We start from the raw sequence: 72,089 nt of genomic DNA, 5'->3' as shown, positions 1-72,089 counted from the left end.
CCTTCGTTCACACTGGTGGGAATGTAAATTGATACAGCCACTGTGGAAAACAGTGTGGAGGTTTCCCCCCAAATTAAAAGTAGACCTACCATATGATCCAGCAATTCCATTCCTGGGTATATATCCAGAGGAAATAAATCACAATCTTGAGGAGCTACCTGCATCCTCATGTTTATTGTAACATTATTTACAATGCCTGAGACATGGAAACAACCTAAAGTGTTCATTGACAGATGAATGGATAAAGAAAATGTGTGTGTGTGTTGTGTGTGTGTGTGTGTGTGTGTGTGTATACACACACATATATATACACAATAGAATATTATTTTGTTATAAAAAAAGAAGGAAATCGTGCCATTTGTGACAACAGGGATGAATCTTAAGGGCATTATGCTAAGTGAAATAAGTTACAGAGAAAGGCAAATAATGTATCATCTCTGGAATCTAAAAAAAAAACAAAAACAGAGCGTATTGGTGGTTGCCAGGCCCCGGGGTAGGTGGCATGTGGGGGAAATGGTGGTCAAAGGATACAAACTTTCATTTATAAAATGAATGAGTTCTGAGGATGTAATATATAGCATGGTGACTCCAGTTAAACAATACTGTATTGTATATTTGAAAGTTGCTGAGAATGCAGATCTTAAAAGTTCTCACCATAAAAAAATGTAAGTATGTGAAGTGTTAATGTGTTAACTAACCTTATTGTGGTAATCATTTCACCATATATAGATATGTCAAATGATTGCCTTGTAAACCTTAAACTTACACAATGTTATATGTCAATTATATCTCAGTAAACCTGGAAAAATGGAAAAATCAACATCACTAAGTTCTCACTGAAGCAGTTACTTTTATGGGAAAGAAAAAGAAAAAGGTTGCTTGATGGCAGGGCCTAGAGCAGTACTAGAGCATGCTGCATGGTGGAGCTGCACTTGGCAAGTGAAGAAACTGAGACTCAGAGGAAAAGACATTTTTTCGGCCATACAGGAGAAGGTGCCACTTAGGAAAAGAAGGTAACTTGGACAACATACAGAATTTCATTCAGGTGTTTGGTAATTATTTGTGAATATATACAGTGGAACTTTTAAAGTGTGGTCCCTGAGTCATGAGCCTGAGAATCACCCTTAGGGATTAGTGAGTATTCCTGGGCCCTGCCCCCAGAGATTCAAATTCAGTTAGGTCAAGGGATGTTCTTATGTCATAGTCTTGAAAAGTGAGGATGTATATATGACTGCTTCTCTCTTTTTATGGTGTGTGACTTAGTGTCTTACTTCCAACATCTGTCTTCTGGGTATCTTTCATGTATGATCTTTGTTTCCTGGATGTGGGTAAATATTGATGTCTTGAGAGGAGTGATGTCTTGAAGGAGCAATAGTCTGTAGGACTTTTACTTGAAATCACTTGTTCTCCAAGTGTAGTATCTGAATCAGCAGCATCAGCTTCACCAAGAAACTCAGAAATACAAATTCCAGGCCCCATCTTAGACCTACTAAATTAGAACCTGGGGAGTGGCCTCGTACTCTGTTTTAACATGCTTCCCAGATGATTCTGATGCATAACAAATTTAAGAATCACTGCTTTAAAAAAATGGTTCACCACAGAAAATGCTTTTGAAACTGGGCTATACAGATGCTTGGGAAATGATAAAGCATTTCTTCAATTCAGCTAGCATTTGTCAAGAGCCTGTTAAGTCTAAGGATCTGCATAGGGAATATGGGAGACAAGGAAGAGAGAATTCTGTCCTCCAGGGACTTACAGGTTCATAGAAGGAATAAGGTAAGAATGCAAATGAGTGACTTTGTGAATAAAAGTGTGTAAAGATCTTAAGAAAAGAGTTAAAAAGAGGGAGAGCCACAAATTGGGGGTGTGTATTCAGCCTTTGCAGGTCCTTGTGCTATAACATTCTCCTGCTTCTTCAAGGTGTACTGACCTCGAATGATCCATGGACAGAGTACCATTGTTGGAGATGGGAAATAAAGTTAAAAATAATAAACTCTGTTTAGTGAGTCATAGAAGGTAAGATGTATATTGCACGTGCTTGAACCATCACAGGTATCTATAGAGTAGGTTTTGAGTTCAGATGTATTTTCACAAAGGCTGGACCTGAATTGTAAGAGGACAAGCAATTGGTAAACAGAAATAGTGGAGGCAGGGATAGATGTGGGAGAGACTAGAAAGGAGCTGCATTTTATTATTATTATTATTATTATTATTAATTACCACATGAACAAAAAGTATGAACATTTCTTCCTTTCACCTCTTGCTTTCAGGGGGTTGGGGGTTGATATAGTTCTGTCTTCTGAATCAAAAGCTGAGCTTTTCCACCTGCTTCAGAGCCCCATGTTTCCCAATCTAAAGTAGGTTTTCTTAGAAGGGAAAAGCCCATGGATGTAAATGCTTTTTCTTGACTCTTGGCTGCTCCAGTGACCTGAACTTAATCCACTCTAATTCGGTAGTCATCTTGTTGCACACATGACTGTTTTAGTTTTCTCTGATCCTAGAGACAACATTGGAGCAACAATTGGAACCCAGAGTCTCTTTCTCTCAGCCTCAGTTCAGACTGTATCTATGCATAGTACATTTGACAGATTGCAGCTCAGCTCCTCTACTTCTGTAGTTAATCAATAACTACTTCCATGGGATAAATGGTTGTCTTCTCATCCACATCCTTTGCAAAGGTAGCTGAATTACTTGGACAGTGGTTTTACACGTTTATCCCATTAGTGTACACAGAGAGACGTGGCCTTAGCTGCCAAGAATATAAAAGGGCAAAATGTCTTAAAGAAATAATACAAGCTGGAAGTTAATCAAGAGAGAAAAGTCAGTCGAACAATTTCATTCCTGCTCCACCTTTGCAAAAGATCAAAAATCTCAATTAGTGTCATGACTTAAAATCCTTATGAAGTGGCACAGGTACATGAGTTTTATAAATATCCTAAAATTTAATGAATGCACATTCATACCTAACAAGAATATCTTGCCTCTGGACTCTTTTTTTAAAAATTCAATTAGCCAAAATATAGTACATCAGTAGTTTCAGATGTGGTGTTCAATACCTCATCAGTTGAGAATAACACCCAGTGCTCATCACATCACCCAATTACTGCATCTCCCCCACCTCCCCTCCAGCAACCCTCAGTTAGTTTCCTATAGTTGAGTCTTTCATGGTTTTTCTCCCTCTCTGATGACTTCCCATTTAATTTTCCCTTCCTTCCCCTATGATCCTCTGTGCTGTTTCTTATATTCCACATATGAGTGAAAGCATATGATAATTGTCTTTTTCTGATTGACTTATTTCACTCAGCATAATACCCTCCAGATCCATCCACATCAATATAAATGGTAAGTATTCATCCTTTCTGATGGCTCAGTAATATTCCATTGTGTATGTACATTTTATATACATATATATATATATATACCACATCTTCTTTATCTATTCATCAGTTCATGGACACTGGGATGCTTCCATATCTGAGCTATTGTAAATAATGTGGGTATAAACATAGGGGTGGATGTATCCCTTTGAATTAGTGGTCTTGTATTCTTTGGGTAAATACATCTTAGAGCAATTGCTGGATCACAGGGTAGTTCTATTTTTAAATTTTTGAGGAACCTCCATACTGTTGTACATAGTGGTTGCACCAGTTTGCATTCCCACCAACACTGCAAGAGGGTTTATTTTTCTCCACATCCTTGCCAACACCTGTTTTTTTCTTGTGTTGTTGATTTTAGCCATTCTGAAAGCTGTAAGGTGATATTTATTGTAGTTTTGATTTGTATTTCCCTGATGATGAGTGATGTTGAGCATCTTTCCATGTCTCAGGTGGCCATCTGGATATCTTCTTTGAAGAAATATCTGTTCATGTCTTCTGCCAATTTTTTAATTGGATTATTTGTTTTTTGAGTGTTGAGTTGGATGAGTTCTTTATATATTTTGGATACTAACTCTTTGTCAGATGTGTCATTTGCAAATATCTTCTCCCAATCCATAGGTTGCCTTTTAGTTTTGTTTATTGCTTCCTTTGCTGTACGGAAGCTTTATTTTGATGAAGTCACAATAGTTTATTTTTGCTTTTGTTTCCCTTGCCTCAAGAGACCTATGTAGAAAAAAAGTCATTACAGCTGATGTCAGAGAAGTTATTACCTGTGTTCTAGAATTTTGATGGTTCCTGTCTCCCATTTAGGTCTTTCATTCATTTTGAATTTATTTTTGTGTTTGATGTAAGAAAGTGGTCCAGTTTCATTCTTCTGCATGTATCTGTCCAGTTTTCCCAACACCATTTCTTGAAGATAACTGTCTTTTTTCCATTGGATATTCTTTCCTGCTTTGTCGAAGATTATTTGACCATAGAGTTGAGAGTCCATTTCTGGGTTCTCTATTTGATTCCATTGATCTACGTGTCTGTTTTTGTGCAAGTACCATACTGTCTTAATGATTATGGCTTTGTAAAACAGCTTGAAGTCTGGGATTGTGATGCCTCCCATTTTGCTTTTCTTTTTCAATATTACTTGGGCTATTCAGGGATTTTTCTGGTTCCATAAACATTTTAGGATTGTTTGTTCTAGCTCTGTGAAAAATGCTGGTGTTAATTTTGATCAGGATTGCACTGAATGTGTAGATTGCTTTGGGTAGTGTAGACATTTTAACAATGTTTGATCTTCCAATCCATAAGCATGGAATGTTTTTCCATTTCTTTGTGTCTTCTTCAGTTTCTTTCATAAGTGTTCTATAGTTTTCAGCATAAAGATCTTTTACCTCTTTTGTTAGGTTTATTCCTAGTATCTTATGGTTTTTGGTGCAATTGTAAATGGGATCAATTCCTTGATTTCTCTTTGTGCTGCTTCATTATTGGTGTATAGAAATGCAACTGACTTCTGTACATTGATTTTTTATCCTGCCACTTTGCTGAATTTATGAATCAGTTCTAGAAATTTTTTGGTGGAGTCTTTTGAGTTTTCTACATAGAGTATCATGTCATCTGTGAAGAGCGAAAGTTTGACTTCTTCCTTCCTGATGTTGATACATTTTATCTCTTTTGTTGTCTGATTGCTGAGGCTAGGACTTCCAGTACTATGTCTAACAACAGGGGTGAGAGTGGAAATCTCTGTCATATTCCTGACCTTAGGGGAAAAGCTCTTAGTTTTTACCCATTGAGGATGATATTAGCTGTGGGTCTTTCATGTATGGCCTTCATGATGCTGAGGTATGTTCCTTCTATCCCTACTTTCTTGAGGGTTTTTGTCAAGAAAGAATTCTGTATTTTGTCAAATGCTTTTTCTGCATCAATTGAGAGGATCATATGGTTCTTGTCCTTTCTTTTATTAATGTGATATATCACATCGATTGTTTTGCAGATTTTGAACCACTTCTGCAGCCCAGGAATGAATCCCAATTGATCATGGTGAATAATCCTTTTAATGTATTGTTGGATTATATTAGGTAGAATCTTGTTGTGAATTTTTGCATCGATGTTCATTAGGGATTGGTCTGTAATTCTTTTTAATAGGGTCTTCTTCTGGTTTGGGAATCAATGTAATGCTGGCCTCATAGAATGAGTTTGGAAATTTTCCTTTCATTTCTATTTTTTGAAACAGCTTCAGAAGAATAGGTATTAGCTCTTTAAATGTTTAGTAGAATTCCCCTGGGAAGCCATCTGGCCCTGGACTCTTTGTTGTGAGATTTTTTGATTACTGATTCAATTTCTTTGCTGGTTCTAGGTCTGTTCAAATTTTCTATTTCTTCCTGTTTCAGTTTTGGCGGTTTATATGTTTCTAGGAATTTATCCACTTCTCCCAAATTGCCCAATTTGTTGGCATATAATAGCACATAACATTCTTTTATAATTGTATTTCTGCAGTGTTGGTTGTGATCTCTCCTCTCTCATTTGTGATTTTATTTATTTGGGTTCTTTCTCTTTTCTTTTTGATAAGCCTATCTAGACATTTATAGATCTTATTAATTCTTTCAAATAGCCAACTCCTAGTTTCATTGACCTGTTCTACTGCTTTTTTTAATTTCTGTATCAGTTATTTCTTTTTTTATATCTTCTAAACACATTTATTAAGGTAAAATTGATATACAGTATACTACACATATTTAAATTATATAACTTGATAATTTTTTTAACTTTAATTTAATTTTATTGTGTTATGTGAGTCACCATACACTACATCATTAGTTTTTGATGTAGTGATCCATGATTCGTTGTTTGCATATAACACCCAGTGCTCCTTGCAGTACGTGCCCTCCTTAATACCCATCACTGGGCTAACTGATCCCCCACCCCTTCCCCTCTAAAACCCTCAGTTTGTTTCTCAGAGTCCATAATCTCTCATGGTTCGACTCCCCCTCTGATTTCCCCACTTTATTTCTCCCTTCATTCTCCTAATGTCCTCCATGCTATTCCTTATATTCCACAAATAAGTGAAACTATATGATAATTGATTTTCTCTGCTTGACTTATTTCACTTAGCATAATCTCCTCCAGTCCCATCTATGTTGATGTAAAAGTTGGGTATTCATCCTTTCTGATGGCTTAGTAATATTCCATTGTATATATGGACCACATCTTCTTTATCCATTCATCTGTTGAAGGGCATCTTGGCTCTTTCCACAGTTTGGCTATTGTGGACATTGCTGCTATGAACATTGGGGTGCATATGGCCCTTCTTTTCACTACATCTGTGTCTTTGGGGTAAATAGCCAGTAGTGCAATTGCCAGGTCATAGTGTAGCTCTATTTTTAATTTTTTGAGGCACCTCCACAATGTTTTCCAAAGTGGCTGTACCAACTTGCATTCCCTCCAACAGTGTAAGAGGGTTCCCCTTTCTCCACAACCTCCCCAACATTTGTTGTTTCTTGCCTTGTCAATTTTTGCCAGTCTAACTGGTGTAGGGTGGTATCTCAATGTGGTTTTGATTTTAATTTCCCTGATGGCTAATGATGATGAACATTTTTTCATGTGTCTGTTAGCCATTTGTATGTCTTCTTCAGAGAAGTGTTCATACCTGTCTTCTGCCCATTTTTTGACTTGATTCTTTGTTTTTTTTTTGGTGTTCAGTTCGAGAAGTTCTTTATAGATCTTGGAAATCAGTGCTTTGTCTATAGTATCATTTGCAAATATCTTCTCCCATTCCGTGGGTTGCCTCTTTGTTTTGTTGACTGTTTCCTTTGCTGTGCAGAAGATTTTTAGCTTGATGAAGTCCCAAAAGTTCATTTTTGCTTTTGTTTCACTAGCCTTTGGAGATGTATCTTGAAAGATGTTGCTGTGGCCGATGTCAAAGAGGTTACTGCCTATGTTCTCCTCTAGGATTTTGATGGATTCCTGTCTCACATTAAGGTCGTTCACCCATTTTCAGTTTATCTTTGTGTATGGTGTTAGAGAATGGTCCAGTTTCATTCTTTTGTATGTAGCTATCCAATTTTCCCAGCACCATTTATTGAAGAGGCTGACTTTTTTCCATTGCATATTTTTTCCTGCTTTGTCGAAGATTATTTGACCATAGAGTTGAGGGTCCATATCTGGGCTCTCTATTCTGTTCCTTTGGTCTATAGGTCTGTTTTTGTGCCAGTACCATGCTGTCTTGGTGATCACTGCTTTGTAATATAGCTTGAAATCACATAACGTGATGCCCCCAGCTTTGTTTTTCTTTTTCAACATTTCCTTGGCAATTCGGGGTCTTTTCTGATTCCATACAAATTTTAGGGTTGTTTGTTCCAGCACTTTGAAAAATGTCATTGGAATTTTGATTGGGATGGCGTTGAAGGTATAGATTGCTCTGGGTAGCATAGACATTTTAACAATGTTTATTCTATCAATCCATGAGCATGGAATGTTTTTTCAACTTTTTGTGTCTTCTTCAATTTCTTTCATGAATGTTCTGTTGTTCCTACAGTACATCCTTTACCTCTTTGGTTAGGTTTATTCCGAGGTATCTTATGGATTTTTGGTGCTATTGTAAATGGAATCGTTTCTCTAATTTCTCTTTCTACAGTTGCATTGTTAGTGTATAAGAAAGCAACTGATTTCTGTGCATTGATTTTGTATTCTGCCACATTACTGAAATGCTGTATGAGTTCTAGTAATTTGGGGGTGGAGTCTTTTGGGTTTTCCACATAAACTATCATATCATCTGCAAAGAGTGAGAGTTTGACTTCTTCTTCGCCAGTTTGAATACCTTTTATTTCTTTTTGTTGTCTGATTGCTGAGGCTGGGACTTCTAGTACTATGTTGAACAATAGTGGCGAGAGTGGGCATCCTTGTTGTGTTCCTGATCTTAAGGGAAAGGCTCTCAGCTTTTCCCCATTGAGGATCATATTTGCTGTGGGTTTTTCATAGATGCATTTTATCAACTTGAGGAATGTTCCCTCTATCCCTATACTCTGAAGAGTTTTAATCAGGAAAGGATGCTGTATTTTGTCAAATGCTTTTTCTGCATCAATTGAGAGAACCATATGGTTCATCTCTCTCCTCTTATTAATGTGTTCTATCAAATTGATTGATTTGTGAATGTTGAACCACCCTGTATCCCTGGGATAAATCCCACTTGGTAGTGGTGGATGATCCTTTTAATATCTTGTTGGATCCTATTAGCTAGGATTTTGTTGAAGATTTTGGAATCCATATTCATCAAGGATATTGGTCTGAAATTCTCCTTTTTGATGGGATCTTTGCCTGGTTTGGGGATTAAGGTAACTCTGGCCTCATAGAATGAGTCTGGAAGTTTTCCTTCTGTTTCTATTTTTTGAAACAGCTTCAGGAGAATAGGTATAATTTTGTCTTTGAATGTTTGGGAGAATTCCCCAGGGAATCCGTCAGGCCCTGGACTCTTGTTTTTTTTGGGAGGTTTTTGATCACTGCTTCAATCTCGTTACTGGTTATTGGCCTATTCAAGTTGTCAATTTCTTCCTGTTGCAGTCTTATAGGTTTCCAGGAAGGCATCCATTTCTTCCAGGTTTATTGGCATATAGTTGTTGATAATAATTTCTAATAATTGTTTCTATTTCCTTGGTGTTAGTCGTCATCTCTCCCCTTTCATTCATAATTTTATTAATTTGGGTCCTTTCTCTTTTCTTTTGGATAAGTCTGGCCAGTGGTTTATCTATCTTATTAATTGTTCAAAGAACCAGCTTCTAGTTTCGTTGATCTGATCTACTGTGTTTCGTTTCTAATTCATTGATCTCTGCTCTAATCTTAATTATTTCTCTTCTAATGCATGCCTTAGGCATCGTTTGTTGCTTTTTCTCTAGTTCTTTAAGGTGTAGAGTTAGTTGGTGAATTCTAGATTTTTCTATTCTTTTGAGTGAGGCTTGGATGGGTATGTATTTTCCCCTTAGGACCACTTTTGCAGTGTCCCATATGTTTTGGACCATTGTGCTTTCATTCTCATTGATTTCCATGAATCATTTAAGTTCTTCTTTGATTTCCTGGTTGACCCCAACATTCTTGAGCAGAGCGGTCTTTAGCTTCCCAGTGTTTGAATTTCTGCCAAATTTTTTCTTGTGATTGAGTTCCAGTTTTAAAGCATTATGGTCTGAGAATATGCAGGGAATAATCTCAATCTTTGAGTATCGGTTGAGACCTGATTTGTGATCCAGTATGTGGTCTATTCTGGAGAAAGTTCCCTGTGCGCTCGAGAAGAATGAGTATTCTGTTGTTTTAGGGTGGAATGTTCTGTATGTATCTATGAGGTCCATCTGGTCCAGTGTGTCCTTCAAAGCTCTTGTTTCTTTGTTGATTTTCTGCTTAGATGATCTGTCTGTTGTTGAGAGTGGAGTATGGAGATCTCCTACAATTAATGTATTGTTATCAATATGATTATTTTGCTTAACAGTTGGCTTATGTAGAAGGCTGCTCCCATGTTGGGGGTGTAGATATTTACAATTGTTAGATATTTTTTGGATAGACCCTTTAAGAATGATATACTGTCCTTCTGTGTCTCTAACTACAGTCTTTAGCTTAGAATCTAATTTGTCTGATATAAGAATTGCTACCCCCGCTTTTTTTTGAGGTCCGTTGGCATGGAAGATGGATCTCCATCCCTTCACTTTCAGTCTGGATGTATCTTTAGGTTCAACATGAGTCTCTTGTAGACAGCATATGGATGGGTCCTGTCTTTTTATCCAATCTGCAACCCTGTGCCATTTTATGGGAGCATTTATGCCGTTCATGTTGAGAGTGAATATTCAAAGATAAGAATTTATTGTTATCATGTTGCCTGTGAAGACCTTGTTTTTATAGATTGTCTCTGTAAGTTTCTGTTCTATATCACTCTTGGGGTCTTTCTCCTTTTATACAACCCCCCTTAATATATCTTGCAGGCCCAGCTTAGTGGTCATATTCTTTCAGTTTCTGCCGGTCTTGGAAGCTCTACGTCTCTCCATCTATTCTAAATGACAGCCTTGCTGGATAAAGTTTTCTTGGCTGCATGTTCTTCTCATTTAGTACCCTGAATATGTCTTGCCAGCCCTTTCTGTCTTGCCAGGTCTCTGTGGATAGGTCTGACATTATTCTGATGTTCTTCCCTCTGTACGTAATGAATCTCTTCCCCCAAATGCCCTTAAGATGGTTTCCTTGGTTCTAAGACTTGCGAGTTTTATTATTAGATGCCGGGGTGTTTGCCTGTTTTCTTTGATCTTGGGAGGGGTCCTTTCTGCCTCTAGGACATGAATGTTTGTTTCATTTCATAGTTAGGGAAGTTCTCAGCTATGATTTGCTTAAATATATCTTCTAGTCCTCTCTCTCTCTCCACGCCCTCAAGGATCCCAATAATTCTGACACTGGAATGTTTCATGGTGTCACTTATTTCTCTGATTCTGTTTTCATGAATTTTGAGTTTTTTCTCCCTGGCCTCCTCTTCTTCCTTCTTTTCTATCAATTAGTCTTCTAGATCACTAATTCGTTCTTCTGCCTCGCTTACCCTAGCTGTTAGATTATCTAGATAAGATCTCACTGATAGCATTTTTAAGTTCTGCCAGTTCAGCTTTCATTTCTGCCCTTAGAGACTATGTTGCCATTAATTGATTTCTCCATTCTACCTATTGTCTTCACAACTGCTCCCCTGAATTCCAGGTCCAACATCTTGGTTATATCTGTATCCATTTGTAAATCTGTGGCAGAAGTCACAGTCTCTGAGTCTTTCCTAATTTGGTGTTTCCTCCTCCTAGTCATTCTGTTGAGGGGTGGTTGAGGGAATGTACAGAGTCCAAATTATTGACCACAACCCAAGAAAGTTGCACCTGTTTTCTAGGGACCTTAGGGTTGTTGGCCTCTTGTTCTTCCAGCCTGTTTTCTGGAGGATGGACCTGCCACACCATTACTCAGGCAACCCTGTTTGGGCAGAGTTGCCCTGCTTCCTGTGGCGGGGTTTGGGCTCAGTGAAAACCATTTTTATGGGCCTTTTGTTCTCTGGCGGCTTTCCGCATCTCTTCTGAGAGTCAGATCTGAAGAGATTGTTTTTAAGCCTCTGCCTCAGAGCAGAGATCACAGTCTATTCTTCAGTGAGCTCTCCAGGCCACACTATCTCCATTTCTGTCTGTGCTGCTATAAACTGCAGTGTCTTGCATTGTGCGCCCCTCAGCCTGCCTCCCAGTCCTTGCCTCCAGGTCAGGGCACATCTCTGCCCTTTGTGCTTCTAAAACCACCAGCCACCCGCAGTTCGCACGCATGGCCCCACTGCTCTGGGTATCAGTCTGGGGGTCTACCCTAAAGTCCTTTCCCTGCTGCTACCAGTCTGTGAGTCTGTGTGCCCTGTCCCCAGCACAGAATACTATCGCTCACTGGCGGTGTAGGATCAACACGGCTCCCTCCCCCTTCCGTTTATCTTCAGATATCTGCCCTCGGGATCACGGCTCCCTGCTTCATACCTCGAAACCAACCGCCTGGGATATTCTGTTTTTAGAGATCCAGACATATCTTCTTACATCTCAGGCTAATTTCATGGGTGTTCAGAATGGTCTGGTAGATATCCAGCTCAATTCCAGGGACCAGTTGGAATAGGGTTCCATACTCCTCCACCACCTTTTCCTCCATTCTGTATCACTTATTTCTGATCTGATTTTAATTATTTCCCTTCTTCTGCTGGTTTTAGACTTTACTTGCTGTTTTTTGCTCAGCTCCTTTAGGAGTAAAGTTAAGGTTTTGTGTTTGAGACTTTTCTTGCTTCTTGACGAAGGTCTGTATTACTATATACTTCCCTCTTATGATCATCTTTGCTACATCCCAAAGGTTTTGGACTGTCATGTTTTCATTTTCATTTGCCTCCATGTATTTTTTAATTTCTTCTTTAATTTCCTGGTTAAGAAAATACCATAATATTTCGATTATTACAGATTTGTAATGTAACTTGAAGTCCAGAATTGTGATGCCTCCAGTTTTCCCTTTCTTTTTCAAGGTTTCTTTGGCTATTTAGGGTCTTTTGTAGTTCCATACAGATTTTAGGATGGTTTGTTCTAGATCTGTGAATAACACTGTTGGCATTTTGATAGGGATTGCTTTCAATATGTAGATTGCCTTGGGTAGTATAGACATTTTAAAAATATTTGTTTTTCCAATCCATAAGTGTGGAATATCTTTCCATTTCTTCTGTATCCTCTTCAATTTCTTTCATCAGTGTTCTATAGTAAAGGTCTTTCACCTCTTTGGTTAGGTTTATTCATAGGTATCTTATTATTTTTTTGTACAATTGTACATTGGATTGTTTTCTTAATTTCTCTTTCTCTTGCTTCATTATTGGTGTGCAGAAATGCATCAGATTTCTACGTGTTGATTTTATATCCTGCAAATTTACTGAATTTGTGTATCAGTTCTATTAATTTTTTGGTGGAGTCTTTTAAGTTTTCCTATATATAGTTTTATGTCATCTGCAAATAGTGTACATTTTACTTACCAATTTGTGTTCCTTTTATTATTTTTGTTGTTGTTGTTGTTGTCTAATTGCTATGACTAGGACCTCCAGTACTATGTTCAATAAAAGTGGTGGTAGTGGGCATCCTTGTCTTGTTCCTGACCTTAGCTGAAAATCTCTCAGTTTTTTCCCATTGATGATCATGCTAGCTATGTGTTTTTCATGTATGGCTTTTATTAGGTTGAGGTATATTCCCTCTAAACTACTTTTTTGAGGGTTTTTATCATGAATGGATGTTGTACTTTGTCAATTGCTTTTTCTGTGTCTACTGAAATGATCATAGGGTTCTTATCCTTTCTTTACTGATGTGATATATCACATTATTTGGGAGTATTGAACCACTCTTGCAACCCAGAAATAAATTTTACTTGATTATGGTGAATGATTTTTTTTATGTATTGTTAAAGTCAGTTTGCTAGTATTTTGTAAAAGATTTTTGCATCTCTATTCATCATGGATATTGGATTATAATTCTCTTTTAGTGGAGTCTTTATCTGGTTTCAGTATCAGGGTAATACATGGCTTGTAGAATGAATTTGGAAGCTTTCTTTCCTCTTCTATTTTTTTCAATAATTTGAGAAGAATAGGTATTAACTCTTTTTAAAACGTTTGTAAGAGTTCACCTGTGAAGCCATCTGGTACTGACTTCTGTTTGTTGGAAGTTTTTGATTACTGACTCAATTTTCTTTTGCTTGTTATCAGTCAGTTCAAATTTTTCATTTCTTTCTGTTTCAGTTTTGGTAGTTTATATGTTTCTGATAAATTATCCATTTATTCTAGGTTGTCCAATTTGTTAGCATATAGTTTTTCATAATATTATGTGATAATTATTTGTACTTCTATGGTATTGGTTGTTATTTCTCCTCTCTCATTTGTGATTTTATTTACTTCAGTCCTTTCTTTTTTTATCTTGATAGGTCTGGTGAGAGGTTTATCAATTTCATTAAGTTATTTTCAAAGATCAGTTCCTCATTTCATTGATCTGTTCTATTGTTTGTTTGTTTTTAGTTTCTAGATCATTTATTTCTGCTCTATCTTTGTTGTTTCCTTCCTTCTGCTGGCATTAGATTTTGTTCATTGTTTTTCTAGCTTCCTTAGGTATAAGGTTAGGTTGATTATTTTTTTCTTGCTCCTTAAGATAGGCTTGTGTTCCTACAAACTTCCCTATTAGAACTGTTTTTGCTGCATCCTAAAGGTTTTGGACCATTGTGTTTTCATTTTCATTTGTTTTCATGCATTTTTATTATTTTTTCTATGAGTTCCTGGTTGACCCATTCATTATTTAGTAGCATGTTATTTAACCTCCATGTATTTGTGTTCTTTGAGATTTTTTCTTGTGGTTGATTTCTAGATTCATAGCATTGTGCCTAGAAAAGTTGCTGGGTATGACTTTGACCTTGAAATCATTTAAGCCTGTTCTTTGGCCTAATATGTGATATATTCTGTACAAGGTTCTATGTGCACCTGAAAAGAATGTGTATTCTGCTGGTTTAGGAAGGAATTTTCTGAATATATCTGTTAAGTCCATCAGGTGCAGTGTGTTATTCAAAACCATTGTTTCCTTGTTTATTTTCTGTTTAGATGATCTCTGTCCATTGATGTAAATGGAGTGTTAATATCTCCTAGTATTGTATTGTTATCCATTAGCTCCTTTATGTTTGTTATTGTTTTATGTATTTGTGTGCTGCCCTGTTGGTTGCATAAATAGTTACAATTGCTATATCTTCTTGATGGATTGTCCCAATTATTATTATATAGTCCCCTTCTTTGTCTCTTGTTAAAGTCTTTGCTTTAAAGTCTAGTTTGTCTGAGAGGTCTGTAACCTACAATGGTAGAAATATTAGATTGGCAGCAGACCTATCCACAGAGACCTTGCAGGCCAGAAAGGAATGGCATGATATATTCAGAGCACTAAACAAGAAAAATATGCAGCCTAGAATACTATACTCAGCTAAGCTGTCATTGAAAATAGAAGGAGAGATAAAAAGCTTCCAGGACAATTGAAAACTAAAAGAATTTGCAAACACCAAGCCAACCCTACAAGAAATATTGAAAGAGGTCCTTTAAGCAAAAAGAGAGCCTAAAAGCAACATAGACCAGAAAGGAACAGAGACAATATACAGTAACAGTCACCTTCCAGGCAATACAATGGAACTAAATTCATATCTTTCAATAGTTACCCCGAATGTAAATAGGCTAAATGCCCCAATCAAAAGGCACAGGGTATCAGACTGGATAAAAAACAAGACCCATCAATATGCTAACTGCAAGAGACTCATTTTAGACCAAAAGACACCTCCAGGTTTAAAGTGAAGGGGTGGAGAACAATTTAACATGCTAATGGACATCAAAAGAAAGCTGGGGTGGCAATCCTCATATCAGAGAAATTAGATTTTAAACCAAAGACTATAATAAGAGATGAGGAAGGACACTATATCCTACTTAAAGGGTCTATCCAACAAGAAGATCTAACAATTGTAAATATCTATGCCCCTAACATGGGAGCAGCCAATTACCAAAGCCAATTAATAACAAAAGCAAAGAAACACATCAACAATAATACAATAATAATAGGGGACTTTAACATACCCCCCACTAAATGGACAGATCATCTAAGCAAAAGATCAACAAGGAAATAAAGACATTAAAGGACACATTGGACCAGATGGACTTCAGAGATAAATTCAGAACATTCTATCCCAAAACAACAGAATACACATTCTTCTCTAGTGCCCATGGAACATTCTCCAGAATAGATCACATCCTGGGTCACAAATCAGGTCTCAACCATTACCAAAAGATGGGGATCATTCCCTGCATATTTTCGGACCACAATGTTTTGAAACTAGAACCCAGTCACAAGAGGAAATTTAGAAAAAACTCAAATACATGGAGGCTAAAGAGCATCCTACTAAAGAATGAATGGGTCAACCAGGAAATTAAAGAAGAATTAAAAAATTCATGGAAACCAATGAAAATGAAAACACAACTGTTCAAAATCTTTGGGATGCACCAAAGGCGGTCCTAAGAAGAAAGTATATAGCAATACAAGCCTTTCTCAAGATAAAGAAAGGTCTCAAATACAAAACCTAACCGTACACCTAAAGGAGCTGGAAAAAGAACAGTAAATAAAGCCTAAACCCAGCAGGAGAAGAGAAATAATAAAGATCAGAAGAAATCAATGAAATAGAAACTAAAAGAACAGTAGAAGAGATCAACAAAACTAGGAGCTGGTTCTTTGAAAGAATTAATAAGATTGATGAACCTCTGGCTAGACTTATCAAAAAGAAAAGAGAAATGATCCAAATAAATAAAATCATGAATGAAAGAGGAGAGATCACAACCAACACCAAAGAAATACAAAGAATTATAAGAAAAAATTATGAGCAACTATATGCCAGCAAATTAGACAATCTGGAAGAAATGGATGCATTCCTAGAGACATATAAACTACCAAAACAAACCAGGAAGAAATTGAAAACCTGAACAGACCCATAACCAATAAAGAAATTGAAGCAATAATCAAACATCTCCCAGCAAACAAGAGCCCAAGGCCAGATGGCTTCCCAGGGGAATTCTACCAAACATTTCAAGAAGAATTAAGACCTATTCTTCTGAAACTGTTCCAAAAAATAGAAAGGAAAGGAAAACTTCCAAACTCGTTTTATGAGGCCACCATTACCTTGATCCCAAAACCAGACAAAGACCCCATCAAAAAGGAGAATTACAGACCAATATCCTTGATGAATATGGATGCAAAAATTCTCACCAAAATACTAGCCAATGGGATCCAACAGTACACTAAAAGGGTTATTCACCACGACCAAGTGGGATTTATCCCTGGGCTGCAAGGTTGGTTCAACATCTGCAAATCAATCAATGTGATACAGTACGTTAATAAAAGAAAGAACAAGAACCATATGATCCTCTCAATAGATGCAGAAAAAGCATTTGACAAAGTACAACATCCTTACTTGATTAAAACTCTTCACAGTGTAGGGATAGAGGGTACATACCTCAATATCATAAAAACTATCTATGAAAAACCCACAGCGAATATCATTCTCAATGGGGAAAAACTGAGAGCTTTTCCCCTAAGGTCAGCAACACGGCAGGGATGTCCACTGTTACCACTGCTATTCAACATAGTACTAGAAGTCCTACCCTCAGCAATCAGACAACAAAAAAAATAAAAGACATCTGAATTCGCAAAGAAGAAGTCAAACTCTCACTGTTTGCAGATGATATGATACTTTATGTGAAAAACCCAAAAGACTCCACCCCAAAACTGCTAGAACTCATATAGAAAGTCACTAAAGTAGCAGGATATAAAATCAGTGAACTGAAATCAGTTTAATTTCTATATACCAACAACAAGACAGAAGAAAGAGAAATTAAGGAGTCAATCCTATTTACAATTGCACTCCAAACCATAAGATACCTAGGAATAAAACTAACCAAATAGACAAAGAATCTGTACTCATAAATGAAGGAAATTGAGGCAGACACAAAGAAATGGAAAAACATTCCATGCTCATGGATTGGAAAGATAAATATTGTGAAAATGTCTATGCTACCTAGAGCCATCTACACATTTAATGCAATCCCTGTCAAAATACCATCAACTTTTTTCAAAGAAACTGAAAAAATAATCCTAAAATTTGTATGGAACCAGAAAAGACCCCAAAAAGCCAGAGGAATATTGAAAAAGAAAAGCATAGCTGGTATCACAATTCTGGACTTCAAGCTCTATTACAAAGCTGTAATCATCAAGACAGTATGGTACTGGCACAAAAACAGATACATAGATCAATGGAACAGAATCAAGTGCCCAGAAATGGACGCTCAACACTATGGTCAACTAGTCTTTGACAAAGTAGGAAAGAATGCCCAATGGAAAAAAAAAAAAAAAACAGTCTCTTCAACAAATGGTGTTGAGAAAATTGGACAGCCACATGCAGAAGAATGAAACTGGACCATTTCCTTACACCACACACAAAAATTGACTCAAAATGGATGAAAGGCCTAAACGTGAGACAAAAATCCTTCAAAATCCTAGAGGAAAACACAGGCAGCCACCTCTTCGACTTCAGCTGCAGCAACTTCTTCCTAGACACATTGCCAAAGGCAAGGGAATCAAGGGCAAAAAATGAACTATTGGGACTTCATCAAGATAAAAAGCTTTTGCACAGCAAAGGAAACAGTCAACAAAACCAAAAAACAACTGACAGAATGGCAGAAGATATTTGCAAATGACATATCAGATAAAGGGCTACTATCCAAAATCTATAAATAACTTATCAAACTCATTGTGGTTTTGATTTGTATTTTCCTGATGGCTAGTGATGTTGAGCATTTTTCATGTGTCTATTAGCCATTTGTATGTCTTCTTTGGAAAAGTTTCTGTTCACGTCTTTTGCCCATTTTTTGACTGGGTTATTTGTTTTTTGAGTGTTGAGTTAATACTTTATGTGGAAAACCCAGAAGACTCCACCCCCCAAATTACTAGAACTCATATAGCATTTCAGCAATGTGGCAGGATACAAAATCAATGCAGAGAAATCAGTTGCTTTTCTATACACTAACAGTGTAACTGTAGAAAGAGAAATTAAGGAATCGATTCCATTCACAATAGCAACAAAAACCATTAAGATACCTAGGAATAAACCTAACTACAGAGGTAAAGGATCTATACTCTAGAAACTACAGAACCCTTATGAAAGAAGCTGAGGAAGACACAAAAAGATGAATTTAAATAAAAAAATTTTTAAAAGCTCCCAAGAAAGAAAAGCCCAGAATCAGCTGACTTTACAGATAATTCTACCAAATACTTAAAGAAAAATTAATGCCAATCTTTCTCAAATTCTTCCGAATAATTGAAGAAGTATAGACTCATTTTACAAGGTCAACATTACTCTGATATAAAAGCTATACAAGGGCACTACAGTAAAATAATGTTACAGGCCAATATTCCTGATAAGGATAGATGCAAAAATCCTCAACAAAATAGTAGCAAATCAAATTCAACAACACTTTAAAAGGATCATACACCATGATAAAATAGGATTTATCCCTGTAATGCAAGCATGGGTCAAAATATACAAAAATCAATATGTGATATACCATATTAACAAAATGAAGGAATAAAAAACATAATCATCTCCATAAATGCAGAAAAAGACAAAATTAAAATATTTTCAAGATAAAAATTCTCAACAAATTAGGTATAGGATTGTACCTCAATATAAAAAAGTCACATCTGACACACCCCAAGCTAACATCATACTTAACAGTGAAAAGCTAAGTATTTTTCTTCTAAGACAAGGAATAAGACAAGGCTACCCACTCTCATTATTGTACTGGAGCCTCCAACTAATGCATCAGGAGAAGGAAATAGAGTATACAAATTGGGAAGGAAAACATAAAACTGTCTTTGTTTGCTGATAACATGATAGTTTATGTAGAAAATCTGAAAGAGTCAATAAATTCCTGTAATTTATAAGCGATTATAGCAAGGATGTAGGATACAGTGTTAATATACAAAAGTAAATTGCTTTCTTATATACCAGAAATAAAGAAATGAAATTTGAAATTAAAAATACAATTCCATCTATATTAAAACCCCAAATATAAAATAATTAGGTTTATCTATCAAATTATGTGCAATATCTATATGAGTAAAACTACAAAATGCTGGTTAATTAAATCAAAGAAGAACTAAATTAATGGAGAGATTTTTCATATCCATGGATAGGAAGACTCAATATTTTGAGGATGTCATTTCTTCCCAAATGGATGTACAGATTCAGTGTAATCTAAATCAAAATCCCGGCAACTTAGTTAGTGGATATTGAGAAAATGATTCTAAAGTTTATACAGAGAGGCAAAAAGCCCCAAATAGCCAACATAATACTGAAGGAAAAGAACCAAGTTGGAGGACTGACACTACCCAACTTCAAGGCATACTATAAAGTTACAATAATCTAGACAATACATTATTGACAAAAGAATAGACAAATGAAATAGAATACAGTGCCCAGAAATAGACCCACACAAATATAATCAACTGATCTTTGACAAGGGAGCAAAGGCAATAGAATGGAGAAAAGATAGTCTCTATAATAAATGGTACTGGAAGAGCTGGACATTCACATGTGAAAAAAATGAATATAGACACAGACTTTATATAGTTCATAAAAAATAAGTCAGAATGGATCACAGGCCTAAATTTAAAATGCAAAACTATAAAACTCATATGAGATAATATATCAGATAAAAGACTATTACCTAAAATGTGCAAAAAACCCTCTTAAAATTGAACAATAAAGAACAAAAACAACTTGATTAAAAAATGGGCCAAAGATTGTATATGTCATTAGCAAATATCTTCTCCCATTCCATAGGTTGCCTTTTAGTTTTGTTGATTGTTTCTTTTGCTGTGTATAAGCTTTTTATTTTGATGTAGTCCCAATAGTTTATTTTTTGCTTTTGTTTCCTTTGCCCGAGAAGACATATCTAGAAAGAAGTTGCTACAACCTATACCAAAGAAGTTACTGTCTTTGTTCTCTTCTAGTATTTTTTTGTTTTCAGGTCTCACATTTAAGTCTTTAATCCATTCTGATTTTTTGTGTGTGTATGGTGTAGTGGGGGGATGGGTTAAATAGGTGTTGGGATTAAGGAGTGCACTTGTGATGAACACTAGGTGAAGAATGGAATTGTTGAATCACTATATTGTACACCTGAAACTAATAAAACACTATGATAAAAACAATTGGGTCAAAGAACTTAACAGACACCTTGCCAAAGAAAATATACAGATAACAAATGAGCGTATGAAAAGATGTTTCACTTCATATGATGTGATGGAAATGCAAACTAAAACAGTGAGACACCACTAAACACTTATTAGAATGGCCAAAATCCAGAACAGTGATACCAAATGCTGGTGAGGATGTGGAGCAACAGGAACTCTTATTCATTGCTGGTGGGAATGCAAAATAGCACAGCCATTTTGGATGACAATTTGGCAGTTTCTTTCCAAACCAACCATATTCATGACATATGATCCAGGAGTCACCCTCCATGTATTTACCCAAAGCTAATGTCTACACAAAAAACTGCACAAAGATATTTATAGAAACTTTATTCATAATTGCCATAACTTGAAAGCAACCATGATGTCCTTCAGTAGATGAATGGATAAATAAACTGTAATGTATCTAGACAGGGAATATTATTCAGAGCTAAAAAGTAATGAGCTATCCAGCTATGAAAAGAAATAGAGAAAACTTAAATACATATTACTAAGTGAAAGAAGCCACTCTGAAAAGCTTACTTACTGGATAAATTCCAACTATATGACATATATGATATTCTGGAAAAGGCAAAACTATTAAAAGATCAATGGCTGTCTGGGGTTAGGCAGAAGGGGAGGATACCTGGGCAGAGCACAGAGAATTTTTAGGGTTGTGAAACTATTCTGTATGATATTATAATAGGGGATACATGCTGTACATTTGTCCAGAAACAGTGTACAACACTAAGACTAAACCCTAATGTAAACTATGGACTCGGGGTGATAATGTACCCATGTAGGTTTATCAGTTGTAACAAATGTACCACTCAGGTGGGGAATACTGATAATGGGGGAAGCTATGCATGTGTGGGGCCCAGGCCATATGGGAAATTAGTGTATTTTCTGCTTAGTTTTGCTGTTAAGCTAGAACTGCTCTATAAAACATAGATTAAAAAAAAACAGTTTAACTTAGAGGCTGCTGGGAAGATGGCGGAGTAGGACGTCCCTGGGCTGACCTCTTGCCACGTGGCTGCCTAGAGAGCACCCACGTCGCCATAAATAACCCAAAAAGCAGCCCCAAAACTGGCAGAACATACTCTCTGCAGCCCGGCATAGACAAGAGGCCACAGCGAAGCAGATCCACCCCCTCCGATCGCTCTTGGCAAGATCCCGTCAAAGCGGTGCCACAAGCCTGGCAGTGTGTGTACCGCCCAGACAAGGTCAGCACCACTCCAAAGTGAGCCCTGACCCAGGGAGAGGGGAAGATAACCACACACCCGTCTGACTGTGACCCCAGCAGTGGGCTGAGGGCAGGCAGCTGGTCTGACTGCAGGCCCCACCCACCAACAAAAACTTCTCCGGGGACGACACAGGGACAGTGCCTGCAATTTGGTGCTACTGCATCTCTGGCAAATGCCTGGTCTGACTCGACTCAAGCCCGAGGCATCCCCAGAGCAGCCCACTAACACCAGGGGAACCAGACTCTGCCCACAACAGGCAGGGAGCCATCGCAGACAACAGGACTGAAGGCAAACACATCCCACCCACAAGGTAGGACACCCCTGGAGCAACACACATAGGAGACACGCCCTGAAGCACCAGATTCTGGGGAACAGACATTGCACTGCAGGACCTCTTCTTCATAAAGCCACTACTTTCAAGTGCAGGAGACGTAGCTGACTTTTCTAACACAGAAAAACAGACAACACAAGAGACAGAATGAGGAGACAGAGGAATATGTCCCAAATCAAAGAACAGGACAAAATCAGAGCAGGAGACCTAAGTGAAACAGAGATAAGTAATATGTCTGATAGCAAATTTAAAGTAACGCTCATAAAGATGCTTGCTAGAATTGAGGATGGACTGCAGGACTTCCATGAGACCCTCCACCAAGAGCTAGAAGACGTAAAAAAGAACCAGTTAGAGCTATTGGACTCACTAAATGGAAATAAAAATAGACCATCTGGAATAAATAGCAAGCAAGAGGAAGTAGAAGAAAGGACCAGCCACCTGGAAGAGAGAGTCATGGGGAGCAATCAAGCCGAGCAGATGAGAGGGGGGAAAAATACGCAAAATGAAAATAGACCCGGGGAACTGAGCAACGCTGTCAGGCATAATAGTTGCATGATAGGGATCCCAGAAGGAGAAGAGCGAGGAAAGGGGGCAGAAGATTTGTCTGAAGAAATAATAGCTGAAAACTTCCTGAATCTGGGAAAGGAAAGAGAAATCCAGATCCAGGAGGCACAGAGAGCCCCCAGCATAACCAACCCAAAGAGATCTGCACCAAGACAAAATAAATAAGATTGCCAATAAATAAGATGGCCAAAAGTAGTGATAAAGAGAGAATTTTAAAAGCAGCAAGAGAAAGGAAAGCAGGTACATACAAGGGAAACCCCATATGGCTATCAGTGGGTTTTTCAGCAGAAACTCTGCAGGCCAGAAGAAAGTGGCATGATAAATTCCAACTGCTAAAAGGAAAAAATCTACAGCCAAGAATACTCTATCCAGCAAGGCTTTCATTTAGAATAGAGGGAGAGATCAAGTTTCCCAGAAAAACAAAAATTAAAAGCAAAACCAGCCACGTCCCTGTCACACATGATGCCATCGGCCTGTGGGTCCCAAATTCATGGTCCAGCCACCCTCCTGCCCGAGTCAGCGTGCACGGCCTGCCACCTGCTAAATACCAAGTCAACATGCCTTTACCTCAGATTGCCAAGGGCTCAAATTGACACTGTTCCCCTCAAATTTCAGCCCCTGTGCCCAAGTTTGTGCACAAAAGTGGGAATAATTATAACAGCAGAATGAAGCAACCCAAACATCTATTTCTATGGAATATAGAATGGATAAAAGGAGTGTGCTAGGCTGAGAACATCTTCAAAAAGCACATGAACAATACATACAGCATCATTCTGGTTAGTTAAAAAAAAAAAAAAAAACACAAAAACCTGGAAGGAATAAAACAAGATGAAACCAGAGAGGGAGACAAACCATAAGAGACTTCTAAGCATAGGAAAGAAACAGGCTTGCGGGGGGGGGGGTGGGGGGGATGGGGTGACTGGGTGGTGGGCATGAAGGAAGGCATGTGATGGAATGAGCACTGGGTGTTGTATGCAACTGATAAATCACTGAACTCTGCCTCTAAAACTAATAATACACTATATTGTTAATTAATTGAATTTAAAATTAAAAAAAGGAACCCCCCCAAAAAACAGTTTAACTTATCTGATTTTAATACTAATATAATTTCAGGCATCATTAGGGAGAGTCTTTTAAAACAATGCATTTTTGTGAGGAAATAAATTGGAATAAATTCTAGGTATTTTTTCTTAGAAACCAAGTAGAAATCTGATTTTTTAAAAAAGAAATTAAGCTAATTTCTGTTATTTTGGCCAAGATCCTTCATATCCTCTTGGATCTGGAGAGTGGGGTGGAGTTTCCCTTGGCTGGCAAGCTCTCTTTTATAACTTCCTTTCTCCAAATCCACATGCTGTGCAAGATATCCACACTTCACTGTAGGCACCAAAAGGCCAAGGATTTGGATGAGAAATTGGCCAAATTATAGTCTTGTTTTATGGAGAAAAGGTTAATGGATTAAAAATTAAGTCAGGATAAAAAAGTGGGATGGAATATTGTAGTGTAGAAATACATTTTTAAAAATGTACGTATTTTTCCAAAATTTAGAAAGGGGCCAATCCAGGGGTCTGCATATCACTGTGGCAATTGGCCAGTAGAGTGAAAGAGTAAACTAAAAGTAAAGAGTGAGCAACATGAGGGCCCTTAGAGTCATCTATTCCAGCATTCTCAGATCCTAGATGATCTCCAAGGCTCATAATTGAATTGTAATGAAAAACTGTCAGAAATTCAGTTAGAAGCACAAAAACAAAACACAGGCTCTGTCTCAAACATATGGTTTTGTCCCTTCATCACACAACTTCTATGATTAACCCTTTAAAACAATTCTTTGTTTCCATATTTGTAAAATAAAAATTTAACAGCTTATATGTCTACTTCATATTGTGTAGAAGACTTAAAGAGAAAATATCAGAACAGAATTCTGGAATTCTGTAACCCTGTTTGTTCTTCATTTCTAAGGCTATGTGAACAGCATGAGGTGAAACAAAAACTAACGTTCCTTTTCCTTTCTAAATGGTTATTTAATTTTTATTTCCTGGGGGAAAGAGGTTAATAGTTTTGGATAGTACCTTACCTATGGGGAAGGAACAGGACTTGAGAAAATTAATTTCAAGCCCTTCCAGGACTTCAAGCCTAGGAAGAGGGATATGAGCCTAAACCTCTGCATGAGGAATCTCTGGCTCCTATCTCTATCACTAATGGTGTTTCCCTGTTTGCCTTTCCTGCTCTCTTGGTTCCCATGGTACCCTGGGCACAAAACCCATATTGCTACCTGGGAGACTGGCCACCCTTTGTTTTTAGGTTTTGGACTCTTTTACCTGGCATCATTGGCAGGGGTGTGCTCCAGGTAGGTCTCATCATTTCCATGGTTCCATCCAATCCCTTCCTGATGATCTCCCCTCCTGCCCTGTCCACTATGGTGTGCTCCAGACCATACTGAAGAGGCAGAAGGGCTTCACTATCAGATGCAGCTGCGGGGCAGTGGGTCAAGGACTGGCAGGAGGTGAGGGACCAGGGTCCCCAGGGCCGAGGGGGGGGTCTCTTGCTGCGTGAGTCCAGATGCCACTCTTTTCATAGTCAAAGGTGGGTCTCGGTGAAAGTTAAGGAGGAAGGGGGTAATTCTTGGATTAATTAAAGACAGCCAGAGTTGAGGAAGTTTCCTCTCCTAGCTCCATTCCTGTGCAGTGTTCTCTGGCAAGTCATTGTCCATCTCTGGGCCTTAATTTCCTCTTTTGCTTGCCCTACCTCTAACTTCTTTGATTTAAGGAAAGGCAGCCACACTAATCTCAATTTCACCTTCCCCCAAAGCTGTTTGAGAACCTTAGCTATTGCAATAAGAGGCCCTTGAAGCCCTTGTTCCTAATCTCCTTAACTGAGAGCAGTAGGTTCTGTCATCAAGGCAGACAATGGCAGCTGAAGAGCCCTCCTCCCCGCCCCCCCATTCCTGGGTCAGAGCCAGATATTATACTACCAACAGTTTACCTTTTCTTGTCTCCCTAATTCCAGATAACATCAAGATGCCCAAGATTGAGGAAACTGTGCTCCAAAATGATCCCAGTGAAGTAGAGAGTGGGGCTCATAAGCCTAAAACACCAGGGCAGAACCAGGAAAACAAGAGCTTCTGTTTAGATGATTACTCTTCTGGTAGGTCTAGAATTCTATCAACACATCCTGCGGTAGTGCTTGATAGTAGTTACATTAAAGGAATAGACTGCCTGTGGCTTAAGTGTCTTTAAGGAGCATGAAAGTTTCCTGCAAACTTGCATTTTTCCTTCCTCATCCTACTGCTCCTCTTTTGGATTATTATTTTTGTTTTCTTTTTCCCCCTTCCAATATTTACATATAGGACCTAGGACCTTTACTGGCGAGTAAAATTAAGACATTTTGGCTATAGGGAAAGAAGCCAACAAAGCATAATAACTTGTGTTTGACAAGACTTGAGAGTATTTGAGTTAGTTCAAAACATTGGAAATAGATTGCACATTTATTTATTATTTATTTATAAAATCCAGAATAATTGACATGCAGTTTATATTAGTTTCAGGTGTACAATACTGTCATTCAAAAATTCTGTATATTACTCAGTGCATGATAATTGTACTCTTAATCCCTTTCAACTATTTCACTCATTCCCCCCCACCCACCTACTCTCTGACAACCACCAGTTTGTTCTCTATATTTAAGAACTTTTAAAATTTTTTTAATTCCAGTATGGTTAACATATAGTGTTATATTAGTTTCAGGTTTACAATATACTGATCCACCAATTCTACACATTAGTCAGTGCTCATCATCATAAGTGTACTCTTAATCCTCTTTACCTATTTCACCCATCCCCCCACCCGCCTCCCCTCTGGTAACCATCAGTTTTTTCTCTATAGTTAAGATTCTGTTTCAAAGAAAAAGAGTCTGTTTCTTGGTTTGTCTCTCTTTTTTTACATTACCCTTTGTTTGGCTTCTTAAATTTCATATATGAGTGAAATTATATGATATTTGTCTTTCTCTAACTTCACTTAGCATTACATCCTCTAGATCCACTCATGTTGTTGCAAATGGCAAGATTTAATTCTTTTTTATGGCTGGGTAATATTCCATTGTGTATATACACCACATTTTCTTTATCCATTCATCTATGGATGGATACTTGCACTGCTTCTATAATTTGGCTATTGTAAATAATGGTGCAATAAACATAGGGATACAAATATCTTTTTGAATTAATGTTTTCATATTCTTTGGGTAAATATCCAGTAGTGGAACTACTGGGTAATATGGAAATTCTATTTTTAATTTTTTGAGGAACCTCCATACTGTCTTCCACAGTTGCTGTACCACTGTGCACAGTTTGCATTCCCACCAACAGTACACACGTGTTCTTTTTTGTCTACATCCTCGCCAACACTTGCTGTTTCTTGTGTTTTTGATTTTAGCCATTCTTGTAAGTGTGAAGTGATACTCATTGTGGTTTTGATTTGCATTTCCCTGATGATCAATGATGTTGAGTACATTTTCATGTGGTTGTTGGCGATCTCTATGTCTTCTTTGGAGAAATGTTCATTCATATCCTCTGCACATTATTTAATTTGATTATTCATTTTTTGGGTATTGAGTTGTAAAATTTCTTTATATATTTTGGATATTAATTCTTTATCAGATATATCATTTGCGAATATTTTCTCCAATTACGTGAGTTATCTTTTTTTTAATTGATGGTTTCCTTCACTGTACAAAAGCTTTTTATTTTGGTACAGTCCCAATAGTTTAAATGTGTGTTTGTTTCCCTGGCCAAAGAACAAGAAAAAGTTTCTATGCCTGATGTCAAAGAGATTACTATCTATGTTTTCTTTTAGGAATTTTAGGACTCACTTTTAGATCTTTAATTTATTTTGAGTTTATTTTTGTGTATGGTGTAAGAAAGTGGTCCAGTTACATTCTTTTGCATGTGGCTGTCCAGTTTTCACAGCACCATTTGTTGAAGAGACTGTCTTTTTCCCATTGCATATTCTTGCCTTCTCTGTCATAGATTAACTGACCATAAAAGTATAGGTTTATTTCTGGGCTTTCTATTCTGTTCCATTGATCTATGTGTCTATTTTTATTCCAGTGCCATACTGATTTGAGTACTATAGTTTTTAGTATATCTCAAAATTTGGGATTGTGATACCTTCACATTTGTTCTTGTTTTTCAAGATTGCTTTAGCTATTTGGGGTATTTTGTGGTAACATACAAATTTTAGAATTATTTGCTCTAGTATCATGAAAAATGCTATTGGTATTTTGATAGGAATTGCAATGAATGTGTAGATTGCTTTGGGAAATATGAACATTTTAACAATATTTTTCTGCCAACCCATGAATATGCAATGTCTTTCCATGTATTTGTGCCATCTTCAATTTCTTTCATCAATGTTTTATAGTTTTCAAAGTACAGGTCTTTCAATTCCTCTTTTAAGTTTATTCTTACCATTTTATTCTTTTAGTGCAATTATAAATGGGAATGTTTTCTAATTTCTTTCTGCTACTTCATTATTCGAGTATGGAAATGGAACAGATTTCTGTATATTGATGTTGTATCCTTCAACCTTACTAAATTCACTTATCAGTTCTAGTAACTTTTTGGTGGAGTCTTTAGGGTTTTCTATATGTAGTATTATGCCATGTGCTGATAGTGATCCTAACCAATTTGGATGCCTTTTATTTCTTTTTGTTGTCTGACTGCTGTGGCTAGGAATTCCAGTACTATGTTGAATTAAAGTAGTGAGAGTGGACATCCTTGTCTTGTTCCTGATCTTAGGGGAAAAGTTCTGAGTTTTTCACCATTGAGTATGATGTTGCCATGGATTTTTTATATATGCCCTTTATTGTGTTGAGATATGTTCCCACCAAACCTACTTTTTTGAGAGTTTTATCATGAGTGGATGTTGTACTTTCTCAAATGCTTTTCTGCATCCATTAAAAAGGTGATATGATTTTTTTTAACTTAAAATCAATTAGTTAAAGAGGGAGGCAAGATGGCAGAGGGTAGGGGACCTTGTTTTATCTGGTCCTTTGAATTTAGCTAGATAACTAACAGATCATTCTGAATACCTATGAAGTCAAGCTGAGATGCAAGAAAAGAATTGCTGGAATTCCAGAAATAGAAAAGTGACCACTTTTTTGCAAGGTAGGAGGTGCAGAGAAGTGAATCTGAGGGGATATATATTAGAAGATAAACCGCTGGGGGTGGAGCTTCCATAAGCCAGCTACCAGAAAGTGATAGAGCCCCAGAAAAAAAAAGTCAGAACTTTTAGAATTCTGCTCCACTGAGAGATATTCCTGCCTAAAATGTGCTCAGGTGGTGAACCAGGGCAGAATCCTAAGTGGGAGTGAGGTCTCAGGATCCCCAGGGTCATAGAAAGAAGGAGGGTGCCTGAGCTGACAGAGTTCCCAAGCATTGGAGTGGGGAAACCGGTTGTGGTCAGCAAGCCAGAAAGTGGGCTCTCAGCTCAGTTTGCCATAAACCTCGAACCTTGGCACTATGGGGTGACCGCTGTCCATGCAGGAGCCCTACAAGTGGCAGGCCTGCAGCAATCTTCCTCCTTCCCCAGAGATGGTTGGGGCCCATGCACACAGCAGGAGTCTGCAGAGTTTGGTGCACACAAAAGTGAAGACTGCTTTTTCCTGAGGGTTTACTGAACAGAGGGGACCACGATCTTTCAGCTTTGGGGCTGGAGATCAGGGTGTGGCCATTTTTATTTTCATCCTCCAAAGCAGCAGGAAAAAAAGCCACATAGAACAACCCAAAGCAGCTTACACTGAGCCCTATCAAGGGGTGGTGCAATTCCACCCAGGCAAAGACCCCTGAAGATCAATGCAGCAGGCCTATCCCCCAGAAGACCAGCTAGAACATCAGAGGAATACCAGGTTTACCAAGCATACGGAAATGCAAAATTCCAGCGCTAGCGGAAAATAGTATATAGAATTCAAGTTTTTTTTTTTCTCTAATGATTTGTTTATTTTTCAGTTTTAAGATTTTTTTTTTATTTGACAGAGAGAAAGACAGCAAGAGCAGGAACACAAGCAGGGGGAGTGGGAGAGGGAGAAGCAGGTTTCCCACAGAGCAGGGAATTGGATGTGGGGCTTGATCCCAGGACACCAGGATCATGACCTGAGCTGAAGGCAGATGCTTAATGACTGAGCCACCCAGGCGCCTTATCTTTCAGTTTTAAATGTTCCTTTTCTTTTTTTCCTTTTCAACTAGTTTCTTATTTTATCAACTCTTTGTTTTAAGTCTTTTTTTAACTTTCATTTTTACATTTACATTTTATAGATATATTCTTCATTTTGGCTTCCTTTCACTGTATTCAATTTTATTTTTTATATATAAGTTTTGTCTTCTTTACAATTTTGGGATTTAGTGTCTTCTAACAAACAGACCAGAAAACACCCAGGACCAAGTAGATCACCCTGTGTTATCCACCTGGGAGATTATATTCTCCCCCCATATCTTTTCTTTTTTGGTTTCTGACCTCTTCAGATTTGTCTAGTGTGTATTTTGCTTGGGTTGTGGTTGATATTTTTTATTTTGTTCTCTCATTCATCCATTCTTCTCTGGACAAAATAACTAGGAGGAATTCACAACAAAGGAAAGAACCAGAGGTAATACTCTCTGCTACAGATCTAATTGATATGGACATAAGTAAAATGTCAGAGCTGGAATTCAGGCTAACAATTATAAAGTTATTAGTTGGACTTGAAAAAAGCATAAAAGACACTAGAGAATCTCACTGCAGAAATGAGATCTATTCAGGCCCAAATTAAAATGCGCTAACTGAGATGCAGTCTAAATTGGATGTTCTAACAGCTAGGGTAAATGAGGCAGAAGAGTCAGTGACATAGAAGACAAAATGATGGAAAGGAAAGAAGCTGAAGAAAAGAGAGAAAAACAATTAATGGACCATGAGGGGAGGCTTTGAGAAATCACTGATACCATAAAGTGAAAAAATATTAGAATTATGGGGGTCCTAGAAGAAGAAGAAAGAGAGGGACAGAAGGTATATTTGAACAAATCATAGATGAGCACTTCCCTAATCTGGGGAAGGAAATAGGCATTCAAGTCCAGGAGGTAGAGAGAACCACCCTCAAAATCAATAAAAATAAATCAACACCCTGACATATATTAGTGAAGCTTGCAAATTTCAGAGATAAAGAGAAAATACTGAAAGCAGCTTGAGACAAGAACTCCTTAACCAATGGGGTAAGAACATTAGACTGGCAATAGACCTATCCACAGAGACCTGGCAGGCCAGAAAAGGTTGGCATGGTATATTCAGGGTGCTAAATGAAAAATGAGTATTCATGCAGCCAAGAATACTTTATCCAACAAGGCTGTCATTCAGAGTGGAAAGAGAGATAAAGAGCTTACAGGACAATCAGAAACTATGAGTTTGCAGTCACTAAACCAGCCCTGCAAGAAATATTTAAAGGGATCCTGTAAGCGAAGAGGGAGCCCAAAAGTAACATAGACCAGAATGAAACAGAGACAATCTAAGAAACAGGGACTTTACAGATAATGGAATGGCACTAGATTCATATCTTTAAACAGTTACTCTGAATGTAAAAGGGCTAAATTCTCCAATCAAAAGACACAGGGTATTGGATTGGATTAAAAAGCAAAACCCATCCATATGCTGTCTACAAGAGACTCATTTTAGAACCAAAGACACCTCCAGATTGAAAGTGGGGGGTGGAGAACAAGTTATCATGCTAGTGGACCTCAAGAGAAAGCTAAGGTAACAATTCTTATATCAGACAAATTAGATTTTAAGCCAAAGACTGTATTAAGGGATGAAGAGGTACACTATATCATACTTAAAGGGTCTACCCAACAAGATCTAACAATTATATATATTTATGCTCCTAACTTGGGAAGAGCCAATTTTATCAAACAATTAATAACCAAATTAAAACAACACATTGATAATAATACAATAATAGTAGGGGACATCAACACCCCAGTCACAGCAATGGACAGATCATCTAAACAGAAGATCAAAAAGGAAACAAGGGCTTTGAATGACACACTGGACCAAATAGACTTCACAGATATATACAGAACATTCCCTCCTAAAGCAACAGAATACACATGGAACATTCTCCAGAATAGATCACATACTGGGACACAAATGATGTCTCAACCAGTACCAAAAGATTGATATCATCCCCTGAAAATTTTCAGACTATAATGCTTTGAAACTTGAACTCAATCCCAAGAGGACATTTGGAAGGCACTCAAACACTTGGAGGTTAAAGAGCATCCTACTAAAGAATGAATGGGTTAACCAGGAAATTAAAGAAGAATTAAAAAAAATTCATGGAAACAAATGAAAAAGAAAACACAACTGTTCAAAACCTTTGGGATACAGCATCAGCAATCATAAGAGAGAAGTACATAGCCATACAAGCCTTTCTCAAGAAACTAGAAAAGTCTCAAATACACAAGCTAAACATACACCTAAAGGAGCTGGAGAAAGAACAGCAAATAAAGCCTACACCAAGCAGGAGAAGAGAAATAATAAAGATTAGAGTAGAAATCAATGAAATAGAAACCAAAAGAACAGTAGAACAGATCAATGAAACTAGAAGCTGGTTCATTGAAATAATTAAGATCGATAAATGCTTAGCCAGACTTATCAGAAAGAAAAGAGAAAGGACCAAAATTAATAAAATCATAAATGAAAGAGGAGAGATCATGACCAACACCAAGGAAATATAAACAATTTTAAGAACATATTATGAGTAACTATATGCCAACAAATTAGGCATTCTGGAAGAAAGGGATACATTCCTAGAAACATATAAACTATCAAAATTGAAACAGGAAGAAAAAGAAAACTTGAACAGACCCATAACCAGCAAGGAAATTAAAACAGTAATCAAAAATCTCCCACCAAGAGTCCAGGGCTGATGGCTTCCCAGGGGAATGCTACCAAAGGCAAGTATTGCAAAGAGCACTGGGTGTTATATGCAAACAGTGAATCATGGAACACTACACCAAAAATTAATGATGTATTTTATGGTGACTAATATAACAATAAAATAAAATTAAAAAAAAACTAATGAAGTACTCTATGGTGACTAAAATAACAATTTTTAAAAAATTAAAAAAATAAAGAAAAACTAATACTTATTCTTTATTTAGTTTAATTTAATTTAATTATGTTATGTTAGTCACCACACAATATCTATTCTCCTGAAACGGTTTCGAAAAATAGAAAGGGAAGGAAAACTTCCAAATTCATTCTATGAGGCCAGCATTATCTTGATCCCAAAACCAGACAAAGGCCCCACCAAAAAGGAGAATTATAGACCAATATCCCTGATGAACATGGATGCCAAAATTTTCAGTAAAATACTAGCCAATAAGACCCAAGAGTACATTAAAAGGATTATTCACCACAAGCAAGTGGGATTTATTCTTGGGCTGCAATGGTGGTTCAACATCTGCAAATCAACTAATGTGATACACTACATTAATAACTGGGTGTTATACGAAAACAGTGGATTGTGGATCACCACATCAAAAACTAATGATGTATTATATGGTGACTAACATAACATAATAAAATTTTTAAAAAAAGGACAAGAAACATATGCTCTTCTCAATTGATGCAGAAAAAGCATTTGACAAAATACAGCATCCTTTCCTGATTAAAACTCTCCACAGTGTGAGGATAAAGGGATCATACCTTAATATCATAAAAGCCATATATGAAAAGCCCACAGTAAATATCATTCTAAAGGGGAAAAAATTGAGAGCTTTCCCCTAATGTCAGCAACATGACAAGGATGCCCACTCTCACCACTGTTCTTCAACATAGTACTGGAAGTCTTAGCTCAGCAATCAGACAACAAAAAGAAATAAAAGGCATTCAAATTGATAAAGAAGTCACACTCTCTCTTCGTAGATGACTTGTGTAAAACCCAAAGACTCCACCCAAAATTGCTAGAACTCATACAGGAATTCAGTAAAGTGGCAAGATATAAAATCAATGCACAGAAATCAGTTGCATTTCTATACACTAACAATGAGACAGAAGAGAGAGAAATTAAGGAATCGATCCCATTTACAATTGCACCAAAAACCATAAGATAACTAGGAATAAACCTAACTAAAGAAGTAAAGGATCTATACTCTAAAAACTACAGAACACTTATGAACGAAATTGAGGAAGTCAGAAAGAAATGGAAAAATGTTCCATGCTCATGGATCGAAAGAACAAATACTGTTAAAATGTCTATGCTATCCAGAGAAATCTTCATATTCAATGCAATTGCTATCAAAATACTACCGACATTCTTCACAGTGTTGGAACAAATAATCCTAAAATTTGTATGGAACCAGAGAAGACCCCAAATAGCCAGAGGAATGTTGAAAAAGAAAACCAAAGCTGGGGGTATCACAATTCTGGACCTCAAGCTATATTACAAATCTGTAATCCTCAAAACAGTATTGTACTGGCACAAAAACAGGCACATAGATCAATGGAACAGAATAGAGAACCCAGAAATAGACCCTCAACGCTATGGTCTACTAATCTTTGACAAAGTAGGAGAGAATATCCAATGGAAAAATGATAGTCTCTTCAATAAGTGGTGCTGGGAAATTGGACATCCACATGTAGAGGAATGAAACTGGACTGTTTTCTTACACCATACACAAAGATAAACTCAGAAAGGACGACAGACCTAAATGTGAGACAGGAATCCATTAAAATCCTAGAGGAAAACACAGGCAGCAACCTCTTCAACCTTGGCTGCAACAACTTCTTGCTATATACATCTCCAAAGGAAAGGGAAACAAAAGCTAAAATGGCCTTTTGGGACTTCATCAAGATATAAAGCTTCTGTACAGCAAAGGAAACAGTCAACAAAACTAAAAGGCAACCTACAGAATTGGAGAAGATATTTGCAAATGACATATCAGAAAGAGGGCTAGTATCCAAGATCTATAAGGAATTTATCAAACTCAATACCCAGAAAACAAGTAATCCAGTTAAGAAATGGGCAGAAAATGAAAAGTCATTTTTCCAAAGAAGACAAAGAAATGGCTAAGAGACACATGAAAGAATGCTCCACATCTCTTGCCATCAGGGAAATACAAATCAAAACCTCAATGAGATACTACCTCACACTAGTCAGAATGACTAAAATTGACAAGTCAGGAAACAAATTTTGGCAAGGATATGGAGAAAGGGGACCCCTCTTACACTGTTGGTGGGAATGCAAGATGGTACAGCCACTCTGGAAAGCAGTATGGAAGTTCCTCAGGACATTAAAAATAGAGCTACCCTGTGACCCAGTAATTGCACTACTAGGTTTATACCTCAAATATAAAAATGTAGTGGTATGAAGGAGCACACGCACCCCAATGTTCATAGCATTAATGTCCATAATTGCCAAACTGTGGAAGGAGTCTAGATGTCCTCATGGAATATTATTCAGCCATCAGAAAGGTTGAATACTTACCGTTTACATCGACATGGTTGGAACTGGAGGGTACTATGCTGAGCGAAATAATTCAATCAGATAAAGACAATTATCACATGGTTTCACTAATATGTGGAATATAAGAAACAGTGAGAGGATCATAAGGGATTGGAGGGAAAACTGAATGGGAAGGCATCAGAGAGCAAGACAAACCATAAGAGACTCTTAACTCTAGGAAACAAACTGAGGGTTGCTGGAGGGGAGGTGTGTGGGGGGATGGGTTAGTTGTATGATGGGCATTTAGAAGAGCAAGTGATGGGATGAGCACTGGGTGTTATGGACACCTGATGAAATGCTGAATACTACATCTGAAACCAGATGTTTGCTAGTTGAATTTAAATAACAAAGCAATTATTTTATTTTATTATTTTGTGTTAATCACCATACATTATTCAATTAGTTTTTGATGTAGTGCTCCATGATTCATTGCATATAACACCCAGTGCTCCATTCAGTATGTGCCTTCCTTAATACCCATCACCAGGCTAACCCATCCCCCCCTCCTCTAGAACCCCCTGTTTGTTTCTCAGAGTCCATAGTCTCTCATGGTTTGTCTCCCCCTCCAATTCGACAACAATACTATAATAGTGGGGGACTTTAACACCCCCCTCACTGAAATGGACAGGTCATCTAAGCAAAAGCTCAACAAGGAAATAAAGGCTTTAAATGACACACTGGACCAAATGGACTTCACAGATATATTCAGAACATTCCATCCCAAAGCAACAGAATACACATTCTTCTCTAGTGCCCATGGAACATTCTCCAGAATAGACCACATCCTAGGTCACAAATCAGGTCTCAGCTGGTACCAAAAGATTGGGATTATTCCCTGCATATTTTCAGACCACAATGCTTTGAAACTAGAACTCAATCACAAGAGGAAAGACAGAAAGAACTCAAATACATGGAGGCTAAAGAGCATCCTACTAAAGAATGAATGGGTCAACCAGGAAATTAAAGAAGAATTAAAAAATTTCATGGAAACCAATGAAAATGAAAACACAACTGTTCAAAATCTTTGGGATGCAGCAAAGGCAGTCCTAAGAGGAAAATATATAGCAATATAAGCCTTTCTCAAGAAACAAGAAAGGTCTCAAATCCACAACCTAACCCTACACCTAAAAGAGCTGAAGAACAGCAAATAAAGCCTAAACCCAGCAGGAGAAGAGAAATAATAAAGATCAGAGCAGAAATCAATGAAATAGAAACCAAAAGAACAGTAGAACAGATTAATGAAACTAGGAGCTGGATCTTTGAAAGAATTAACAAGATTGATAAACCCCTGGCCAGACTTATCAAAAAGAAAAGAGAAAGGACCCAAATAAATAAAATCATGAATGAAAGAGGAGAGATCACAATGAACACCAAAGAAATACAAACAATTTTAAGAACATATGAGCAACTGTATGCCAGCAAATTAGATAACCTGGAAGAAATGGATGCATTCCTAGAGATGTATCAACTACCAAAAGTGAACCAGGAAGAAATAGAAAACCTGAACAGACCTATAACCACTAAGGAAATGGAAGCAGTCATCAAAAATCTCCCAACAAACAAAAGCCCAGGGCCAGATGGCTTCCCAGGGGAATTCTACCAAACATTTCAAGAAGAATTAATACCTATTCTCCTGAAACTGTTCCAAAAAATAGAAATGGAAGGAAAACTTCCAAACTCATTTTATGAGGCCACCATTACCTTGATCCCAAAACCAGGCAAAGACGCCGTCAAAAAGGAGAAAATGAAGAGGGGAGGGAATTGGACAAAGCAATTTATTTTTAAAAAAAAAAGGTAGTAAATGTGCATAAATTTGTTATGAGTTTTACAATTCTTTTTTTTTTTTTTTAGGGAGTGAGAGAGAGCATAAGGGTAGAGGGAGCAGAGGAAGAGAGAGAATCTTAAGCAAGCTCCATGCCCAGTGTGGAGCCAGATGCAGGGCTCAATCTCAGGACCCTGAGATCATGATCTAAGCTGAAGTCATGAGTCCAACACTTAACACCTGAGCCACCCAGATGCCCCAAATTTTACAATTCTTAAATTGTGTGTTGTTATATCTTGGGGACAAATAATTATATCTGAACAAATTATGGAACTATGTTGAAAGTCAATGAGAAAATAGTTTTATTATATGTTTTATTTTATATGTCAAGTATACCAAATAAGGTTTATAGCTAGTATATGTGCTTACTGTGTATCACTGCTATAAGTAAGTAGTCTGTAAATAAAATCTCAGAACAGTGGTTCCCAAATTCCAATGCTAGAGTGTGAAATAGTGCATATAGCTTTTCAAATTAGTGTTTTTGTTTTCTTTTGGTGAATACCGAGCCATGGAATTATTCAATCATTTGGTATTTCTATTTTTAATTTCTTTTTTTAAGATTTTATTTATTTATTTGACAGAGAGAGCACAAGCAGGGGGAGAGGCAGGGAGAGGGAGAAGTAGGCCCCCTGCTGAGCAGGGAGCCTGATGCAGGGCTCGATCCCAGGACCCCAGTATCATGACCTGAGCTGAAGGCAGACAGTTATCCGACTGAGCCACCCAGGCACCCCTATTTTTAATTTCTTGAGGAGACTTCATACTGTTTTCTACAGTGGCTGTAACACTTTACATTCCCACCAACAGTGTATTGAGGGTTCCTTTTTCTCCTCATCCTCGCCAACACTTGTTATTTCTTGTCTTTTTGATTTTAGACATTCTGACAGGCATAAGGTAATATCTCATTGTGATTTTCATTTGCATTTCTTTTTTTAAAGATTTTATTTATTTATTGGACACAATGAGAGAGGGAACACAAGCAGGGGGAGTGAGAGAGGGAGAAGCAGGCTTCCCGCCGAGCAGGGAGCCTGATGCGGGGCTCGATCCCAGGACCCTGGGATCATGACCTGAGCTGAAGGCAGATGCTTAACGACTGAGCCACCCAGGTGCCCCTTCATTTGCATTTCTTGACAATTAGTGACGTTGAGAATCTTTTCATGTGTCTATTTGCCATCTGTATATCTTTTTTGGAAAAATGCCATATGATTTCACTCATATGTGGACTCTAAAAAAAAAACAAACAAATGAATAAACAAACAAAAAAGCAGAATCAGACCTATAAATACAAAGAACATACTGATGGTTGCCAGAGGGGAGTGGGTAGGAGGATGAGCAAAAAGAGTGAAAGGGAGTGGATACAGACTTCTAGTTATGCAATGAATAAGTCATGGGAATAAAAGGCACAACATAAGGAATATAGTCATGATACTGTATTAACGGTGTATGGTGACAGATGATAGCTACACTTGTGATGAACATAACTTAATGTATAAACTCATCAAATCACTATGTTGTACATCTGAAACTAATTTAACATTGTGTGTCAACTATATTCAAATAAAGAATAAATTTAAGTAATTTAAAAAATTATGTACTTTCTGCCTTCTGGGATGTTATATATATTTATTATATATGTTTATTTATTTTATAAATATTTATATTTATATACTATATATATTATAATAAAATTATTATTTGGATAATGGTAAGGTAGATTTATTTGCTTGTTTGCATTGATGTCCATATGTGGAAAAATAATAATTGGCAAATTATTGTCAGTCACTCCTTTTTTGAAATTTTATTATTCTGTGGAATCCCCATATTGCATGGTTCTGCTTTAGAGCTACTTAGTAAGATTTGTGGTGTTTTCTATAAGAAGACTCTCATCTTATGTCTCTTCCCATCTCATCAGAGTTAAGAAGTTAATAGTAGAAATTGTTTTTGGGTGTTGAGTTTGATAAGTTCTTTATAGATTTTGGAAACTAGCCCTTTATCAGATATATCATTTGCAAATATCTTCTCCCATTCCAAAGGTTGACTTTTAGTTTTGTTGATTATTTCCTTCACTGTGCAGAAGATTTTTTATCTTGAAGTCCCAATAGTTTATTTTTGCTTTTGTTTCCCTTGCCTTAGGATACATATCTAGTAAAAAGTTGCTATGGCCGATGTCAAAGAGGTTGCTGCCTGTGTTCTCCTCTAAGGTTTTGATGGTTCCCTGTCTCACATTTAGGTCTTTCATGAATCTTGAATTTATTCCCAGTGTTTATAGCAGCATTATCAACAATAGCCAAATTGTGGAAAGAGCCAAAATTTCCATTGACTGATGAATGGGTAAAAAAGATGCAGAATGGAATATTACTCAGCCATGAAAAGAATAAAATCCTGCCATTTGCAATGATGTGGATAGAGCTAGGGAGTATTATCCTAAGTGAAATAATAAGTCAGCAAAAGACAAATACCATATGATTTCATTCATATGTGGAATTTAAGAAAAAAAACATGAACATAGGAAATAAAAGAGGGGCAAACCATAAAACAGACTCTTTTATTTTCTTTAAAATTTTTTATTGTTATGTTAATCACCATACATTACACCATTAGTTTTTGATGTAGTGTTCCATGATTCATTGTTTGTGAATAACACCCAGTGCTCTACGCAGAACGTGCCCTCTTTAATACCCATCACCAGGCTAACCCATCCCCCCACCCGCCTCCCCTCTAGAACCCTCAGATTGTTTTTCAGAGTCCATCGTCTCTCATGGTTCGTCTCCCCCTTCGATTAGCCCCCCTTCATTCTTCCCCTCCTGCTAGCTTCTTCTTCTTTTTTTTCTTAAAATATATTGCATTATTTGTTTCAAAGGTACAGATCTGTGATTCAACAGTCTTCCACAATTCCCAGCACTCACCATAGCACATACCCTCCCCAATGTCTATCATCCAGCCACCCCATCCCTCCCACCCCCCACAACTCCAGCAACCCTCAGTTTGTTTCCTGAGATTAAGAATTCCTCATATCAGTGAGGTTATATGATACATGTCTTTCTCTGATTGACTTATTTCACTCAGCATAACACCCTCCAGTTCCATTCAGTCGTTGCAAATGGCAAGATTTCATTCCTTTTGATGGCTGCATAATATTCCATTGTGTATATATACCACTTCTTTTTCCATTCATCTGTCAATGAATATCTTGGCTCTTTCCATGGTTTGGCTATTGTGGACGTTGCTGCTATAAACATTGGGGTGCACATACCCCTTCGGATCCCTCCATTTGTATCTTTGGGGTAAATACCCAGTAGTGCAATTGCTAGATCATATGGTAGCTCTACTTTCAAATTTTTGAGGAACCTCCATACTGTTTTCCAGAGTGGTTGCACCAGCTTGCATTCCCACCAACAGTGTAGGAGCGTTCCCCTTTCTCCGCATCCACGCCAACATCTGTCATTTCCTGACTTGTTAATTTTAGCCATTCTGACTGGTGTGAGGTAGTATCTCATTGAGGTTTTGATTTGGATTTCCCTGATGCTGAGCGATTGAGCACTTTTTCATGTGTCTGTTGGCCATTTGGATGTCTTCTTTGGAAAAATGTCTGTTCATGTCTTCTGCCCATTTCTTGATTGGATTATTTGTTCTTTGGGTGTTGAGTTTGATAAGTTCTTTATAGATTTTGGATACAAGCCCCTTATCTGATATGTCATTTGCAAATATTTTCTCCCATTCTGTCGGCTGTATTTTGGTTTTGTTGAATGTTTCCTTTGCTGTGCAAAAGGTTTTTATCTTGATAAAGTCCCAATAGTTCATTTTTGCCCTTGCTTCCTGTGCCTTTGACGAAGTTTCTAGGAAGAAGTTGCTGCGGCTGAGGTCGAAGAGCTTGCTACCTGTGTTCTCCTTTAGGATGTTGATGGACTCCTGTCTCACATTTAGGTATTTCAACCATTTGGTCTATTTTTGTGTGTGGTGTAAGGAAATGGTGCAGTTTCATTCTACTGCCTGTGGCTGTCCAATTTTCCCAACACATTTGTTGAGGAGACTGTCTTTTTCCATTGGACATTCTTTCCTGCTTTGTCAAAAATTAGTTGACCATAGAGTTGAGGGTCTATTTCTGGGCTCTCGATTCTGTTCCATTGATCTATGTGTCTGTTTTTGTGCCAGTACCATACTGTCTTGATGATGACAGCTCTGTAATAGAGCTGGAAGTCCGGAATTGTGATGCTGCCAGCTTTGCTTTTCTTTTTTAACATTCCTCTGGTTATTCGGGGTCTCTTCTGGTTCCATACAAATTTTAGGATTATTTGTTCCATTTCTTTGAAAAAAGTGGATGGTATTTTGATGGGGATTGCATTGAATGTGTAGATTGCTCTAGGTACCATTGACATCTTCACAATATTTGTTCTTCCAATCCATGAGCATGGAACCTTTTTCCATTTCTTTGTGTCTTCCTCAATTCCTTTCATGAGTATTTTATAGTTTTCTGAGTACAGATTCTTTGCCTCTTTTGTTAGATTTATTCCTAGGTATCTTATGGTTTTGGGTGCAATTGTAAATGGGATCAACTCTCTAATTTTTCTCTCTTCTGTCTTTTTGTTGGTGTATAGGAATGCCACTGATTTCTGTGCATTGATTTTATATCCTGCCACTTTACTGAATTCCTGTATGAGTTTTAGCAGTTTTGGGGTGGAGTCTTTGGGTTTTCCACATAAAGTATCATATCATCTGCAAACAGTGAGAGTTTGACTTCTTTGCCGATTTGGATGCCTTTGATTTCTTTTTGTTGTCTGATTGCTATGGCTAGGACTTCCAATACTATGTTGAATAGCAGTGGTGAGAGTGGACATCCCTGCCGCATTCCTGACCTTAGGGGGAAAGATCTCAGTTTTTCCCCATTTGAGAATGGTATTTGCTGTAGGTTTCTCATAGATGGCTTTTATGATATTGAGGTATGTACCCTCTATCCCTATACTCTGAAGAGTTTTGATCAAGAAAGGATGCTGTACTTTGTCAAATGCTTTTTCTTCATCTATTGAGAGGATCATATGATTCTTGTTCTTTCTTTTGTTAATGTATTGTGTCACGTTGGTTGATTTGCAGATGTTGAAATAAACTTGCAGCCCAGGGATAAATCCCACTTGCTCATGATGAATAATCCTTTTAATGTACTGTTGGATCCTATTGGCTAGTATTTTGGTGCGAATTTTGCATCCATGTTCATCAAGGATATTGGTCTGTAATTCTCTTTTTGATGGGGTCTTTGTCTGGTTTTGGGATCAAGGTAATGGTGGCCTCATAAAATGAGTTTGGAAGTTTTCCTTCCATTTCTATTTTTTGGAACAGTTTCAGGAGAATAGGTATTAATTCTTCTTTAAATGTTTGGTAGAATTCCCCTGGGAAGCCATCTGGCCCTGGGCTTTTGTTTGTTGGGAGATTTTTGATGACTGCTTCAATTTCCTTAGTGGTTATAGGTCTGTTCAGGTTTTCTATTTCTTCCTGGTTCAGTTTTGGTAATTGATACATCTCTAGGAAAGCATCCATTTCTTCCAGGTTATCTAATTTGCTGGCATAGAGTTGCTCATAATATGTTCTTATAATTTTTTGTATTTCTTTGGTGTTGGTTGTGATTTCTCCTCTTTCATTCATGATTTTGTTGATTTGGGTCATTTCTCTTTTCTTTTTGATCAGTCTGGCCAGGGGTTTATCAATCTTATTAATTCTTTCAAAGAACCAGCTCCTAGTTTCGTTGATCTCTTCTACTGTTCTTTTGGTTTCTATTTCATTGATTTCTGCTCTGATCTTTATTATTCCTCTTCTCCTGCTGGGTTTAGGCTTTATTTGCTGTTTTTTCTCTAGCTCCTTTAGGTGGAGGGTTAGGTTGTGGATTTGAGACCTTTTTTGTTTCTTGAGAAAGGCTTGTATTGCTATATACTTTCCTCTTAGGACTGCCCTTGCTGTTTCCCAAAGATTTTGAACAATTGTGTTTTCATTTTCGTTTGTTTTGGTGAATTTTTTTAATTCTTCTTTAATTTCCTGGTTGACCCATTCATTCTTTAGTAGGATGCACTTTAGCCTCCATGTATTTGAATTCTTTCTGACTTTCCTCTTGTGATTGAGTTCTAGTTTCAAAGCATTGTGGTCTGAAAATATGCAGGGAATAATCCCAATCTTTTGGTAGGAGTTGAGACCTGATTTGTGACCTAGGATGTGATCTATTCTGGAGAATGTTCCATGGGCACTAGAGAAGAATGTGTATTCCGTTGTTTTGGGAAGGAATCTTCTGAATATATGTGTGCAGTCCATTTGGTCCAGTATGTCATTTAAAGCCTTTATTTCCTTGTTGATCTTTTGCTTAGATGATCTGTCCATTTCAGTCAGCGAGGTGTTAAAGTCCCCCACTATTATTGTATTGTTGTCAATGTGTTTCTTTGCTTTTGTTATTAATTGCCTTATGTAATTGGCTGCTCCCATGTTAGGGGCATAGATATTTACAATTGTTAGATCTTCTTGTTGGATAGACCCTTTAAGTAGTATATAGTTTCCTTCCTCATTTCTTATTACAGTCTTTTTTTTAAATCTAATTTGTCTGATATAAGGATTGCCACCCCAGCTTTCTTTTGGTGTCCATTAGTATGGTAAATGGTTTTTCACCCCCTCACTTTCGATGTGGGGGTATCTTTGGGTCTACAATGAGTCTCTTGCAAACAGCATATTGATGGGTCTTGTTTTTTAATCCAATCTGATAGCCTGTGTCTTCTGATTGGGGCATGTAGCCCATTTACATTCAGGGTAACTATTAAAGATATGAATTTAGTGCCATTGTATTGCCTGTAAGGTGACTGTTACTGTTTACTGTCTGTGTTCCTTTCTGGTCTATGCTGCTTTTTGGCTCTCTCTTTGCTTAGAGGAACCCTTTCAATATTTCTTGTAGGGCTGGTTTCGTGTTTGCAAATTCCTTTAGTTTTTGTTTGTCCTGGAAGCCTTTTATCTCTCTTTCTATTTTCAATGACAGCCTAGCTGGATATAGTATTCTTGGCTGCATATTTTTCTCATTTAGTGCTCTGAAGATATCATGCCAGTCTTTTCTGACCTACCAGGTCTCTGTGGATACGTCTGTTGCCAATCTAATGTTTCTACCATTATAGGTTACAGATCTCTTCTCCCGAGCTGCTTTGAAGATTTTCTCTTTGTCTCTGAGACTCGTAACTTTTCCTATTAGATGTCATGGTGTTGACCTCTTTTTATTGATTTTGCGAGGGGTTCTCTGTGCCTCCTGGATTTTGATGCCTGTTTCCTTCCCCAAATTATGGAAGTCCTCTGCTATAATTTGCTCCAATATACCTTCTGCCCCCCTCTCTCTTTCTTCTTCTTCTGGGATCCCAATTATTCTAATGTTGTTTCATCTTATGGTATCACTTATCTCTCGAATTCTGCCCTCGTCATCCAGTAGTTGTTTATCTCTCTTTTTCACAGCTTCTTTATTCTCCATCATTTGGTCTTCTATATCACTGATTCTCTCTTCTGCCTCATTTATCCTAGCAATTAGCAACCCTATTTGTTATTGCATCTCATTAATAGCCTTTTTGATTTCAACTTCGTTAGATTTTAGTTCTTTTATTTCTCCAGAAAGGGTTTCTCTAATAACTTCCATGCTTTTTTCAAGCCCAGCTAGTATCTTTAAAATCATTTTTCTGAACTCTAGGACCGACATCATACTAATGTCCGTATTGAGTAGGTCTCTGCCAGTTGGTACTACCTCTTGTTCTTTTTGTTGAAGTGACTTTTTCCTTCTTGTCATTTTGTCCAGAGGAGAATAGATGAATGGGGGAACAATATGCTAACAGGGTAACAACATCCCGATAAAATATACTCTAAACAAATCAGAAAAGACCTGAAACTGGGGGAAAAGAAAGGGAAAGAAAGAAAAAAAATAAAAATAAAAAGATAAAAACAAACAAAAAACACAATATGATCAAATATGATTAGGCTGGTGCATAGATCAGTGCCACACACTAGATTTTGGATGCATTTTGGTTTGTTAGAAGAAAATGCCTCCTAAAATTTTAAGGAAAGACTTAAATATGTAGAAAATAAGGGTTGATACGATGAAGAGATGGAATATGAGTGTAAAATGAAAATTATAAAAAATTTTAAGAAAGGATTTGATAAGAAGGTGTTTGAAAAAAGAACGAAGAGGATAAAAAAAAAGAAAGAAAGAAAAAAAAGGGAGAGAATGTGATCAGGCAGGAGACTAGAACAAAGCCATACACTACAGATTTAGGGTATATTTTGATATGTTAGAAGAAACTGTATCTCAAAATTTTAAAGAGAGAACAAATTATATATATATATGCCAAAAATAAGGGTAACTACTATGAAGGAATAGAATATGACTCTAAAAATGAAAAATAAAAAAAATTTTTTTTAAAAAGGGATTGATAAGATGTTGGTTGAAACAGGGAAAAAGAACAATTGGAAAAAAAAGACAGTTAAAAAAATTAACTTTGAAAGACTAATGAATCATGGTAAAAAGCCATGAATTCTATGTGCAGTATTCCCCTACTGCTGCAGTTTTGCCATTTTCAGTGATGGGTAAACTTGGTCTTGGCTGGCTGTTCTTGGTGCTCTTCTGGGGGCGGGGCCTGTTGCGGTGATTCCCAAATGTCTTTGCCGGAGGCGGAATTGCCCCGCCCTTGCGTGGCGGGGCTAAGCAATCTGCTCGGGTTTGCTCTCGGGAGCTTTTGTTCCCTGCAAGCTTTCTGTACAGCTTTGGAGGACCAGAGTGAAAATGGCGGCCTCCCAATCTCCGTCTGGGAGGAGCCAAGAACTCGGGGCCCCGCTCCTCAGTGCGTCCCCCAGAGAAAAGCAGTCAGTCACTCCCATCTCCCCGGTCTCCAACAGCACTCCGTGCTCATCCGGCCTGTGACCAAGCGTTTCTATCTCTGGCACCCGACCCTGTGTGAAGTCTCCAAACTCAGCAGATCCCTGAGGTGTGCTCCCGCGCCGCTCCTCCCGGGGGAGGAAGGAGAGTCTCCCCAGATCTGCCGCTTGTTGGGTCCCTGCTGGAGGAGCAGTGGCCCGACTGTCACCAATCATAGTTTATGGCAACCCCGAGCTGAGAGCCCGCGCCTCGGCACCGTCTCTGCAGCTGGGTTTTCCGCTCCGATACCTGGGAGCTCTGCCACACTCAGGCACCCCTGGTCTTTCTGTGACCCTGAGGGTCCTGAGACCACACTGTCCCATGAGGGTTCCAGCCCCCGCTTAGCCACTGGAGCGACGTCCCTCAGCGGAGCAGACTTCTAAAAGTTCCGATTTTGTGCTCTGCGGCTCTATCAGTTGCCAGAAGCAGCCGATTGTAGGCCCCCTCCCTCGCCATCTATCCTCCCAAATATCGCCTCGGATTCACTTCTCCACACGTCCTATCTTCCAGAAAGTGGTCGCTTTTCTGTTCAGAGAGTTGTTGCTATTCTTTTCTTCGATCTCCTGTTGAGTTCGTAGGTGTTCAGAATGTTTTGATCCCTATTCAGCTGAATTCCTGAGACCAGACGAAATCCAAGTCTCCTACTCCTCTGCCATCTTGCCCCCTTCCCCATAAAACAGACTCTTTAACTATAGAGAACAAACAGAGATACTGGAGGGAAGGTGAGCCAGGGGTTGGGTTAAATGAGTAATGGGTATTAAGGAGGGCAATTGTGATGAGCACTGAGTGTTGTATGTCAGTGATGCATCACTAAATTCTACTCCTGAAACTAAAAAAAAAAGTAGAAATAGTAACTTTTAGAAATTGTTTGTTTACTTATTTATTAATTTTAAGTAGGCTCCATGCCCAGCATGGGGCCCAATATGGGGCTTGAACTCAGAACCCTGAGATCAAGACCTAAGCTGAGATCAGGAGTCAGATGCTTAACTGACTGAACCACCCAGGTGCCCCTAGAAATTATTTATTTTATAAACCATAATTTATCAGTGTTTCTTTGCTGTTTTTTACTTACTATTTTGACATTTCAAGCAAAGGGTTCTGAGATCACATTCACTTTTTGCTTTTCATAAACTTCTCTTCATGCTTGACTTCTCTGAGAATTCCAGTGCTATTGAAGGGCAAGAGTTCAGAAAACCTAAAATACTAGAAGGATTGAGTGAATCTGTGTAAGATCTGCTTGATGGATCTAAATTTGAGGGCCCTACTTCACTGAGTGAATCTCTAAATAAAATAGAAATTCTACTTGTGTGGGTTCCCTGTTCATGACTGCTGTACCTTTTTCCAGAGAGCAGACCTGAAGTACTTTCTGTCACAGATCTGATAGAGACAGTTAATGGTTTCTAAACTTAGCATTGCTCATGAAATCGTGGTAAACCAAGATTTATGTATGGAAGAGAGTATAGACTTCCCAACAGGTATAGACTTCTATTTTTTTTTCATTTTACTCCTCCTGGGATAGGTATATAACACAATTGACTTTTGATCAGGATTGAAGCATTTTTATTAATACTGTTAATTTGAGTATGTCTTAAATGGTACCAACAAAATAGAAGAGTGTAATTATCAGTGTAATTATTAGTTTCATGTCAAAGCAGAAAAAATTATATTTAAACAGGAAGTAAACCAATGCAGTTGTTGTCATAATATTTATTTTGGTATCCCAGTTAATAATGAAACACAGAGTTAATTTCAGATCTTCTTGGAGATCCTTGGAAGAAGTAGCTCATGAAAGTTATTCTTTTAATTGTCTACAGATCAAACAGGTACTGGTGAAAAGAGTACTTTTCTAATAGTGGTATTGCCAACTCTTTATGGGATAAAAAATTTCAGAGAACATTTCTGCTTTTAAAATTTAACATTTCTGCTTAATAAAAATTCTGTGAATTAAGATCAGAGCCACACTGATAAATAATATCCCTCTAAAATAAGGTTTTATTCTGGTTCTTATTAATTATATTCATATTGCAAGACATAAATAAAATTCATTTGATAAGTATGAATTAAATGCTTCTAATGGCTTGTTAATAGTTAAATGGGTAAATTAATTGGCTGTACCCTAATTGTATAGCATTTCTAATTTCCCACTTTAGGGGTTCTATTTCTAAAACACTTTGCTCTGTCAGTCTTTTGATCTTCACATTTCTTAGTTTTTGCTTACTTGTTGCCAACAGGTACTCATGCCAGGCACAGCTTCTCCAAAGGTTTTCACGAAAAGACAAATCTCCTAGCATATTCCTCACTGCCTTTACTATCCTTGAAACCCAAGTTAGATTTTTTTTTCCTCCTGGCTAAGGTGCAGAGAAAGTGAAACTAGGGGAGTGAAGATCTGTTAAAGTGGCTGAGGGTTGTGGTGTGATAAGGGGTGGGTAAATGAAACAGAAGGAATAATACTATTTAGAGCTTGATTTTCATTGTTCAGTTATTAACAGCCTTATTCTAGGGTAGCAATGCAAAAAGTATAACAAAAACAAAGTGAAATAGAATGTGGGGTTATCTATTTTGTATAGATACTGATTATTGGTTTTACCTTTGGTCTTAATAAAATAACACTAATTATAGTTATAGATCCTAAGGAAAATCTCATTGTCAGATATTTATACAACAAACATTTATTGAGTATTTACTAGGTATAAGGAACAATGTTGAATGCTGGGAACATATAGGTGACTAAGATGTTACCTTTAAAGTCAAGAGGCTTCTGTAGGGGAGATAGTCAAACAGTAGATAGCTACTGTGCAATGATAAGTTCTCTCACATCTAGTATATGGAGTTTTATGTTTGTGTTCAGCTGCCCTAGGAGACTCAAGAAAGAATTTCCTGAAAAGGACCCTTGAGTTTTGGAGTATGAATGGGGACTTTTCAGGGGATCCAGGGGTGGGGGATGGGGAAGGATTTTCCTGGAACTGGAAATGTCATGTCACAGGCATAGACTGGTGAAAGACATTATATATTCATTATAAGTAGGTTGTTATTGTTGGAGCAGAGTGTTAGAAGGAGGAAGGCAATAAGGTAGGAGAAGTTGCAGAAAATGATCATAAAAGGTCTTAGAGGCCATGTATCCTGCTGGTGATAGGGAACCCAGGGAGGACTTTAAATGAGCATGCCATCATGACCAGATGTATATCTTAGAAAAATCATTGATTTTAGCAAGAGTATGTGGCATTGTGCGAGTAAGACTTCGTTGGGGCAGGAAGACCATTTAATAGACTATTGCAATAGTCCAGGTAGGAAATGATAGTAGATGGGGATGGATTCCAGAGATATTTAGGAAGCAAAATCTCTGGAATTTGGTGACCAAGTAGATAAAATGGTTGAGGGGAAAGTAATTTAGAAGGACTCCAGTACACACCAGATTTATGTGTGTATATCTCACAAGTGGGATTGGTGTGTTGGAAGATGAACTTTGACTTTTTTAATCATTTATCTTTGTATTGCTTGTAAAAGTTTTAACAAAATCATGCATTATTTTTGTTTTTGTTTTTTTTTTTTTTTGAGGGAAAAGGGCTAAGGTTTCTGGTTTGCACAAACAAGGAACAGGTTTGAATGGGGAAGATAATGAGTTCAATTTTTAGCTTGCTTAGTTTGAGGTGCACCTAAGACTTTCAAGTGTTATCAAGGAGGAATTTTTTTCTTGGATTTCAAAATGGAAAGAAAAAGAACATCTAATTCAAACTATAAGTCTATGGATATAGAAACTGAGGGACACAGCACTCTACCAATGAAAACCATTCTCCCCAAAGGTAACCAGTGTTCTGATTATTAACACCACAGATTATTTTGCCTGTTTTTGAGGTTCTTGTATATGGAAGCATATAATATATATTCTTTTTTGTCTGGAAAAAAAGAAACTAAGGCACACACTTAGGTTTGATGCAGAACCAGGGCTAGAACTCAAGGGCTCAAACCCTACCTAGTTCATGGTTCTTCCTAAAGCAGGATAAGAGCTTCTTTGGAACCTTGAAGTACCCTCCTGAGAGGATTTGGCTAACATGTTTGCATTCAACACTAAGCTTAGTTTATTCACTCAGGAGCTGAATATAGCTCTTGGCCTGGCAATTTAATGATCTTTCATGATCCTAAATGCTATTTGGGATTTAGGAAATTATGATCCTAATTATGATCAGTTCTCTGGGTAAAGAGCAATTTGCTCATTTAACGTTTTTACAGTTTGGAAGGCAGATTCATGGAGACAATGTACAATGTTTTTTGGGACCGTTTGAAAGAGCAGCTATTGAGTACTCCCCCTGACTTCACTTGTGCTCTTGAACTTTTAAAAGAAGTTAAGGAGGTGAGTAACCAACCTCCCATTTGTGGATGTTAAGTTCCTGGACATACCAAATCTTTGGATTGTTGATGGCTATCAATATCCTAAGTCGCATATTGCCTCTCTGAACATGGTTCATTACTTAAATAGACCATCTAGAGAAGCTTTTTTTTTTTTTTTTTGCATGAAATGAAGCTTGAAGTTTGGCATCTTGCTATAATGGCACAGTATGTCATTCAATTAAAAAGATTTCACTGAACCCTCACTATGTTTTGTTTTTCAGAAGCATATAAGTGAACAAAAGAGCTCTTGCCCACAAGGAACTTATACTTTTGACTCAAAAGGCTATTTTAAGTGACCCTTAATGGTTCCTTTGGTTATTTTATCTTTGACTTTTGAAGTAAAATAATCTAAAAATGTCTTTATTCCTTTTTTATTGTTATGTTAATCACCATACATTACATCATTAGTTTTTGATGTAGTGTTCCATGATTCATTGTTTGCGTATAACACCCAGTGCTCCATTCAGTATGTGCCCTCTTTAATACCCATCACCAGGCTAACCCATCCCCTCACCCCCTCCCCTCTAGAACCCTCAGTTTGTTTCTCAGAGTCCATAGTCTCTCATGGTTCGTCTCCCCCTCCAATCTCCCCCCCTTCATTTTTCCCTTCCTGCTATCTTCTTTTTTTTTTTTAACATCTCAGGAAACAAACTGAGGGTTGCTAAAAATGTTTTTATTCCTTATTAAGAGTGCTTCAATCATCTTGTTGTGGTGTGTATTTTATATATTTTATATCCTGCACTTATTTTTATCACACTCCTATTTTTATTCATATTTTAATATCCTTATGATCAGGATATTATATGGCACTACTGTTATTACTGATACCAGTGAAGCCTTGAACTATAATTGACCCCTAAACAGAAAGAAATAATATTCTTCCATAAGAAATTTAGAGACCTATTTTCAAGACTTCCAAAAGACATAGACTAGGATGTCTTTGTTTTAAGAAGGTTGTTCATTGGAGAGTGTTTGGGTTTCTAAACAATTTGGCTCCATTGATTTTCTTTTCTGGGCAGATCTTGTTATCACTGCTATTACCACACCAGAACCGCCTAAGAAATGAGATTGAAGAAGCTCTGGACATGGATCTCCTTAAGCAGGAAGCAGAACATGGGGCCCTGGATGTCCCTCATCTCTCTAACTACATTCTTAATTTGATGACCTTGCTATGTGCACCAGTCCATGATGAAGCAGTGCAGAAACTAGAAAGCATGACAGATCCTGTGCAGTTACTAAAGTAAGAAACTAAGTGTACTGTCCCTGAAATCTGCCTTAGACAACTATGACAGAAAGCTCTGGCCCTGATACTGTTTTAAAGCTCCTGCCTTGTCTAGCTCTTCTATACTGAAGAATTGACTAATACCTTTTATTTTCCTCCCTAAACTATTGGCTTTTATTTTCTAAGGATAGTCTCCCAAGGCCTTTTTGGTGATCTTTAGATCATTTTTACCCCTTATAAGAAATGATGCTAAGACAGAGTACAGTAATTCTTTCTTCTAGAGATTTCAAATAGCCCTTTCTCAGATGTTTTCCTATGTATCCTAACTTACACCCCATGAGGAGACAAAAATGAAGATTATCCCTGTTTCACAGCTAGGAGAATCAAGACCCAGAAAGGTAAACTGATATGCCCAATGAGTTAGAAATTCAATCACCATCATTCCAACTCCTCACAGATAGTTGTTAGGACTTTGGTCATTTTCCTTCCACTGAATACTCTTTCTGAGAAGATAGTGGCTATGTTGGAAAGAGTTCTAGATTGGTAACTAAAAGGACAGAAGACATATTTGTCCTTACCTCTGACAACAACTCACTCTGTGGCCTTGAGTCCCTAACTGCAGGGTTTTTATTTGTAAATCAAAGTTGAATTGTTGTTTTTAAGGCCCATTGTAATTCTAAAATGCTGTGATTTTAAGACTCCTTGCTTGAGTTCCACCCCTCCACACTAGATTTCCTTTCATAGTGTAAATATTTTATTTCTCCTTATGACAAGGGTATCTTCCATGTTCTGGAACTGATGAAAATGGACATGGTGAACTATACTATCCAGAGCCTTCGACCCTACCTGCAGGAACATTCTGTCCAGTATGAACAAGCTAAATTCCAGGAACTCCTTGACAAGCAGCCCGGTATGTTTAAAATTTAAGTGCAGGAGAGGGAGATTTGACCTTGGGTTTGCCTTCTTACAGTGACAAAATATTCTCTAATTTTTGAAAAAAAAGTTTATTTTCTGGGTAAAGGGTAAGGAAAAATATTTCTATAAGACAGAAGGTCCTACAAAATAATATTTATTGACCAAGAGTATATCTTAAAACTTTAGCCTTTAACCCTCATATATTCCCTTTTATGTCATAGAGCTCCTTGATTGCACCACAAAATGGCTAACCAAAGCAGCAACAGACCTCACTACACGATCTCCAAGTTCTCTTGGCTCTCCCAGCTCTTCCAGCTTGGTGGGTTCACCTCCAAATTGGGCAGCTAACAACTCAGAGCTCCCCAATCCCACAATGTTGCTATACCAGGGTTACCTGAACCTTCTTCTCTGGGATCCTGACAATGATGAGTTCCCTGAGGTAGGAATGTGTGTTAGAGCATTGCCCTTTTGTTTTGTATTTAACATCTCTACTAGAACCCTCCTCTCCTGACCCAGTCTTCCCTGTTTTAAAAGACTCTGCTGATGGACAGAATCTGGCTACAGGAGATGGAGTCCCAGTACACCAGTTAACCATCCTGGCCTCAGTCTTGCTAGTAGCCAGAAGTTTCTCTGGTAATGTTTTATTCAGCTCACCTGAATTTGTGGATAAACTGAAATGCGTAACCAAGGCCCTGACAGAGGAATTTAACTCCGGGTAAGCTTCATAGACAGATCTTTATTTTATTTATTATTCTTTATTTTTTTAAAGATTTTATTTATTTGTTAGAGAGAGAAAGCGTGGGTGAGAGAGTGAGCAAGGGTACAAGCATGGGGAGCTGCAGGCAGAGGGAGAAGCAGGCTCCCTGCTGAGCAAGGAGCCTGATGCGGGACTCGATCCCAGGGCACTGGGATCATGACCTGAGCCGAAGGCAGACGCTTAACTGACTGAGCCACCCAGGTGTCCCGACAGATCTTTTTTAGAGTTGAAAATAATATGTGGTTTTGGGGACATAGGCAGATAATATAATTATTGCTTATTTGTCATCACAAACCATAAAAAAGACCTTGGGAACCACCTGCAAAGATTGTTGTGTCTTGATAAATTATATTGAGGCTTGGGATAGAGAAAAATTAAACTTGTTCCCAAGAGGAGAGTGTGGAGGTTAGTTTGCTATAAAGGATTCATTCTTGTGTTTTCTAAAAATGAGTCATATATTTGAATGGGTAACACTGGATTTGTGTATGTATAGCCAGAAGTTTATCAGTTGATCAGTAATACTGATTGATCATCACTGCATGTAGGGCACCACAACCAAAATAAAAAGAGGAATTAGAAGTTTAGGTCTCTTAACATATTTATAATTTAACTGGTGAAATAGGAAAAACACAACTATGGAAAATCCCCAAGAAAACATTAAAACAAGATTTAAATAAAATTTATGGAACTAAAGAATACTGAGTGGGTCCAATGATACCCTTGTCCAATTTATCTTGTTTTTTCTTAAGTCTAATATAGTACTATATGTATGAATTTGTTGTCACCTTGAGGGTAACAATGAAGGTTTTTAATCTGTACATGGGGTCCTGCTATCTACTAGTGGTGGGGGCTTGGAGTGGACTGGCCTTCTGTTAGGGGCTCTCTGGGCTTTGACCCTATGCCAGGGCTATTCTGCTTTCTGTCCATTACCTAGGCCTCAAGAGACTATGGTGAGTGTGAGTGAACAAGTGTCCCAGGAAATCCATCAAGGACTCAAAGATATGGAACTTACTATCCTGAGTGGTGAAAACACAGCATCTCTTATAGGCCAACTCCAGAATATTGCCAAGAAGGAGAACTGTGTTCATAACATCATTGGTAAGAGTCCCATAGTAGTGATAAGGAGGGGTGTCAAGAATGTGGAGGATGAGGAGGTAGACTCAACCTTGGAAGCCAGTTACTGAACCATTTAAAAATGGAAAAGCATGATCATTGGGAAAGTCTTTTGGCTTTAGTTTTCTCATCTATAATATGCAGGGTTGAAATAGATCTCTTTCAGTTTGAAGAGTGAATGCATAGTTTTAAGGTGGACCTGCCATTAAGATGTGTAATTTGCTGGTGTGAAATACTGTCCCCTCAACCCTACCAAGTCATCCCCAGTCATTTTCTAGCTATAGTCCAAGATCTACGATGGGAAACTCTTTGCTTTAAAAGTTACTGCGTGGGCTTCTACTACCCTCCAAGGAATTGATACTGACTTAGGTTGTAGGACATATTCCATGCTGAAAAGGAAACAGTGAACTTGGCCAGCTTGCTTCTAACTTTTGCATCTTAACAGTCTGATTTGGATGTGTGGGCAGTGGTTGCAATGTATGCCTTTTTAATTTCAGGTACAATATCTGGGATTCTCTTGTTAGGTCCGTACATGCCAGGAGCTCACTTAAAACCACACAATTTTATGAACAGCCAGAAATTTGCTAGCTCAACATCTTTTGATTATGCATTGTTTTTGTGAACTTGGTAGCATTCCCTCCTCCAAAATGAAGCAGACAATCTCATTTCTACAATTTATCCAGATGAATGGGTAAGTCAGTGAATATCTTGGTTAACTTTGGTGAGCAGAGAGTACGAGGGCATTGTGAATTTCTTCTGAAACCCCTTTGATCTTTCCCTTTTCCTTGTTTTTCCTTGCTCACAGATCAGCAAATCCGTTTGTTTCTCAAATGTTTGGTTCATGGCATGCAGGAGTCTCTTCCAGACTTCCCTGGAGGCCTTAGTCTCATCAAAGGGGAATTAACAGAACTAGGCTGGAAGTTTTTCAATTCGATGCATCACAATCAGCAGGTTTTTAACCCCTACTATGCTGAAGTCCTAAAAAATATCATCCCTCCAGCTCAGGCACAAGAAAAAGAAGTGGAGTCTGTCTAATAATGCTGGATCCCAGCTATGGCAACAGGGACCCAAGAGAGAGGGTTCAGCATGTTCCTGGGATGACATCACCTATGGCCAGCAGAGTAGTTAGTCCTCTTCCTCACTACAGCCAGGACACAGAGATGCAGGTTCAAGAAAGTAACACCAACTGGTTCAACCTCCTTTATTAATAAACTTTCAAGCTGCAAGAAAACATTGGTTCCTTCTGTGTTGCAACTGAATCTAGGTTCTGTGTCCTTATCTTCTAACTAGCTGAGAGTAAGTGGACCCTCAGTTTTCCTTTCACTGACTGATCATTCTTCAGTATGCTGGTGGTTGAGCAAATATCAGGGCATCAGGTACTGACATTATTTTCTATAATAGAAAATAATTTCCTTGAGGGCTATGAAAACTCTTTGTGGAATGGAATTATCCAGAGTATGAATATAAAGGCTCTGGAAGTCAGAAATTTACTGAGCTACAGATCAAGAAAGGACATAGAACCCCATTTCCAGTGTCAAATTTCACTATAATTTTCAAGGATGTAGCAATACTAAGAGCCCCCACCTGTTTTGGTGTGTGGCAGAAGCAGTATGAAAACCGGGGCCTGGATGATAGTTGATATTGTCTGCTAACAAGTGTTCAGTTGAGGATGTTTTCAGCCTCCACAGGATTTACATCTCTCAAGTGATCCTGAAGGTGAGGTTTGGAGTTTCTGATTGTAATACCAAATCTAAGCATTAGGTCAGTGACTGACTTGTATCATATTCATCCCTGGTCCTGCTCTATAGCTAAATTTATCTCCTATTTCCACATCTCTAAGCTCAGGACACCCCATTCTTCTTGACAGAGGTGATGTGGGTATTCAAGGGTGGAAGCAGCCACCACACTTCTCATTTGCAGCCTGGAACTCTAACTGCCAGACTATAATTGTCATCTCAGTTGGAATCACACATGACAAATGTTCTAGGTCCACAAGGACCTGGGCTTGTTTTCTGAGACTGTAGAGATTCATCCTATCATTCTTAAGCCAACTGCAGCAGACCAACAGCAATCTAGGAGATTAAGGAAAAAATTCACTTTGGATTTTGACTTGTTTGGAATGGACAGGGGATAAAGAAATTCACTTATGGGATATTATAACTGGGTAAAAAATGTCCTCACTATTTCAGGGTATGGAAAGAGCTGAGGATAATTTACTTAACCCAAGAAACATAACAGATGGGATTTGGGTTCCATTAGTCCCAGGGCAATTTCTCCAGAGGGTGGATCCCAGATGGGTAATACAGCTAGGTGGATGCAGTGATATTTTTACTTTGGTTGGATATAGGAAACACAGAGGAGCTGGGGAATGGATCATTCAAGAATTCTAATCTTACGATTTAGTCTCAGGAAAAAGACCAAGGCTGGTGAATGTGGTGTATGTAATAAGCAGGTAGTGAACTTTGTCTAGTTGGATTTTCAAATCTGATTTGCCAATATTTATACAATTTTTAAAAAAATCTTAATTTTGGGGGCACGTGGGTGGCTCAGTCGGTTAAGCATCTGACTTTAGCTCAGGTCATGACCCTCCTGACCCATGTGTGTCCGGCTCCCTGCTCAGCAGGGAGTCTGCTTGTCCTTCTCCCTCTGCCCCTCCCCTTGCTCATGCTCTCTATCTCAAATAAATAAGTAAATAAAATCTTCTAAAAAATCTTAATTTTTGAAGCCTGATTATCTTAGAAAAATGTGCTCTGAAGGGATCTTTGTAGATATGACTAGGTACTTGGGTGATATAAACATTGGACTGAAATGAAACTTTGCTTTATGCTTTATAATTGCAATTTGGCATGACTGATTTCTTAGAGGTTCTGAGTTGGTTCTATATCTCCATGTGTAGGAGAAAGGAACCCTAATACTAAACAAGGTAAGATAGCTCCATTCAATCCTTCTCACTGTTTAGGGATTCTACATATATATAAATTGTAGTACATGCACATTCTTTTCTTTTCTTTTTTCTTTTCTTTTTCTTTTCTTTTCTTTTCTTTTCATGTTATTCACCATACATTACATCATTAGTTTTTGATGTAGTGTTCCATGATTCATCGTTTACATATAACACCCAGTGCTCCGTGCAGTACCTGCCCTCTTTAATACCCATCACCATGCTAACCCATCCCCCACCCCACTCCCCTCTAGAACCCTCAGTTTCTCAGACTCAAAAGACATGGTGAAAAGTCAATTTCTCTCCCACTCTTGTCTCATTTCTTCTCATTTCCTAGTAACACCAGTTACTAGAGGAAACCAAGACTTCTTGTGTGTTCTTCCAGAGATATTCTCTGCAAATGCAAGTACATATTATAATAATATGTAATATTTATGAGCACCTATGTGCCAGGCGCTCTTCTGACCTCTCTACATATACAGTTTATTCCTTTACAATTTATGTCCAGTTTATTTTTCCAGTTCTAGTGCAGTGTAGCACAAGAAATTCTAATTGGGAATTAGAATTTGTTTTGTTGTTTTTGTCTGCTCTGAGTGAATAAGAGAAAATCTTTTCAATTTTCTGGGCTTCTTCTTTTTTCATCTATAAAATTGTGTATTGGACTCAATCAGTGATTGTATTGTTTAATCCTTTATGGTCATTTTTCAAAAAGATGAAATATTTCCAGAAGGCCATGAATAAGATAAAAAGTAAGCACCTTGAGTAGAAGCAGAGCTGGAAAAAGTAGTTTTGAGGATTGTTTGAAAACCACTGCACTAGATCTCTAAAGGTTCCAATATTATTTTTTTTATGGCTGCTAACAAATTACCACAAACTTGGTAGCTTAAAACAACATGCATTTATTCTCTTATAGTCCTGGAGACTACATACAAAATCAATTTTACTGGGTCAAAACCAAGGTATTGGCAGGGTCTCCCTTTGGCAGCACTAGAAGAGAATTTGTTGACTTGCCTTTTCTACTTCTAGAGCTGCATTCTCTTTTTATTATTATGTTCTATTAGCCAACATATAGTACATCATTAGTTTTTAATGTAGTGTTCAACAATTCATTAGTTGCATATAACACCCAGTGCTCATCACAACACATGCTCTCTTTCATACCCATCACCCAGTACTCCATCCCCGCACGCATCTCCCTTCTGTAACCCTCAGTTTGTTTCCCAGAGTCCAGAGTCTCTCATGGTTTGTCTCCCTCTCTGATTTCTTCCCATTCAGTTTTCCCTCCCTTCCCCTATGGTCCTCTGTGCTATTCCTTATGTTCCACGTATGAGTGAAACCATATGATAATTGTCTTTGATCAACTTATTTCACTTAGCATATTCCCCTCCAGTTCCATCCATGTCGATGCTGCTATGAACATTGGGGTGCAGGTGCCCCTTCGGTTCACTACATCTGTATCTTTGGTGTAAATACCTAGTAGTATGATTGCTGGGTCATAGGGTAGCTCTATTTTTAATGTCCTGAGGAATCTCCATACTGTTTTCCAGAGTGGCTGTACCATCCAGAGTCCTGGCTTTGTAATTTTAGTCTTATGGGATCCATAGGTTGTCATCCACCTGTTCTTCCAGACTGTTTTCTAGGGGAGGGGCCTGCCATGCTATTTCTCAGCTATACTTACCTGGGTGGAGTTGTCCCACCGCCTGTCAGGGGGATGGGCTCAGTGAAAACTGGTCCTCTGTGGGTTTTTGTTTCCTTGGAGGCTTTCTGTGCCTTTTCAGAAGATCAGAGCAAAAAGGGCCATGCCCAGACCTCTGGCCCAGAGCAGAAAGATCGCAGTCTGCCCTCTTTAATAAACCTCCAGGACAAATAGTCTCCACTTCTGTGTTGTGCCAAAAACCACAGCCTCCCACAGTGCACACCCACTGCAACTCTCTCAGAGGTCATCCCAGGGGCCTGGGAGTGCCACTGCCCTTTGTGATTCTAAAACCGAGAGTGGCCACGGGCTCCCATGCGCACCCAAAGCTCCTGGATCATGTCTGGGTGCTGTCCTAATGTCCTTCCCAGGCCACTACCGCTCTGCAAACTTTTGTCCAGTCTTGGGTACAGGTTCCAGTCTTTTTCAGGCTGCTCAGAAAAGAGGAATTACCGACTGACTGGCTCGTGGTTTATGGGGACCTGAGCTGAGAGTCCCTTCCTGGGATCGCTGACCATAACCTGCTTCTAGGCTCCACTGCTTGGGCTCTCTACTGTTTCAGGCACCCTATATATTCTTACATCTCAGGCTGATTTCATGGGTGTTCAAAATGCTTTGATAGATATCCAGCTAAATTCAGGGGACCAGTTGAAATGGGGTCCCCTACTCCTCCACCATCTTGCTTCTCTCCTAGAGCTGCATTCTTGGATTCCTTGAGCTGTGACCCATCTTTCTATCATCCAAACCAGCCACAGAGCATCTTGCTTCTGTCATCACATTGCTCCTTTCTTCTTTATCAAATCTCCCTCTCTTCTTCTGTTAATAAGGACATTTGTTATTACATTTAGAGCCCACCAGAATAACATCTCCATCTGAATACCCTTAACTTAATTACATTTGCAAAGACCCTTTGCCATAGAAGACAACATTTACAGGTTCCAGGGACTGAGACATGGAAATCCTTGGAGACTATTATTCAGCTTATTATAATCTGCCTTCTGACCCCCTAAAATTTATATCCATCCTACATGCAAAGTACATTTACCTCATCCCAATATCCCCCAAGGTCTCAACACATTATATATCAATATAAGTCCAAAATCTCAACTGTAAATCATTTAATCAGGGATGTGAGAAACTGGTTGAGATCCTCCCTAGGAAAACTTTCTATCAGTGCACCAGTGAACTAGTAAAAAAATTACCTCTTCCCAAATTACAGTGGTAGGATAGGAATAGGATAATAATTAACAGACATTCCCACTCCAAATGGGAGAAAATGAAGAAAAGAGTTATTGGCTCCAAGCAAGTTTGAAATCCAACCAGGCAAACTCCTTTAGGCTTGAAGGCTTAGGAATAATTCTCTGTGGCTGGGGGCTCTGGCCTCTTTTCCCTTTACATCCAAAGTTCTGTCCTCAGAGTCATCTTTCCATTTTTCTTGAAGGATAGTACATATTTGAAGCTGAGTACTTTTATCAGTCTGTTTTCTGCTTGCAGAATTTTGGGAGTCCAACAGCCTTCCTTCATTTGATCCTCTTTCTCTCCCATTCAGTTCAAGTTATGAATCTACTTTGTATATGTCAGGGATTCATTGCATTTGACCAGAGGCTCTTTCACAGATCTTTCCTGGATAAACTTGTTTCTGTTACAGGATTCTGCTGAAATGGCTAATGGGGTCCACGAGTCACATGTTTAATAGCCTTAAAGAGCCTTCTGTGTGAATAAATATTCTGATCTTTTCATCCTATGAAAGCTCTAGCAAAAGGTTGTCCAGCTATGCCCATGGCTTTCTCTTTAGAACATGCTTTCCTCATAGTGAATTTCTTAGTTTTATTTTTTATTTTATTTAATTTTTTAAAGATTTTTAAAATTTATTTGAGAGAGAAAGAGAGCAGAGAGAGAGCTCACAAGCTGGGGGGGAGGGGCAGAAGGAGAGGGAGAAGCATGCTCCCCGCTGAGAAGGGAGCCTAATGGGGGGCTCCATGCGGGGCTCAATCCCAGGACACTGGGATCATGACCTGAGACAAAAGCAGATGCTTAACAAGCTGAGCCACTCAGGCATGCATTAATCTCTTAGTTTTAGCATCTTTTACAATTTGAATAGGCTGAGAATTTCCCAAATCATTAAGCCCAGGGTTTTTTATGCTTAACATTCTTCCTTCAGTTTATGTCTTCCTTCTTTTTTATTATAAGCCGCAAGAAGAAAACAGGCTACACCTTTAACATTTTACTGGAATTCTCCTCAGATTATCAAGTTCACCCCTTACAAGTTCTGCTTTCTACACAAATACAAGACACAATAAGCTGAGCTATCTGCCACTTTATAACAAGGTTACCCTTTTCTCCAGTTTTCAAAAGCATGTTCCCTTTTGCCTTCTGAACTCTCACCAGCAGTGCCTTTAACATTTATATTTCTACCAAAAGTTTATGATAATTTAGGTATTCTCTAAAATGATATAGTCTTTCTCTGTTGTGCAAGTCACTTCCTTCTGCTATATTTTTTACTGAGATATACTTCATATAGCATAAAATTCCCCATTTTAAAATCATAGTTTTTTTGTATATTCATTATGTTGTACAGTCATCACCACAATCTAATTCAAGAACACTTCCATCATCCTAAAAAGAAACCCTGTAACTACGAGTCAGTCCCGATTCCCTATTGCCCCCATTCCTAGCAACTAATCTACATTTCCAGTGGTTCCTCTGTGAACCATGTCCCTCATGGCCCTATGGTGGCTTAGTCTTGAGATGAGCTAGGCAAGGGAGGGGACCAAAGCACTATGGCTGGCAGCTATCTACTTTGTGCTGGAGTGGTGGCTATTTTCCCAAGGCGAGGACCTCAGCAGTGGAATAAGTAGGTAAGAGGGCAATTTCTCTGAATAACATTCTGTCTCAAAGTATGAGAAGACTCTCTTTGCATGTGACCTCACCTCAAAACCTCAAAACCAGAGCTAGAGAGGGAATAGAGAGTCTTGGTGACTGGGGTCTATGTATTGCCGATTTCTTCACATGAACTTGAATCTTCAGCTTCAGCACTGGTTTGAGAGATTTTGTTTTGACTTCCCAGCTGAAGAGATACCCACTGCCTTGGACTTCTGGGGACTTCAGGGATAGCTGATAGAACATCTTAAATGCCTGTCTTAAAGTTAAGATGATCTCACAAGTTAGATCTGGGGAAAAGCATAACAACCAAAAGAATCTGGAATTTAGGAGCTACTTATCTTTCTCAAATGTCTATCCCGTCTCCATACCCCTACAAAGAGCATAGGCACAGACATCATCTAGATGAGAAATTAACATGAGCTACAATTACATGGTCTATAACTAAATTACCCCATTTCATCTTTAAAATAACCCCACGAGATTGGTTATATTATATCCCCCGTTTTTACAGATGAGGATTTAGGCACAGAGCAAAGTTAAATTGTACAAGATCGTACAACCAGTGAGTGGCAGAACCCAGAGTCAGAGGCATCCTGTTACCAAAGCCTGTACTCCTAACCTCACTAACACAAGACAAGAGGAAAGGTTTGGGAGGTTTGGGACATACAAATAGAAAATTTATTGTCTCACATTTCTGGAGGTGAGACATCTGAAATCAAGGTGTTAACAGAGTTCATTCCTTCTGGGAGCTGTGAGGGAAGAATCTGTTTCAGGTCTCTTTTTTGGCTTATAGATTGCTGTCCTCTCCTTGTGTCTCTTCATGTCATCTTCACTATATGCATATCTGTACAAATTTCTCCCTTTTATAAGGACACTAATCATATTTGACAGGTGTCCACCTTACTCCAGTTATGACTTCATCTTAACTAACTACACCTGCAATAGCTGTATTTCCAAATAAGTTCCTGGGGGATTAGGACTTCAATATATAAATTTTGGGAGAGGACATAATTCAACACATAACAGAAGGCATCCTTGTTTCATGGGCTTTGTCTTTATTTCTCTTCCATTTTGCTGAGTCATACAAGCATGTATTCCCTCTTTAGAGAGGCCAGTGGCATCCACAAATAAGCTGAAGCAGAAATTTGAGGACAGAAAACCTATTGCCAGGAAAGGCATAGGTGCCCTCAAGAGGAAAATGGGAAGGCATTTCAGAAAAACTATCAGATGGAAAGTTTGGTAAATAGGGGCAACATATTGATAAAGAGGAAGTCTGGGAAAGATCAAGGCCTTGTAAGACCTAGGAGATACTTTTCTAGAAGCTGGAAAACCTTCTGCCACTAGAACATTAGGAGTTCCTTCCACCCTCTATACTTTAGTGACACCACTTGTTATGAACTGAATTGTGTTCTCCTCAAATTTATATGCTCAAGTTTTAACCACCAGTATCTGAGAATGTGACTGTATTTGAACATAGGACTTTTTAAAAGGTAATTGGGTTAATATGAGTCTGTTAGGGTGTGCCCTAATCCAATTTGACTGGTATCCTTAAATGAAGAGGAGATTAGGACATACAGAGAGAGACACACTAGGGATGTATAAGCACAAGATGACCATGTGAAAAGGCAGCAAAAAGCAGCATTCTGCAAGTCAAGGAGAGAGGTCTCAGAAGAAACCAAACCTGCTGACACTGACCTTGGACTTCTGGCCTCCAGAACTGTGAAAAAATAAATTTCTGTATTTTAGTCACCTAGTTTGTGGTATTTTGCTATGGCAGACCTGACAAAATAATCTAGCACCAAATACAGAGGAAATTGATTGGATGATAGCTAAGGCTCCATTCATGCATTGTGCAATCATTAAATGCTGACCAGGTGCCAGACAGAGTACTGTTGATAAGGCAATCTTGTGAATTTTATGGTCTACAATAACATCCTGCTGGGGAGTGAGCAGGGTCCTGGGATTCCATGGTTATTGGTCTACCTTAGGTCATGCCTTTATGACTGCCTTCCCCAACCTCCAGAAAGTGTGCCCTCCTACTATTACATCACCACCTTTCTTTGATGAAGGTGCTAAGAACATCTGGATACTCCTTCACTCAGTTTTATTTTATTTTGGTGGGAGTGGGGGACAGTGTATAACCTTGCTTTTTCTAGGTTTGATGATTCTGTCCTAGGATATGGCTACTGAGGAGATGAAGTGTTTACATCTAACCACTTGCTTTCTCCAGCACTGAAGTTACAGAAATGTGGGATCATAAGAGGCAGTTCCTGGAGGGGAATTCTGTGATCATCAAGAGCATGATGCCATTAAAGTATTATAAGAAACCAAGTGGGATCAATAGAGTCCACAGCTATGCACTAGGGCTGAAGGTGGGGACTACAGTCAGGGATCCCAGGAATAAGGGTATCAGTTCAGAAACAATTTCTGGGACAAATTATTAGGAACAGAAAGTAACACACAGGAACCAGAGGTATTCTGAGGAAAGACACAATTTGATTTGGAGATGAGGGATGGAAAATGGCATAATCAAGGCCACTCCCCTGGATACCTATAGCTGCTTCAGGGGCACCTTCCCTACAGAGGCTCCTGGGCCCTGATGGGGGACAGGGAGGAGTCTGCCACCAGCAACCCATGTAAGAAGTGCACCTTGTTGGAGGTGTCCAAATACTTAATACATTTGTGCCTGATGATCAGAAAAAAGAAAGAACATAGGGAAATAATGCCTCTTTTCAGAACTTATCCCACATGAATTCCATAGCCCCAGCCTCCATGCCACCCTATCCCAAAAGTAGACTGTGCCAGGGCCCAGGGAAATGAACACAGCAGCTGCAGCTGGACCCTTCTGGCCAGAGCTTCCATTTGCTGCTTTCTGTCCTAATCAGTTCTCCCACATCACACTCCATACCATATCACACCCAATCTACCTATTCCTTGGTACAGACATCTGCAGGGAACTCTGTCCCTCACGGATCTTTGATCAGCATAGAGACCAGATACTTGTAGAAACAAGGAGTGAGAGGGCTTTGGAAACTGCATTGTCACCTTGGTGTGGCCAACCAATTAAGGCCCATCCTGCTATCATCATTGTCTAGCCAAAAGAATACTGGGAACACATCTGTAATCAAACAAAGTTGGGCTTCTTACTCATTGCTGTGAGGCAGAATGCACACAATGGAGACTTACTGGGGTGTCTCAATAAGTGGATATTAGTGATGACATAGAATTTGGGCTTCTGTTAATTGATTTTATAGAAGGTTCAAAGAAGTGGGAATTTGCTCTGGATTTTGTGGTATGAGAAAGTGGGGATAATTCTGGAAAAATGACTAGAATTGACTTCAGAGACTGGGTCATAAAAGTCACTGTGGCTTCCTGATTTTGTTCTTTCTCTGTTTTCTCTCTGTCCTCTCTCCTCCACCTCAGATCACTGCCCTAAAGAAAGCCTGTTGTCATGTTGTAAGGATACTCAGACAGTTTGTAGAGAGGTCTTATGTGGCAAGGAATTGAAGCCTCCGGCTAATGGCCATGTGAATGAGCTAACTTGGAAACAGATCCTAAGGCCCCAGGTAAGCCTTTAGATAACATGCAGGTTTGGCTTACATATTGATTACAACCTGTGAGAAAAACAACCAGAGTCATCCTCTAAGTCACTCCTGAATTCCTGACACAAATTATGAGGTAATAAGTGTTTTTTTTTTTTAATTTTTAAACCACTACAGTTTGAGGTAATTTATTACACAGCAGTAACCAATTAATACGTTAACTGAGCTATTAACTGGGGGTGATTATTTGTCACCAGCAGAGGTTTATGAGGGTCAAATGAGAGAATATAATTTGTGAAGCACTATCACACAGTGGGTTTAGGTTTCCTGTAATCAGTCTCTTAAATGGATGTTAGCATACAGTGTGTTCATTAAGGATAGTCTTTGATATCAACACCTGTTGAAGTAAATGATAGGAAGAAGTATTGTACAGACAGAGAAGTTAAGCTGTCATGCTGGTCCAACAAGAGCCTTAATCAACCCCACAGGAAGCTCTGCAGCTACAGTCATTTTTCAGAGTAGTCTCTACTTGGAGTAAGATCGGTGAGCAACCTAGGAAGACCTAAGGGGTCTATCTATAGTTGTGAGAACTGCCTGCTGACAGTATTCCTAGTATTTGTGGAGCAACACTTCCTTAATTGAAAGAGTATGGACAATGCATCAGTGTCCACCGAAAAGCATCATCCAGTCATCAGAAGGTCCTTCAAGGCAGTAGACAAGACTGGAATTTGAATTACATCTTTAGAGTTTTACTGCTTTGTTTGTATTTTTACACACTGAATATTTTTTGGTACTTAAAAGTTCAATTTTTTTGTTTTCAATTTTTGTCAACTTCTTCGACAGCTGAAGAAATAAGGGAATTCTTCAGGCAAATTAAATGTTTTCCATTCTCTGTCTTTCAGTTCTTTTTAAAAAGCATGATTTAAAATTGTTTTTTTTTGTTTATGCTATTAATTTAATTTCTGTTTTCTGGATTTCATTCACTAATTGAACAGAGTGTTTATTTCTATTTATCATTGCCAATACTTGAGCTATTGCTTTTCTCTAATTATAAAAAGGAAAGAGAAAGATTTTTGGTACTGATATTACTAACAAAAACAGGAATTTAAGTGGATTTTTGGTTTCAAGAAACTGGGGAGAACATATTAACTTGTGTCAGGTAGCCTACCCAAAGCGATAATGGTAAACATGCATGATCCAGAAACTTTTATATTCACATAAAGGAAAATACTTTGGAAGTAACCTTTAAAATGATATGTTTAAAAAGGAGTTTTGTAACAAATATATGTGATTTTGTGTGTCAGGGGAAGATGGACTATAACTCCTGCTGGGGGATGCTTAACAGGTTATTTACAGTTAATACTGCCTATTTGTCAGTATATTCACAGATATCCATTTATTCATTCACTTTTTTTTTCATTCTTTCTCTTAGTTTCTCTCTCTCTCTCTCTCTCTCTCTCTCACACACACACACACACACACACACACACACTCATGCAAACACTTTTCTTTAGCAGAGGCTGGAGCCAAAGGGAGCTTCTTGCAACATGTTTTAGAGACTTAAAGCAATATATGTTAAGAGGTCAGTCTTGATATTTCAGGTCCAGGGGTCACATATTTCAGAATCAAATTAAGTCTGAGCAGTGTTTTTGTTAATTAATATTAATATTTGTTTCACTTTCCTAAATATTCAGACAAACTTTGCCTAATGATATCTCTATCAGTTAAAGACATCTCAACAGCAGCAATAATTTTCAATTTTCACAATTAATGGGCACCCTACATCTTCAGGCAGAAAAGCCAATGGAGCACTCTTTTCAGAATTCAAGGCAGAGCACACTGAAATGTTAATAGTTTTAATAAGTATGATAATCTATAATGCCAGTCCCTGACATCACTAGTCTAGTTGCCCAGCTCACAGTTCTCTCTTGAATTTCAAACTGTCATTTACATTTCCATGTGAAGCAAGGTAAGTGTTAGTACCACCACTGTGTGCAGGCTGTGATCTGTGAAATGTGTCACAACCAATGCCCTCTGGTAGCTATCTGGACCACTATTAATGTACCTCCACCTTCGTCAAGCACTAAGTCTCTTGTCTCTTCTGTCTCTCTAGCTGTATTTGTGTGTCTATAAGGGAGGCATAAACTGAGTATCTTAGTATAGTGCTGATAAGAGATTTAGTTTCAGTGAGTGCACAGAGCAGAGTCAGTTTGCACACAAGGCAATAAAGCCATGACCTTTGCTGACTACAAATCTACTAGGGCACTGGTTATGAAATGAACTCCAAACTCAAGAGGCACACAGGAGGAGGTGTGTGAAGATAAAGGCTTTGAGCAAAAGAAACATATAAGTATCGAGTTATGTCTACATATCTGAGTGTCATCCTCTGCACAGAACCCTTCACACAGAATTCCTCATCACCACAATGGGAAAAATATTAACTGCAAGTCCTGGCAGCAGAGTCAGTGGGGGCAGGGATACCAGATAAGGAGAGATCCTAAAGGAGCCCTTTCTGGTATGGGCCCTCATTAGCAACCTGGGGTTCCCTCTACACCATAGATTTCTAAAAGGATATAAACACATTAAATTTTTTTAAGATTTTATTTTAAGAGAGAGGGAAAGAATGAGCAAGAGAGAGAGAGCACAAACCAGGGGGAGGGGAGAGGCAGATGGAGAAGCAGACTCCCCACTGAGGAGGGAGCCCGATGTGGGACACGATCCCAGGACCCCGGGATCATGACTGGAGCTGAAGGCAGACGCTTAACTGACTGAGCCACCTAGGCACCCTAAACACTTTAAATGTTATACAAATGATATAAAACATTTTAAAATCTAGTGGATTATGCCAAGTGAAACAAAATTATAAAAATGTGATGTGGAAAACTCACAATATTTGATAAGGGCCTGTTTTTAACACTCCTTTCACCTAAAAATAGTATATTCTCTGTCCCAGTGTTTCCACTTTTGAAAATTTATTTTATTATTTCATATAATATCACGTATTGCACTAAGATTTCTGTGATTATTGTAGCTGAGAAAATTTTCATGACTTTATTTGACATTTTTGTTGCTTTTATTATTTTTTTCTAATTCTATTACTTCTTATTTATTTATTTATTTTAATTTTATTATGTTAGTCACCATACATCATTAGTTTTTGATGTGGTGATCCACGATCCATTGTTTTCGTATAACACCCAGTGCTCCATGCAGTACATGCCCCCCTTAATACCCATCACCGGGCTAACCCATCCCCCCTCCCCGCTCCCCTCTAAAACCCTGTTTGTTTCTCAGAGTCCATAGTCTCTCATGGTTCATCTCTCCCTCCATTCCCCCCCCATTTTTCCCTTCCTTCTCCTAGTGTCCTCCATGCTATTCCTTATGTTCCACAAGTAAGTGAAACCATATGATAATTGACTTTCTCTGCTTGACTTATTTCACTTAGCATAATCTCCTCCAATCCCATCCATGTTGATGTAAAAGTTGGGTATTCATCCTTTCTGATGGCTGGGTAATATTCCATTGTATATATGGACCACCTCTTCTTGATCCATTCATCTGTTGAAGGGCATCTTGGCTCTTTCCACAGTTTGGCTATTGTGGACATTGCTGCTATGAACATTGGGGTGCATTATGGCCCTTCTTTTCACTACATCTGTGTCTTTGGGGTAAATACCCAGAAGTGCAATTGCTGGGTCATAGGGTAGCTCTATTTTTAAATTTTTGAGAAACCTCCACACTGTTTTCCAAAGTGGCTGTACCAACTTGCATTCCCACCAACAGTGTAAGAGGGTTCCCCTTTCTCCACAACCTCTCCAACATTTGTTGTTTCTTTCCCTGTCCATTTTTGCCATTCAAACTGGCGTAAGGTGGTATCTCAATGTGGTTTTGATTTGAATTTCCCTGATGGCTAATGATGATGAACACTTTTTCATGTGTCTGTTAGCCATTTGTATGTCTTCTTCAGAGAAGTGTCTTTTCATATTTCTGCCCACTTTTTGACATGACTATTTGTTTTTTGGGTGTTGAGTTTGAGAAGTTCCTTATAGATCTTGGATACCAGCCCTTTATCTGTAGTGTCATTTGCAAATATCTTCTCCCATTCTGTGGGTTGCCTCTTTGTTTTCTTGACTGTTTCCTTTGCTGTACAGAAGCTTTTTATCTTGATGAAGTCCCAAAAGTTCATTTTTGTTTTGTTTCACTAGCTTTTGGAGACGTATCTTGAAAGAAGTTGCTGTGGCTGATGTCAAAGAGATTACTGACTATGTTCTCCTCTAGGATTTTGATGGATTCCTGTCTCACATTGAGGTCTTTCATCCACTTTGAGTTTATTTTTGTGAATGGTGTTAGAGAATGGTCCAGTTTCATTCTTCTGCATGTGGCTGTCCAATTTTCCATTTATTGAAGAGACTGTCTTTTTTCCATTGCATGTTTCTTCCTGCTTTGTCAAAGATTATCTTACCATAGAGTTGAGGGTCCATATCTGGGTTCTCTATTCTGTTCCACTGGTCTATATGTCTGTTTTTGTGGCAGTACCATGCTGTCTTGGTGATCAGAGCTTTGTAATACAGCTTGAAATCGGGCAATGTGATGCCCCCAGCTTTGTTTATCTTTTTCAACATTTCCTTGGTGATTCGGGGTCTTTTCTGATTCCATACAAATTTTAGGATTGTTTGTTCTAGCACTTTGAAAAATGTCATCAGATTTTGATCAGGGTGGCATTGAAGGTATAGATTGCTCTGGGTAGCATAGACATTTTGACAATGTTTATTCTTCCAATCCATGAGCATGGAATATTTTTCCCTCTTTTTGTGTCTTCTTCAATTTCTTTCATGAGTGTTTTGTAGTTCTTAGAGTATAGATCCTTTACCTCTTTGGTTAGGTTTATTCCGAGGTATCTTATGGTTTTTGGTGCTATTGTAAAAGGAATCGTTTCTCTAATTTCTCTTTCTACAGTTGCATTGTTAATGTATAAGAAAGCAACTGATTTCTGTGCATTGATTTTGTATCCTGCCACATTACTGAATTGCTGTATGAGTTCTAGTAATTTGGGGGTGGAGTCTTTTGGGTTTTCCACATAAAGTATCATGTCTGCGAAAAGAGAGAGTTTGACTTCTTCTTTGCCAATTTGAATACCTTTTATTTCTTTTTGTTGTCTGATTGCTGTGGCTAGGACTTCTAGTACTATGTTGAACAAAAGTGGTGAGAGTGGGCATCCCTGACGTGTTCCTGATCTTAAGAGAAAGGCTCTCAGCTTTTCCCCATTGAGGATGATATTTACTGTGGGCTTTTCATAGATTGATTTTATGAACTTGAGGAATGTTCCCTCTATCCCCATACTCTGAAGAGTTTTAATCATGAAAAGATGTTGTATTTTGTCAAATGCTTTTTCTGCATCAATTGAGAGGGCCATTTACTTCTTCTCCCTCCTCTTATTAATGTGTTCTCTCACATTGATTGATTTGTGAATGTTGAACCACCTTTGCATCCCGGGGATAAATCCCACTTGGTTGTGGTGGATGATCCTTTTAATGTATTGTTGGATCCTATTAGCTAGGATTTTGTTGAGGTTTTTGGAATCCATATTCATCAGGGATTTCAGTCTGAAATTCTCCTTTTTGATGGGGTCTTTGCCTGGTTTGGGGATCAAGGTAATGCTGGCCTCATAGAATGAGTTTGGAAGTTTTCCTTCTGTTTCCATTTTTTGAAACAGCTTCAGGAGAATAGGTATTATTTTTTCTTTGAATGTTTGGTAGAATTCCCCAGGGAATCCATCAGGGCCTGGACTCTGGTTTTTTGGGAAGTTTTTGATCACTGCTTCAATCTCGTTACTGGTTATTGGCCTATTCCAGTTGTCAATTTCTTCCTGTTTCAGTCTTGGCAGCTTATAAGTTTCCAGGAAGGCCTCCATTTCATCCAGATTGCTCAGTTTATTGGCATATAGTTGTTGATAATAATTTCTAATAATTGTTTCTATTTCCTTGGTGTTAGTCGTGATCTCTCCCCTTTCATTCATAATTTTATTAATTTGGGTCCTTTCTCTTTTCTTCTGGATATGTCTGGCCAGTGGTTTATCGATCTTATTAATTCTTTCAAAGAACCCACTTCTAGTTTCGTTGATCTGATCTACTGTGTTTCTGGTTTCTAATTCATTGATCTCTGCTCTAATCTTATTATTTCTCTTCTAATGTGTGGCTTAGGCATTGTTTGTTGCTTTTTCTCTAGTTCTTTAAGGTGTAGAGTTAGTTGGTGAATTTGGGATTTTTCTATTTTTTTGAGTGCGGCTTGGATGGCTATGTATTTCCCCCTTAGGACTGCCTTTGCAGTATCCCATAGGTTTTGGATCGATGTGTTTTCGTTTTCATTGATTTCCATGAATTGTTTAAGTTCTTTGATTTCCTGGTTGACCCAATCATTCTTGAGCAGAGTGGTCTTTAGCTTCCAAGTGTTTGAATTTCTGCCAAAATGTTCTTGTGATTGAGTTCCAGTTTTAAAGCATTGTGGTCTGAGAATATGCAAGGAATAATCTCAGTCTTTTGGTATTGGTT

At 38.2% G+C, this 72,089-nt stretch overlaps 1 protein-coding gene across 1 annotated transcript; it reads left to right on the top strand.

Moving 5' to 3' along the window:
• Positions 1-25,854: 25,854 nt before the first annotated feature.
• On the top strand, positions 25,855-55,517 carry LOC112811333 (T-complex protein 11-like X-linked protein 1). Its single transcript, XM_073890366.1, is given in 12 exon segments — positions 25,855-25,981; positions 47,465-47,483; positions 47,485-47,561; positions 50,313-50,437; positions 51,495-51,715; positions 52,361-52,367; positions 52,472-52,607; positions 52,834-53,051; positions 53,147-53,189; positions 53,192-53,327; positions 54,304-54,467; positions 55,288-55,517. Coding segments are annotated over 12 exon segments (1,503 nt in total).
• The last annotated feature ends 16,572 nt before the right edge of the window (positions 55,518-72,089 follow it).

The sequence above is a fragment of the Callorhinus ursinus genome, unplaced genomic scaffold, assembly GCF_003265705.2.
Source record: "Callorhinus ursinus isolate GAN/ISIS: 27379988/994484 unplaced genomic scaffold, GSC_fseal_2.0 scaffold143, whole genome shotgun sequence".
NCBI classification, from domain to species: Eukaryota; Metazoa; Chordata; class Mammalia; order Carnivora; family Otariidae; genus Callorhinus; species Callorhinus ursinus.
The sequence above is the reverse complement of the archived record's forward strand: the minus strand, read 5'-3'. Positions and strand labels throughout refer to the sequence as shown.